The sequence below is a fragment of the Alligator mississippiensis genome, chromosome 5 (genome assembly GCF_030867095.1).
Source record: "Alligator mississippiensis isolate rAllMis1 chromosome 5, rAllMis1, whole genome shotgun sequence".
Classification (NCBI taxonomy): domain Eukaryota; kingdom Metazoa; phylum Chordata; order Crocodylia; family Alligatoridae; genus Alligator; species Alligator mississippiensis.
The window spans coordinates 65,419,727-65,491,815 of NC_081828.1; the positions used below are offsets into that span (position 1 = coordinate 65,419,727).

Here is a 72,089-nt window from a genome sequence, read left to right on the forward strand (position 1 = left end):
CTGTCAATCCTGAATAGGCCTCATCAGACATCTTCAGACATACAGCTAAGACTACCATCCTCAACTGCAAGGAATTGCTGAAGAAGATGACCCTCAGCCATTGCCACAGCCAATACAACTACTGCTGTATACTGCTTCTGCTGCCACTGCCACCCAGTGCGCAGGCACTGTACCTACACCTATGGTGAGCTGAGGGCATGGTGTAGTAGTGGTAGGAAGTCTCATATAGTGGAGGGAATTCCTGCCTACAAGCACAGTGCAACAGTTGGGAGAGGTTCTCACAGCTCACACTACTGTGTCACTGAAGTTTATGGTCTTGCTGATACAGCCCACACAGGATGTGATGCCCCTCCCCTCCCCCAAGACACTAGAATTTGGACAGCCAGAGGTTAAACTTTAACAGAAAGCATCACTGAATAAATCAGTTCTTCTACTGTAAACATTAGCTTCAGCATAACTATTTTTTATAGATGACAAAGGGAGTGCCCCAAGGATCCATCCTGGAGCCAGTTTTTTTCAATATCTTCATCAATGACCTGGAAGACGGGATGCCTCAGCAAGTTTTCAGATGATACCAAGCTAGGGGGAATAGGAGATATGGTAGAATGTAGGGCTATTTTTCAGAGAGATGCAAACAAATTGGAGGATTGGACCAAATGAAATCTCATGAGTTTTGGTAAGGAAAACAGGATTTTATAGGTCACACATAAGTACTTCTATTGGGGGTGGAACATTTACTGACTGCTGATTATTTGTTCTGGGGAAAAAAAACTTAAAGAATTACTTTATTTACCTAGAGAACATTGTCGCAGGGTACTTAGGTGCCTGCTCCTAAAAAAGCAGAAACTGCCTGGGAAGAGCCCAAAGAGCCAGACAGGAGCCCAGGTGAAGGTTGCCATAGCAACCAGCTAATGAGAAAATTAGCCTGCACCTGCATCTGCACCTGGTCAGCTGGCTGGAAGGGGCAGGCCCCTGGGCCCATAAAAACCCCAGGATGGGGATTAGAAGGCAGTTTTCTGTTGGTGGCCAAGGGAGAAGGAGCCCTCCTGGAGTAAGTGGAGGGAAGAGGCCTGACTGGGTTCTGCTCTGGGTAATGTAGAGGGGCCGAGCACACCTTACGTAGCTTGTGTTATGTTATAGCCCAGGGACTTATGTTTTGTTTGCCATTTTATAAGACCGGTGGTTTGGGTAAGGCTATTTGGGGAAGGAGAAGGCCTCATTGGGAGCCCACTGCAGTGTGGGGACCCTGGTGCCAGAGAGAGCGCAGCATTTGGGGGGGCACAGACCCTGGTGCCAGAGAGGGTGCAGCATCTTGCAGTACACAGACCCCGGCGTCACAGAGGGTGCAGAGACAAGGGCTGCGGAAAGCCCAGCACTGAGGGGTGCAGAGACAAGGGCCGCAGAGAGCCCAGTGAGGACAAGGGGTTGAATCATAATGAGGCTTAGGCAAGACAATGCCAGTACCATCTGCAAGGCTTGGGACATGGTAAAGGGATGGTTGGAGCCACGCATATAACCCATAAGGCTAGGGTGCCCCTGAAACACCCATTGTGAAACAGGACCTACAAGGGGTCCAGGAACCCACGGGGTTCAAAGAGTCCATCAAACCGTGTCCAAGAGGACTTAAAGGCAGCCTCCCTATTTTTAAATTTTTCATCAAAAACATGGCAGGCAAGAATTGAAGGTGCCCATTGGGCCAAATTGGCATGGTCAAGGGGCTTTAGGAGATCACGGCCATCCTTGAGGAGCCCATCTTGTGACAACTGGTGCATTGGCTGGGAAAATGGCTGTGCACAGGGAAGGAACCCATGTCACTGAGAAGGGGGATGAACCTTTTGGCTGGAACAGGAATTGAGGGATATTTATAGTAAGTCAGAGGCACCTCAGCTCTGAAAGTTGAGCTGAGTGGGTACTTACTGCCACCAGAGACTGTATGGGGAGAAGCATTTGGGCCCTGACCAGTAAGGGAGTAAGACCAGGTTAGCTATGGTGGAGGCAGAGAACATGGAGGGCCTGAGACAAGAGAATTTCACCTGGCTATGGTGGGTAGATGAGTTGCAGGAGAAAACAGCACAGCAACATGGATTGCAAAAAAAGGGTCCCCAGGAGAAGGGGTATTTGTTAGTAAATAATGACTTTTTGTTTTGAGTTATTATTTTGGCTTGCAATGGTAATAGTTTAAGTGGGAGTTAGAGGTAGCCCAGTCCCAGAGAGAACAAGCTAAGGCAAGGGTTGCCACTTTAGAGCAGTGGGTACAAGCAGGTGAAAAGAAGGAGTCTCCAAAGAAGTCAGGCATTTGATAGCAGTGGAAGCAGAGAGAACTCACGCATTGGAACAGCTTATCGTGAATGAAGCCCAGAAGAGCCGGGAGTGGGAAGAGAAGCTGCAGAAGATGCAGAAGGAGATGGCAGCTTGGACATCAAGGTCTCCTGAAGCTTGTGCAACCTAGGCAGGGGAACAGAAGGAGATGCTACAAAAGTTGGAAGTGTCAAGAAGCCTTATAAGTGTCCTACAGAAAGAAGTCCACAACCAGGAGGACAGAATAGAGGGGTTGCAGGAGGAGTTGGAGGACTGGCAGCAGAAGTGCATAGGTGCAGAACACCTGGCACAAAAGCTGTGGGACAAACTGCTTGAAAGCCATACCCAAGCAGAAGAAGCAGGAAAGGTGGTCTCAGAAGAGATGTAGATGGTGAGAACCTATATGACAAATTACGAAGCACTGCAGGATCAAAAGCTGTCCCTTGAGAAGGAGGTAGAGGCCCTGAATAAGGAGAGTGATGGGTTACAGGCCCAGTTACAGAGGGTGGAGAAAGAAAAGGACCAGCTGGGGAACAGGTACAGCTCCTGAAATCCCTTATAGAAGACAGCTCAGCTAAAGAGGCGGTGATGCGCACAGAGGGTGAGCAGCTACAGCTTTAAGTGGAAGCTGCAAAACAGCAAGCACAGGCACTGGAAGCAGAGAATAAAAGGCTACGAGAGGTAAGAGATCAGATTGTCATGAAAGTCCAGGGTCCCTGTGAGATTGAGATGCCAGATGCCACAGGAAGCCACAGAAGCCTCAAATGCTAGGGTCTACAGATATCATGGAAAAGAGGTTGGTTGTGCTGGGAGCACAGCTAGCAAAATACATAGCCGTAATGAAAGTCGAATGTCAAGGGCAATCCCAGGAGTTTGAGGCATTGAAAAAGTCCTTCCAGAGGATGGAGACACAGCTAGAGACTATGTGGCTAGAGGGGCAGAGGCCTCCGGAACAGGTGATGCCACCCGAATACCTAGGCCCAGAGAGTTTAAGAGACAAGGTGGGCCTAGTGCAGCTAGAGAAGAGCACTATGATGGAGGGATCCTCGGGGTACACCCTATGACGATGAGGGAAGAGATCCTATCTGCACTCAGGCAGTGCCTGAACCAGAAATGGGAACAGCTGGTGAGCAATCATGCAGCGGAGATGGACTGAATAACACAGACGCTGGGGGAATTCCTGGGCAGATATGACCAGGGGTGTCCACCAAGTCAGAGCGAATCCAACTAGCTGTAACAGGTACAGCAGATATCATAACTGTGGGGACAGAGGTGCAGTCAAGCACAGGGAGTGAGACCAGGCACTTGATCCCCCAAGATAGCCTGCAGAAGGTGATGCACCCAAAACCGAGGAAACAGACTACAGGGGGCTCAAAGCCTAGTTCAAGGTGGGCCACAGAGAGACTCCAGAAGAGGGAGATTAGTTTAGCCCTTGACAGGAAAGCAGGCTGAAGGGCTAGAGATGAGAGAGAGAGGAGATGACTACCCAAGGAGGCCTTAGAGGAATTAGAGCCAGGCCTAAAGTTTTATAAGAAAGGAGGGACACTAAACCTCACACCAAGGCAACCCCCATCCCAGACGCAGGCTGCATACCCAAGCAAGGGAGCAGGGGGTTCCACTGAGCCAAAAATGCCCAAACAATGGAGGCAGCAAAGGCCTGGAAAGAGACCCCAGGTATATGTTAACAACCTCCCAGGGCAAGTTAAGTGGTGGGCCCTAAGGAAGCTGGTTGCAGCAAGGGTTGGGGGTGTGGCTTACATAAAAGTGTACATGGGGGCTGGAGGCAGACCCACCGGCCGGGGAAAAACAGAATTTTGGGCTGAAGAATGTGCCCGAAAAGCTTTAAGAATGCAGTGGGAGATCTGGGGAAGGCTCAGGGATTTGCAAGGAGCCATAGGGAAACATGAAGCCCCACAACTGGTTCTGAGAGGAGGAACAGTGTGCGTAGGAGTGGGATGGAACTGAGCCTGAGTTGAGGGGAAGCAGACACCCCAACAGATAGAGGGGAACTGTCCTGGAAGAAAGGAGAAGGTGCTGGTTACCCCGCTGCAGAGCTTGGGGTGAAAAAAGAGAGAAAGCATAATGTAGGAGGACCCTGTTGGCCCTAAAAGGCTAGAGGCCTGACTGACTGAAACCACATCTTACCAAGGTTGGCTAATGTGGGGGGACTGCCTGTGGCGGGGTAACTCCCATTAAATCCCAAGTGGTGTGTCCTTGGGGAAAAGACGAGCAGGAGGCACCTGAAAACCTCCGCCTCCACGTTCGAGAGATGTCGGGAAGACAAGTGCACTAAAAGTCTAAAAAGAAGACTATGGGGATAAAGAATGAAGACCCACCCTGGTGAGTTTGGGTCTTAACGGGGGAGATCTGTCACAGGGCACTTAAGTGCCTGCTCCTAAAAAAGCAGAAACTGCCTGGGAAGAGCCCAAAAAGCCAGACAGGAGCCCAGGTGTAGGTTGCCATAGCAACCAGCTAATGAGGAAATTAGCCTGCACCTGGTCAGCTGGCTAGAAGGGACAGGCCCCTGGGCCCATAAAACCCCCAGGACAGGGATTAGAAGGCAGTTCTCTGCTGGTGGCCAAAGGAGAAGGAGCCCTCCTGGAGTAAGTGGAGGGAGAAGGCCTGACTGGGTTCTGCTCTGGGTAATGTAGAGGGTCCGAGCACACCTTATGTAGCTTGTGTTATGTTATAGCCCAGGAGCTTATGTTTTGTTTGCCATTTTTCAAGACTGGTGGTTTGGGTGAGGCTATTCGGGGAAGGAGGAGGCCTCATTAGGGGCCCACTGCAGTGTGGGGACCCTGGCACCAGAGAGAGCACAGCATTTGGGGGGGCACAGACCCCGGTGCTAGAGAGGGCGCAGCGTTTTGTAGTACACAGGTCACAGCGCCGATGGCCACAGAAAGCACAGTGCCGAGGGGCACAGCGCTGAGGGCCACGGAGAGCCCAGTTAGGACAAGGGGCCAAATCACAACAAGGCTTAGGCAAGACAACGCCGGTACTATCTGCAAGGCTTGGGGCATGGTAAAGGGGTGGTTGGAGCCATGCATATAGCCCTTATGGCTAGGGTGCCCAAGAAACACTCATTGTGAAACAGGACCTACAAGGGGTCCGGAAACCCACGGGGTTCAGAGAGTCCATCAAACCATGTCCAAGAGGACTTAAAGGCAGCCTCCCTATTTTTAAATTTTCCATCAAAGATGTGGCACGTGAGAACTGATGGCGCCCATTAGGCCAAATTGGCATGGTCGAGGGGCCTTAGGAGATCATAGCTGTCCTTGAGGACCCCATCCTGTAACAAACATATGCACCCTTTTCCCAAAAATCAGCCCTTCAAAATAGCAGAGTGTATGTTCAGTTGGGAAACTCGGTTTTGGGGTTTTCTTGTTTTTTCTATTCTAAAATGGAAATCTTGTGCTGTAACAGCAGCCGCTTCTCCCCAGACTAGCAGGTAGAAGTCATGGAATCCAGTTGTAACCATCTCACAAGTACTAACAGTTCAGCAGGGGCTGTAAAAGGGTGAACACTGTAGGGTTTGGGTGTTTTTTTTGTCTAAAGAAGCCAGTGGGTTGACTGAGGGGAAAGCAATCTGCTACATCTAGTTAGCTCTCAGCCATGACTACAGAAAGGTTGCAGACAAATGAAGAATCCAGCAGAAGGCAGTAAAAAGAGTTAGTGGGGTAAGGCACATGACTTCTGAGAAGAGGCTGAAGGAGCTGGGCTTACTTAGTCTGGACAAGGAGAAGATTGAGGAGAGATTTAATAGTATACTTCAAGTACCTGAAGGGTGGTTCCAAACAGAATGGAGATAGGCTGTTCTCATTAACATCAAAATAGAGTAGCAATCATGCACTGACACAGTGGTTCACATTTGTTTTAATGTAGCACATTCAGCAGCAATAATTATACTGATCTAATGCTGATACCAACTTAAGGAAGACAAGGTTTTTGGGGGTAAATCTGATATCTTCTATTAGATCAACTAAAGTAGTTGGAAACATTCTTCTTTGCTGGCTTTCAGGTACAAACACCTTCTTCCTTTTGTACCCAGAAGCTTGCAAAGATTTTTTCCCAAAAATTTAGTTGGTCTAATAAAAAGACATCCGGTTTACCCAAAAACCCCTGTCTTCCTATGTTCTTTAACCAACATAGCTACAACCAAGATCCCTGATTTCAATTTGAAATTCATTTATTCACTCATTTACCATTTCTTCCTCATGTTTCTCATTTGCTAATTCCAGACTCACTACTGAGTTTCACCATCTATCCCCTCCTTTTTTCCAGCTATCATTTTGCTGTAGCTTTTGTCCCTGGAAATCCCTTCTCACAACTCCTTAATGAATGGTGGTCCAGGTAAAAGGAATGCATGTAGCACTTTGATTGGATGTGATGAGCTTGAAGTTTCTGCTTTGGTCCTCTAGGGTTTGATTCCAAAATGAGATAGGCCCAGGAAACCTCCGTCTACTGCACAGAAAGGCCGTACCCTACAGTGAAAATATTCCACTGTGGCACATGAATGAAATTTCTAACCTGGAGCCTTTTAGTTGATCTTTTAACTCCCTTAGGCCAAGATAGTAACCACCAGCACCGAGAAGGACTAGCATCCTGATAGGAAACAGCTGCAGGAAGCCTAAGTGACCAGGCCTATGGCATACAAGAAACCCATGACACAGGTCCAGAACAATGCAGTCTGGATTCCTGTTACAGACAGGCTTTCAGTAATCTGAAATCTTTAGGCCTTCACACAATTTTGGGTAGAACAGATATACTGATCATGGTCTTAGAGTATGTTTGGGTTTGTTCTCGTTTGTTTGATATAATTAAAGAGCATAGACCTTTCCTGGCATAGCTTACCAACAGGATTAACTTTCTCTTTGTTACTTTTAATTCTAAATTCTGAGGATCTTAATCAATTCATCTGCAACCAGAACTGCTTTAATTTCCATTCTACTACGTGCAGTGGTAAATAGCAATATGCAACTCATTTACATAATGCCAAATGCATATGTCTCCCTGCTCCACTAATTATCAGCAGGAGCTCACCTGTTCTCAACTTTTCTATAGAATTTTGATAGAGAACTGTATGCTATTTAGGCTTCCTGAACCACTAAAATGATTGGGTAGGAGAGAAGAAACTAAACCGTTGCTAATGACATCAGGGAAACTTCAAAAGGCCCAGATCCTCATCTTCACACATCCAAACATTATGGTATGAAAAGTAAGCCATAAGTCTTCAAAAAGCTGAAACTTCTAGTAAGACATCCAGTCATTCCTGTTATAATCGCAATGGGAAATTTGGGGGGGGGGGGGGGGTGTTCTTGTCCAATATCCTGGGAGGAAGTAGAAAAGTGGGCAGTTTGCCTTTAAATTACCTTTCCCAATACTCAGAAAGACTATATTTTTATTTAGGTCTAAATTTATTGGAAAAGTCCTTGTGAGTTCTTTTATGTTTTCTTCAACATTAGCTTTGATAACATACATTTTGGTGACAAATAAACAGAAGTGACTGCATGCATCAGTTTAGACAGAGAATTGTGTTAAGATAACTGAAAAAGACCTAATGAACTAACATTACAAATAACTTGTCAATGGGTTTTGATCTTCAGGGCTAGGTTAAAAGTTATCTGATAGATGCTTCTTTTTATTCATCCTGAAGTTCCTGTTAGGTGTAAAACAAATAAGAGAAAAAGGGTTTATGAACATTAATTTTTCAAATTTAATATGCTCTCAGTAGATATCTCAAAGAAATGGCACATTGTTTTCAAGACGGCTACAAAGCAACATACTGGTTGATATCAACTAACATTGAAATGGAAATAGGACTACACACTATGAAGAGTAAATTTGTGCTTACCTCTGTCAGTGAGCAGCATAGCCATTTTAATATTAAAAACAAATATTTTTTTTTCTCTGAAATAAAGTTTGTGGTGAGACTCCCAGCCTTGGAAAGTAATTCATAGATTCATAGATGTTAGGGTCGGAAGGGACCTCAATAGATCATCGAGTCCGACCCCCTGCATAAGCAGGAAAGAGTGCTGGGTCTAGATGACCCCATCTAGATGGTTATCTAACCTCCTCTTGAAGACCCCCCGAGTAGGGGAGAGCACCACCTCCCTTGGGAGCCCGTTCCAGACCCTGGCCACTCGAACTGTGAAGAAGTTTTTCCTAATGTCCAGTCTAAATCTGCTCTTTGCTAGCTTGTGGCCATTATTTCTTGTAACCCCTGGGGGCGCCTTGGTGAATAAATACTCACCAATTCCCTTCTGTGCCCCCGTGATGAACTTATAGGCAGCCACAAGGTCGCCTCTCAACCTTCTCTTGCGGAGGCTGAAAAGGTCCAGTTTCTCTAGTCTCTCCTCGTAGGGCTTGGTCTGCAGGCCCTTAACCATACGAGTGGCCCTTCTCTGGACCCTCTCCAGGTTATCCGCATCCCTCTTGAATTGTGGCACCCAGAATTGCACGCAGTACTCCAACTGCGGTCTGACCAGAGCTCATTACTACTGTGCAGTAGCATCACATCCAGCTTCCTGCCATATGATACTTCTGTGCAGGAAGCATGGCCAGAGACTCAGAAGAGTCATACATCAACAGAAAGCCACCAGAGAGAGTGAGAGAAGTATTTTTTGTCTGGCTTCAAAAGGAGCCAAAAAATTGCTTCGTGGGAAGTGTACTGGCTGGAAAGAAGGCTTCAAGTGATTAACAAGCCAGGGATTCCTTTTCTTTGGATCTTTCTCTATTCAGGGAAACAAATGTTGGAATCTTTGTAAATAAACATCCCCAAATATCTGTTCCTGTCATCAGGTTCTTTTAATACAAAAGCTACACAGAAGACCTTATCTATAAAGTCTCACCACTTGTGGGGCAACAAAGAAAAGCTGTGAACTAGGGGTGAACCTATAGAGATACTAGGGGCTGATACTGATAGCCAGTATTTATGGAGGCATATGGGCCTATACCAATCCGATATCTGATACAGCTGCCTCCAGGTGGTAAGTTTGTTGTGGTGGAAGGGCAGGGGGGAGGGAACAGGTAAGGGGGGACAGATCAATAGCCCCCATGGTGAGGGAGAGATGGGGCAGGGGCAGGTGCTGCCCAGGGGTTGGGGGCACAGGTTGGAGGCACAGCTCATGGTGGGGGGCAGCTCCTGCTTCTCCTTGCACTACCCTGGGAGGGCAGGAGGGTTGTGTGTGGACCCTGTTCTGTGCGGGATGGGTGGGCGTGCTGGAGCTGGCACTGTCTGGGGCTCTTCTCAGTGGGAACTGGACTTGGAGCAGGCACCAGTGGTGCTGGGAGGGGCTCCAGCCACCTGAAATTTCACAGCAGCTCCACTCCCAGCCCCACGCCCCCAGGCCCAGCCTGGCTCCCTGTCCTGTGTCCACCCACATGCTGAAAAGAGCCAAGGCTGTGCTGGGTAGCTGGCAGCAGCAACAGCGCTGGGAGTGGAGTGGCGGTGAAATTAGGGGTGGCTGCAGCCCCTTCCCAGTGCCACCAGCATCCGCTCTGAGGCTCTTCTGATGCTGCATGAGGCTCTTCTCAGTGGGGGTTGGGCTTGGAGTGGGCACTGAGAGGGATTTCACACTGAATGTAATGAGAGGTTTTTGGCTGCCACGTGACATTTCCCACTAGTTCTCCAAAAAGGGCCTCAGCCAAAAATATGGTAAGGAAAAACTTTGACAAAAACATTCAAAAAATCACATTCTGTTCTCCAGTGCAGGCATTTCATTAGCTCAAAAGGAAAAGAAAAAATATGTTACCAAGACACTGGGGCTTTGGAGTCCATCCATTTCTGCCCACACACACTGGCCATGTCTTCATGAGACACTGACTGTACAGTAGCTCTTTACCAATGCACAGTATCATCACATGGCACAAAGCATGATGTGATGCTACTGTCAGCATCACCTAAAAGCTGTTTGGCGATGCCACTCAGCAGTAACTCCAATTACTGTGCAGTCATATACTACTTTTATAAAGAAGTATTAAATAAGTGCACAGTAACAACTGCGCAGCCAGCATCTCGTGTAGATGAGCCCACTGTGTAATCACTTGTCACAAGTCAAAACATCTCCAGGTGGAAATTTTTTTTACGTTTTTTGAGAAGAATATTCTCAAAATAAGGCAAGCTGAGTTGTGATATTTGCCTGAAAGAACTGTACAAATAATTCCAGCCACTAGAGATCTCAGGCTGGTAAAAAAGACACCTCAAAAATGGCACTGTTTTTCCTGTCAAACACTTCATGCCAGGAACTAGATAGGGGAATTCCCACTATTGGCTAAACTGCTTTTCTGGCTGCTTGATTCAGTCAAAGCAAGGCGAAACACTGGAGCAAAAAGTAATTTCAGCTCCATATGTAAACAGGCTATGTGGAGAACTAAAGTGACTGGACAATCTCCAGATTCCATGACAGCATCAAATTCTGGGTTACATCCAGATTTTCCTGAAGACCCCCTGAAATGGGAATTTCATCCCAAATACAATAAATTGATGTTGGATTGGTACCAAGAAGTCATGCAGTGCTTCTTGCTGTCTGCTGCTGCATGTTAGGCTATAGCCACAGATTCTAGGGGCATTCACTGAATTGGTTAAATGAAATCCATGTAGCAGTAATTGTGGCAGCCGTACAACAACAGACAGCCTAGTGGCAAAGGCAACAGCTCATTTGTAAACAAACATCCCAACACTTATATATTTTCCATAGCCCACGAGGAGCCCAGTGACAGGGACTTCAAATCTATCAGGTCTTCCAATACAGTGAACTTGCAAAAAATGGCATACACAATGACCTTGAAGCATTCCTTGTGAAATTTAAGAAGCTGTCAGCGGCAGCAAAATAGCAAAATGAGCATTGGGTGCCTTATTTAACAATCCTAGCCTACCTATTAGGGCCTTGACTTAGAGGCTGCCCAACTGTGCTCCTAAACTTCGGCCAGCATCTTAGATTACCAAACACCAATAAAGAAATATCGCATCCCCTGAACAAGGAGGATCAGGTCGTGTTCTCAGAGGCTGAAAGAAACATTGCTAGCTGAAATTCAAACCTGAAATCCAGACTACACTCATGTAACTATGCTTTTCATGTTTAAATGATTTACCCATATTTTCAGGGTTGGAGGAAGAGATTGGTTCACAGAAACATAGGAAAATAGGGCTGGGAGGGTCCTCATGAAGTCTTCTAGTCCATCCTCCTGATCAAGAGAGGATCATCCCTGACTAAAGCAGCCAAGCCAAGTGTCTATCCAACCTGCTCTTGACAATTTTCAGGGAAGGAAATTCTACAACATCTCTAGGTAACCTGTTTCAGTGCTTGGCCACCTTCATAGTCAGAAGTATTCCCCTACCTTTCAAACTACATTTCCTCTACTGCAGTTTGAGGCCATTTCTCCTAGTCCTGTCCCTAAGAACCACAGAGAAAAGCCCGTCTCCATCCTCTATATAATCACATGTCAGGTATTTAAAGACTTGTCAAATCTCCTCTCAGTCTTCTGTTCTCCAGAATAAATAATCGTTTTTCATGTGCTCCAGAGATGGGGGAAAGGGAGGTCTGACAGGGAACTGGTAGTGCGTGCCACTTTACGGGTTGAGTCAAGCAGCTGGTAGGTGCTTGATTGTGGCAGCAATTTTAAAATATTGTCTGCCTATATAAACAGAGAAATTCACTGCTGGCAGCCAGGCAGGAATATTGCCTGGCTGAACTGCTGCATGGAATATCTTGCAGTTAGGAGCTGGAGGCTCTTGGTCCTGGGCATGACCTAAAACTGTACCCTGCTGGGGATGGGTGGTCTGGTGGGGCTCCTGGTGGCATGGGAGTCCCCAGGAAATGCCAGGCCAGTTACACCTTGGTGAAAGGTGAGGAGGGGTGACTTAACCCCAACCTCCATCTTCGGGTGGGTTTTGGAGGCAGCTGGGGAAGTAGTGGGGTTAGGTATGCTCATGTGTAGGTGTCTGAGCCAAGCAGAGATATGAGGTCCCAGAGACCCCAGTGTGGGTAGTGTAGAGAGTATTGGGAGGCCCACACAGAGTAGGGCTGATGTGTGAGTAGGCTTGAAAGGCTGTGTGTGTGACAGGGCTGAGTAGAGCTGAAGTTGGAGTAGCTCTGAAGGACAGCCCAAGGGATGCGCTAAGTAGGGCCAAATGGGAGTAAGCATGAAGGACAGCACAAGGGCCAGCCCCATGAGAAGTTATGCTCAGTGAGGGGCTTGGGGCAGAATCAGCCCAGGGTTTGGCACAAGGCCAGACCACGTAGAGTAGGGGAACTCACAGGAACCGAATGTCTTGTGTGGCAAGGCCAGTATGGGAGTAGCAAAGCCTGATGGCCCAAGAGGGGCCACTCAAGGAGAAGCAAGGGCAGTAGAGTTTGGCCCAGTAATGGGCGGTATGCCAGAGGCCCCAGTGACAGAGGGGCAGAGTGGAAGAGGCCTCCTGTGAGAAGTGGGGTGGTGTGAACGTGTGTGTGTGTGTGTGTGTGTGTGTGGAGCCCAACTTTGGACTCAGTTTGCTCCGGTCTCACACCGGGAGTAATATTATAATATTAACCTGGATTCTATCTGTGACACATGGGCTGTGGTGTAGAGAAGGTTCGGAGCCGCAGATAGCGTCCCCTGACATCAGGGCAGTAATCGGCAATCTCCTGCATTATACCATGTATAATGTTTAGGAAAAGTTTCTGTCACAGAAAGTTTACAATTGAAATACTACACATGGCACAGGCAGGGATCTACAGTCCCCTAGAGTGCTGCAGCACCATGAGTGAGCCCTTCTGAGCATGCACAACGTTTAAAAAGGGCTTGCCAATGGCAAAAGCCACAGTTTGTCCCCATCTCCAGCATGAGATGCACGGGCAGAAGCCCATCATGCCCCGGTTGAGCCCAGGAACCCCCAGCAGGACCCTGACCCAGACCCCCAGTGCAGCTGAAGGTAGGTAGGGCTGCGGTGGGTGAGGGAGGGACCCAGGCCCAGTCTGCTGCAGGGCAGCTGAGTGGAGCCAAGGAGGGACACACCCCACACTGGCTCCTACTTTGCCCAGCCCACAGGGATTCATATGACTGGAGCCTCGTGAACAGGATTCACAAACAGGCCCTGCCAGTGAGCCGTGGGGTAGGTAGTTAGCAGTACTCGGACTACCGGTGGCACAATGCAGATGGCCACATGCCACATCCTGAGGATCCCCTCAGAGTCTGAGACCTCCCCCTCTGGCACTTCTGAGGTCTCCACCCAGAAGGAACCCATGATTCTGGGCTCTATGCAAACAGAGCCTCTGGCTCTTGGCTGTGTGGCTGCCTGGCACAATTCCAGGCACAGGGGACCCAGACCATGGCCACCTCCCCTTGCAAGGTTTGCTCTGCTTTGGAGTCTAGGGGCACCAGATAGAGGAGCTCAAGACTGCAGTCCAGAGACTGTGTGCCATTAGGGATGGTGAGCAGGAGATAGACTCCTACTGCCAGGCCCTTCCCCCCCTGGAGGCCATGGGTAAACCAAAGCCACCTTCCAGGACAAAGGAGGGCTTGAGGATCCCCCACAATGTCCAGCCAGGAGGTTGGACCAAGGTGGTCAACGGCCGCAAGGCCCAGTGCACCAGGGTCCCCTCCCCTCTGGAGCTTTGCAACAGATACAAACCTCTTGAAGCCCCAGGAGAACCTGCAGAGCTGCCAGCTCCTGCAGGCAATGGAGGACCACTCACAGCTACCATCCCTGCTCTCTGTAAGGCCACACCTAGAGCGGTCATTGTGGGAGACTCCCTCCTGAGGGGGACTGAGGGCACGATATGCTGCCCTGGCCCATTAAGCCAGGAGGTCTGCTGCCTCCCAAGACCCCATATCTGGGGTGTAGTGCAGAGGATCCCAAGGCTCAACCGGCCCACCGATGACTACCCTATATTCCTTATCCATGTGGGCATGAATGACATGGCTTGGAGCAATCCCAGCAATCCCAGCCAGGTCATGGGAGGCTACAGGGCTTTTGGACAATACAAAAACAACAACAGTAGATTACACGTCAGTATCAGCAAAACATGTCACTGTACCTCAAGAGACAGCAGCAGAACAAACTTCAGAAGAACCAAACCACCACAAGCAAGAGTTTCATCACATTCCAGAGAATCTATCAGTACCCACAGAGGAACCTGATGACACCATGCAAACTAAGAGTGGACGTGTGGTGAGATTCCCATTATATAGTTCTTGTACTTCACAGGCAAAGCGGTAAAGGTTAGACCCCACCCGTGAGCCAAGTGCTAGCAACCTCTGCCTCCATGATCCTGAAACATTCCATGTTAAAGTAGCACCTGATGAACATCCAACTATTTAAGAGGGTGCTCCCAGCTATGGGGTCAAACCCAAAGAGTACTATTTGAAGAGAGCAAATCAACATGGTGCAGGGTTACCAGTGGACTTGGGCTTGGTACTTGAGCCAGTACACTTTAACATCTTCATCAATTATCTGAATATGGGAGTCAGATGTGAACTGGCCAAATTCACTGATGATAACAAATTATGGAGGAAGGCGGTCACACCGCAGGACAGGCTAGGGATACAGGCTGACTTGGACACAATCTTAAGGTGGGCTGACCAAAACCTGATGGCCTTCAATGCAGAGAAGTGCAAGGTGCTGCACCTTGGTAGGAAGAATCCCCAGCCTACTTCTAGGCTCAGCAGTGATATACTTGCTAGCACCATGAACGAAAGGGACTTGGTGGTCTTGATTAACCACAAGATCAATATAAGCCAGCAATGTGATGCTGTGGCTGGCAAAGCTAACCAAACTCTGGTGTGCATCCATCAATGCATCTCAAGCAAAACCTTCCGCTTTACTCGGCCCTGGTGAGACTGCCGGAGTAGTGCGTCCAGTATTGGGCCCCCCATTTCAGGAAGGATGTGGAGAAGCTTGAGAGAGTCCAGAAGAGAGCCACTCATATGATCCAAGGCCTGGAGAAAGGGGCTGTACAAGGAGAGGCTGAGGGACTTGGGACTCTTCAGTCTGGAGAAGAGAAGGCTCAGGGAGGACTTGGTGGCAGCCTTCAATTACATGAGGGGTACATCAGGACCTGGGAGAACACCTGTTCAGCAGAGCTCCCCAAGGGATAACAAGGTCTAATGGCCATAAACTCCAGGAAGGCTGATTTAGACTAGACATAAGAAAAAAGTTATTTATGGTGTGTGTGTCCAGGGTCTGAAACACCACCCCCCCCCCTGCCCGCCCCCAGAGGTGGTGCAAGCACCTACTTTGCATTCCTTCAAAAAACAGGTGGATATATTTCTTGCTGGGGTCACTTGATCCCAGCTGACTTCATGCCTATGGCAGGGCGGCTGGACCCAATGATCTCATGAGGTCCCCTTCCAGCTCCTAGTGTCTATGAAATCTATGAAGAAGGGGGATGTGGTATATGGAATGTACCTTTAAGGGGTGAGCAGTGGGATGAACCAGTCTCTCAACCTGATGCCCTGTGGGTGTGGTTTCTCGTGGTGGGTTGTTTTAGTTCTCCCTGCAAGCTGTGAGCATGTGAGTTGCTGAATCCTGTTCCTAATAAACATAAAGCTGTTTACCACCCCACTAGTCTGTGCCGAATGGTGACTCAAAGACAGAACCCCAAATGAATGGAAGTCTGAGTGAGTACCTCCTCCCTGGAACCCAATAGCATAGAGTAAACACTATAGAGAGTAGGTGGCAATTTACTTCTCTGTGGCAGTAGCCACCCTTGTCAAAAAACTCTATGACTCAACAGCAGTGCCAGCAAGGGCTTGAGTGACTCCTTGCAGCCAGCAAGGGCTTGCTTGACTTCCATGCAGATGGGTGGAGGCTTGAGTCTGGAGGGCCAATTCCTGGATCCTCCCTGAGTGCCTCTCCTGTTCCTGTGCCATTTCTAGGAATTATTATCCAGAGCCACAGAAGTCTGCTGAAGAGTTCCCAGCAGATCCTCTGACTGGTACTGCTTGTGCCCATAGACAGAAATCCAGCTTTTGATGGGGTTCTCCCCATGGCGAGGGAGATGGCTAATGTCCTAAATGGTGACAGCCAAAAAGATGGCAGCATTCCCTGCTGATGAACCCCTCCTCCCCTGGGATCCACACAGCAGTATATGGGTCTGACACTGACACGATACCAACACTGCCTTTGTGGGGAACAGGAATGCGGGTTCTTATATGCACATAAATAAAAGCCTGTGAGTGTACATCTTTGTATGTATGTGCACTGCAAACTTGTCTCAGGGTCTGCATCCTGCTCTGTTGAGCCTGTCCCAAGGCCTGTGGAATTCACCCACCAGTAAAGAAGGGCTGCAAGTGGGCTGACATCCACTGATTCACTCTGGTGCATGCATAGCATCCAGAGAGGAGGAGTGGGCTCCAAGTGGTCCTCACAATGTGGCCCAGTTGTGGGGTAGAGTGGTGGATTGGGTTTCCAGCCTGTGATTTACATGAAATGCTTATCCCTTAAATAAGCCACTGAGTACCCTGGCTCAGCCATTGAGTACCTGGCCCATTAAGCTGTTACTGGGCCAGCAACCTAAAATCGTGTGGCCCAAGCATCGATGTGCCAACAATTCACACTTCCTCTGCACTGTATGGAACACAATGGCCCCATCCTTCTGGTAAACAGCAAGGGCAGGGACAATATGCACTGCCTGAAACCCATGTGTTTCACCACTTCACCACACCCAGAGCCCAAAGGCACCCTGAAGCCAAGAGACAGCCCAGAGACCCAAGTCACACTTGAGCTATTACCACCACATATCCCTGAGCACTTGAACACACCACGAGTCACTCTCTAACCCAGAGTTACTGAAACATGCCAGCAGTTGGTGCCAGATTGTCCATTTCCATATTCTCAATGAGGGGCTTGTTCAAACTGTTCCCATCTTGTGCCTCCTGGGTCTTGGTTTGGGTCATGGTTTTGGTCAGGATTGGAACCTGGCTCGGGAGCAAGTCGACAAAGCAGATATCCTCACACTCCTCAATGGCTGTTTCCTTCATTTTCATCCTGGTCCTCATTGTCACTGTCACCTTTCTCACTCTGCATTAGACCCATGAGTGTGCAGTGCACAGTGTGATAGAGAACGACACTATGGGATGTCTCAAGTATCCCAAACAGAGCCACATTATAGCAGGACATGGACCGCATTGTGGCTGAGCCCCTGTGTGCGTTCCTGCCCCAAACATACTGCGACATCAGGCCCTTCATGGCTCTTAGTGAAGATATACAGCCAGCGGTGATGATTCTTTCGCCTCAAGGGGTACGCATCGTTCATGATCGTGCCTCTGCCATTGACCTGTTCTATGAACTGTTAACCCTTCTGTGCCTTTGTCTCCCACTCTTTTCCTTGCATATATAGATTTCAGGCTCTTTGGGACAGAGACTGTTTATTACTGTGTCAGTGCAGCACAGGGGGCTACAATTTTTTTGCACCTTTGGCAATACCTGGAAGACAGCGATATTAATATCTTCCTAGGAAAAATGAAAATGTGATTTCCACAGCCTGTTTATAAAGGTGCTATCTGTGACTGTTTATTATTGTAGGAGTTCTTCATGTTTTCAGGTATAGACCATGCCTTTATGATATTCTTTGAGACATATTAGTCACTAGCTGTGTCTCCAAGGACAATTTACTATATGGGGTAGATGAAATCATTTTACTCACAGGGAATAGATGGTTATTTTCATTATATTTCTCAACCTTAGGATTTCAATGAATCCTTAAGTTTCTTGCAGAGTTTTGAATGGTTAAACTGCCTTTGCTTTTGTAGCTTGAGTATGATTGTGAAAAACACCAGCTTTTTTTGTAGCCTTTGTTTGAATCAGCATGAAATATGAAAGGTTTCCAGATAGTAAGAAGAGAGTTTGGCATGACAAACTGAGGCTGAAAAGTGATAATGGCATAGGGCTGTCTAGGTGCTTCATGTGCCAATCCACTTTTTTGTTGACATTACAGAAGTCCTCAATCAGCTACATAGGTCACCTTAAATATTTGCCTGTTACATCTGGAGTGCTACAAAATGGAATATTATGGGTTTGCATCATTTTGCATCTAGAACATCTGAAAACAGTACTCCCCAACGTTACCATCAAGAAGGACCCCTCAAAAAAGAAAAAAAAGAAAAACAGATTGAGCCCAAACAGTGGCTGCTACAGCAGGCCACAAAGACTGTCTTGGAAATAATACATTTCCATACGTCAAGTGAGCACACCTGCATGTTTCTACACATGCATTTGATCTGGAATCAGTTTACTTGTGAGTAAATTGCTTGCAAGTAAATGCTCCCAGGCAGGTGCCTACACATGAAAGGAAGTGGGAGCAGATTTGCTGATAATGGCAAACTGGTCCCACCTCCTGGAGTCCTCCAATAGGGCCCTGTGCCATCAGGGGGAGCTCTATGCTCCTCCTGGATGCTAGTCCAGGCACTAGCAGGGAGCACCAGGCCAGGACAGCTCTCCTGGCCAGGTCTGGGACATTATACCCTACCCCCAGGGCTGATTGCAGCCAGGGCAGGGACAAGGACAAGCAGTGATCTCCTGCCCTGGCTACCCAAACAGGGGCAGGGGACTTGGAAAAAGCTGCAGGGGAGGGACAGGTTCCAACCCCCTGTCCTGATATGCTAGTGGGGCAGCTAGCTTGCTGCTAGTTGCCCCACCAGAAGATTGAGGCAGAGGGCTGGGACCTACCCCACCCCTGCAGCATTTTCCAAGTCCCATGCCTCGATCTCCCAGTCAGGGCATGGGGCTGGGATCTGCCCCTGACCAGGACAGTTCCCAGCCCCCACACCCCACATGGGGTGGAAGCTGGCTGATTTCCTTCACCGTCTGGGCCAGACTATGATTTTGTTGTAATACTTGTGGTTTAAGTGTGTTCATATTATAACAGTGTTGCATGCTTCGGTTTCCCTGACTAGCTTGGGGAGGAAGGGGTTCAGGGAAACTAGAGACAGGGCTGCCTTGCTAAGGGGATGCCTAGCTATTGGGATTTGTCAACACTTTGGATGAGGTTGGTAAACATCCTTTGGAAATGACACTCAGGAGACCTCAAGAAAGCATGACTTAAAGAATGGGCTGAGCAGATTATAAGGCCCAGAGTCCTTGAACAACATGGAGAATGGCTAAGCTCATTTTGCTGTGTACAGAGGGTATGCAGGTTTGAGTGGAGACTGAAGGACTGCTTAACCCCTGGAGGGAGCAAAAACCTTGCTTGCTGTATTGCAGTTGCCTGCTAAATGTTTCTGTTGAAGAGAAGCCATCTGCTTTACTGATTGGGACTTCAGGTGCACTCATTTCCCCTTTGCACTGGTAAAATCCCTCTTTCAGAAACTCAACTAGAAGACAGGGAAGGCCATGCATAACTAGGGAGGATCAGGGAAAAAATGTTCAAACCTCAGACTCTAAGGAGCTACACTTAGGCTAGCTTCAGGATATACTCAGACACCCTTTACAAGTTTGAAAGTCCCCAGCCAGCAAACTCCCTGGATGAATCCTTGTTAGGGACATCCTCTGACTAGGGAAGACAGCTGCCTTGGTTGTAAAGACAAGGACTGGTATAAGCTCCTTGCACATAACTGAGCCTTGGTACCAAGCCTAAACTCTTGACAGTAAGAAAAGAGGAGTTCTTCAGTCATTAAACTACTCACTGCTACATCCTGGGGAAGGGCTCCACCCTGTACGAATGCACCGTATATTTCCTGTTTCATTTCCATCTGGAGTTGTGTAACCAATGACACATCTATACGTTGTTTCGTCATTTAAGTTAAATATGTCCTTCTTTTCTGTGAAATACCCATGAATTATCTCTACTTTTTTACATATGTCTGATGCAAAAGAAAAGAAAGAGAGCCATATCAAGCTAAAATATTATTAACATGATTTTCAAAAACTTAAGGTGACTTTGAGAAGACATACAAATGAAATAAACTGTTTCAGTTTTCTAAAACACATCTGCTCTTTTATTTCGCATTTACATTTTTGAGAGTGGGTGAGGAAGGTAAGAAATCATCAACCAGGTGATCAAGATTATATCCCATCATTCCTGCTATTCTTGTACAAACCAATATAAAAGTTGGGTGGGTGGAAAATGGCCAATTCTCAATTTTGTTGGGAAAAATCTCCTTTTAATTATAAATGGCTTGCGTAGAAATATTGTATTTTCTCCCACATAACTTGCACCATTTTTCTCAAATAGATTCATAGATTGTAGAGTCGGAAGAGACCACAATGGATCATCGTGTCCGACCCCCTGCCCCTGGCAGGAAAGAGGACTGAGGTCAGATGACCCCAGCCAGGTGACTATCTAGCCTCCTCTTGAAGACCTCCAAGCTAGGTGATAGCACCACCTCTCTTGGAAGCCCATTCCAGATCCTGGCCACCCTTACTGTGAAAAATTTCTTCCTAATATCTAACCTAAATCCCTTCTCAACTAGTTTACACACATTATCCCTAGTCACTCCCTGGGGTGCCTTAGTAAACAGCACTTCCCCTATTCCCTGTTGACCTCCCCTAATACATTTATAGGCGGCCACAAGAAATCCCCTAAGCCGTCCCTTGTGAAGGCTGAAGAGATTCAGCTCTCTCAACCTCCCCCCAGAGGGTCTGTCTCAAAGGCAAGTGGCCCTCCTCTGGACCCTCTTGAGATTCCCCGTGTCCCTCTTGGAGTGCGGCTCCCAAAACTGGACACAGTACTCCAACTGCAGCCTGACTAGTGCCGCATAGAGGGGGAGCATCACCTCTTTTGTTCTATTAGTCACGCACCTGCTAATTCATGACAAGGTGCGATTGGCCTGGTTGATTGCCTCGTTACACTGCCGGCTCATGTTCATCTTGGAGTCAATTATGACTCCAAGATCCTTCTCTGCCTCCGAGCTGCTGAGAAGGACACTCCCTAACCTATAGGTGTGCTGGGGGTTCCTCCTTCCCAGGTGCAGTACCTTACATTTATCTTTATTAAATTGCATCCTATTTCTCTCTGCCCATTGATCCAACCTGTCCAGGTCAGCCTGAATCTGCTCCCTGCCCTCCGGTGTACTAACTTTGCTCCATAACTTGGTATCATCAGCGAAATTGGAGAGGGTGCTCTCCACGCCCTCGTCCAAATCCCTGGTGAAGATATTGAATAATATCGGTCCAAGGACTGAACCCTGCAGGACCCCACTGCCCACCTCCCTCCAGGCTGAGAAGGAACCATCCACCACCAAACTGAGCAGGAGTAAATTGGATTAAATTGAGATGTGCATTATATGCAAGGAAAAGGGCTTCCCACACATCCATAAATTTGGGTGGGGGGTGGGCAGAGCAGTGGCAGCATTAATAGCTGTGGCTCTGGAAGCCAAGGCAAATAATGCTGCCACCTCTCATCCTTTCTCACCCTCCAAATTTCTGATCCTGTGGGAAGCTCCTCTCCCCAACCAGGGGCTGGATTTGGAGGGTGCGAGATGGTTTTGCAGCTGGAACTGGCATGCAGTCTGAGTCAGCACGCAGTCCTGGACCACAGAGCCAGTGCACGGTCCCAGACTCAGAGCATGGCCCTGGAGCCAGTGTGCTGGATTGATCCCATCATGCAGTCCTGGAGTCAGCATGCTACAGTCGGTCCGGCCATGCAGCCCCAGTGTCTGCATACTGGATAGGACCCTGCCACATAGCCCCTGCTCTGGCACATGGTCCCCAGTCTAGACTCCAGCTTCAGTGCATGGCTCCTAACCACCCATACCAAGCCTCCAGCACACAGCTCCTAGTCCATGGCCCCCATGCTGGCACACAGATCCCAGCCCCAGTGTGCAGCCCCTAAATCCAGATTTTGTCTCCTTGTTAGGACCTTTCAAAAGTAGGGTGCATGTTTTCTAGGACTTTTTCTAAAGGAGCCTTAGATCTATAATGTACTTCACAAATGAAAAGGGACTTCTGCATGAAATACAGCCCTATATATATATATCCCACAGCATGACCACATAACCTGCCTTCTTGAGATACTTCCACCCCCACTATGATATACTTCATCTCCAAGCAGTGGTATACCTTAGGACTACTACCAACAGGACATTTCCTTCTGGGCATTCTCTGCCTGAATTTACTAATTTTTGAAATACACTGTACCTCTTTTCGTACATATCTGGGAGGTTACAGATGGGGAGGGAACACAAATTTGAGGAAGAATGGGGATGTTTGTGTATGTACCTGAGTTCTCTTATAGTATTTGGCCGACTGGAATGGTTTGTTAAACTTTAAATTCCATATGGAATATCGAAGGAGGGCCAAGCGCCTCAGGTCTACTGCAATAGTCATCCAATATAACCATACGGGAAGGATGAGCACAAGAAGAATATGAAAACTTGTGTTTAACCTATTTAGCAACACCTTAAAGCATGTTTCAGGTGTAGATAGCAAAATGTGCTAAATCAACCCAAAAGAAAGCACACAGCACACATGCTCTTGTCCAATAAGGAGCTTTTGGGAAAGATGAGTCTCCTTTGGATACCACCACTTTTTGGACCACTCTGCATTCAGGCCCTGACCAGGCTAAAGGGAGGATCTGAAACTGGGGTCGGTTATCTGCTTTGTGTTGGGGATAAGCCTTTTTTTATCCTTATGGATCCTTATGGAAATCCACAAATATTCAATCAAGTTATAAGCCAACAACAGTCAGTTGTCAAATGCTCAATAAGACTTGCTTGAGCTTGAATATCCTAGCATCTGGAGATTTCTTCTGCACTGAACATGTTCAATCCTAGGATTGCAGAGGCCGAGCAGGACTTTCTCTACAGCGGTTTTTCCTAGCTCTGGAACCACAACATTCAAATCACTACAATTCAAAGGCTGCACTATTATTGCCCCCTCTCTCTATGGATGAACTCGTGGAAGATGTGGACAGTAGGATGGACATTATTATTATTACTATTTGCCATACTGATCACAAAAAGACAAAACACACAATGCAAAAACAAACAAACACATGGTTTCTATCCCAGACAAATTGACCTCTAAATAGGAGGCACGAGGTAAAACTCTGGAAGCATCTCAGGAGCATGCACTAATATACGAGTTATCTGTTAGAGTTGGTTGTTATAGATTTTAAGCAAACTTTAATACCACAGCTATGTTTTTAACCAAGGTCCAACAGAATATAAACACTTACTGCCAGGGATACACCTTGGAGTAGGCCACCAACCGTTCTTGGTGCATGTAACAGTGCGTTGCTGATTCTCACGGTCGTTCTCTGAATTACATGAATAGGTAATTCTGTCATTTAAGTGATATGTTTTCCCAAAACTTAAGTGGAATCTGCCATTTTCCAAATTATCCACAGGACAGGTTACTGAAAAAATAGTTAAAGCCCAGTTAAAGCCCAGTTAACAGGAGGAAGTCAAGAGTGTGATGCTGGGGTACAGAAACTGGCGCTAGCTTGGTATTAGAAGAAACTGTAAAAACAAAACCATCCTGCTGCACAAAACTTCCACACTTTATGCAGAAAGACCTTTATTTCCAAACCTGAATCAAAGAACTTGATTTGTATAAGGTTGTTCATGGGCAGCAGGGAACCAAAGGTAGGAGCATGGAGATCCTAAGGAGTAAAGGCAAGAAAAACCAAACCTAAAATTACTGTCTATATGGTAGGAGGAGAAGCAGGGAACAGTTAGGACTGGATGGATAAGGGCTCTGAGCATGGTAGTAGGATAGGTTAGAAAAACAAGAAACTAGTCTGGACTTTAAGATGGACATTCAATTATACCCAGAAGATAAGCTTTGCTTTTTAGGAAAAGTTCCTGTCACAGAAAGTTTACAATTGAAATACCACACATGGCACAACAAGTGGAGCTGACAAAGGTCAAAGGTTGTGGTGATCTATTTACCCCACAAGTCCTTGGCTCAGGAACATGCACCATCATGGCAGGTCATCTACAGAGTTGTTATTTTGTATTTATCCTAAGAAAGTTATGACAATAACAGCTATAGAGTTTAGTCAATAAAACACAGGTGCTTCTTACGCTCAGAGATACATCTTGGAGTAGGCGACCAGCCATCCTTAGCGCACATAATCCTGTCTTGCTGATTTTCAGGGATATAGCCCCGGTGACATGAATATGAAATTGTTTCACCTTCTTTGAATTTTTTCCAATGCCAATAGCCGGTACCACCATTTTCCAAATCTGGGACAGAACATAATTCTAAAGTAAAAAGAGCACATAGGGTTAATCACAGGAAATCAGGCATGTACAAAGAGGGCTGGAGGAAGAGGGGGGGCAGGAGTGGAAAATAAATCCTTTAAATATCAGCTAAAAATTTAAAAAAAAAGGTAACATTAACCTCTGTGCTGCAGAACACAGTGGTACTTAATACCAAAAAGAACTTCATTTTCAAAAGTTTTCCCACAGCCTTGCACCTTGTGACAAACCTGTGCATAGGGTACAATATCATAAAAGGTGCAAGGCTGTGGAAATCAGGTCTAATACACCAGACCATCACCTGACTCAGCCTCACCGTTGGCTGACTTCTGAAATGTATTATCATTTACACCAACCGTGGCCTAATACATCTCTGAAACATTGATCTCTAGCACTAGCTTCAAGAAGACTTCATGATACTGCTCCTTCAGGTTATTTTACTTACAGGTATTCTTAGCTCTCTCATAGGCTCAGTCTCTCAAAATAAACAATGCAAAAATACAAACCAGCCTGCAGAACCCAAATGGTACTGAATCTCCAAGCTCACAGGCAGATCTGTTTCACAGCACTCGATTAGCTCTGTGGTCAGGGTCAGGCAGTACCTGACAAGATTTTTGGATTTATAACCAAACCAAAAGTAAGATGTGAAGGGTTTGTTTACATCGTGCCATCTTGATGCAACGCTGCCATAGAAAACATTGCTAGATCATGACCCCAGCCTATGGTAAAACCTGGTTGCAGAAAAAGGCTCCTTTTCCCTATTTTGTGCAGGACACGGGCTCTGAGATTTCTCTGGAGTAATGTGAAGTGATGCTGGTAAAATCCAGAGATATCAGGGCTGCGCCTTTCAAACCATGTTCACAATATTTATCTTGGAGGCAGCTAATTTGAACAATTATTTTGCAGTTGGGCTCAGATTTGCATCTCAGATCCTGCCACAACATGACCATTGATTTATTTTCCTCCTCAAGACTTTTTACCAGGACAGTTTTATGCTGTATGTTTGCGAAGAATCTTTCCTTCATGCATCTTCAGAGTCCTACTTGGAACTCATCTATTCTCACCTCATCCCTTCCATTTCTGGCCTTCCTGCAATCAGTGGTATGTTGTCATTGACTTTACTGTCATCAGGATTTCAACATGAACCCCTAAGGCTTATAGGAGTCAAGAGTGAGCTGGCCTCGTTTATACCTTCTGAAAACTAAGCACACTAATTCCCCCTCTTTGCCCCCATGTCTGCTATAGTGTGGAGGCAGAGAAGGTTGAGACTTTACATTCCAACCTCTGTACATTTTTCTTAACCCCTTTTCACCTGCCACCATGAAAGCAGCAATTGACAAGTTCAATATAGATTCATAGATTCATAGATGTTAGGGTCTTAAGGCCTGAAAGGTCTTAAGTAGTCAGAGCTTTCTTCTTTTATCAGGACACTAAATAGCCAAAGCCTCCCAAGCTGGGTGTGCCTTCAGATCCTTCCTGCAAATTCACTTCTTTCACGACTTTGTTACATATTACAATGTGCATGTGCTAAATCAGTGGAAAGTTAAGTGGCATTCAAGTTAGAACATGTTCTGAGCAGTCGCATAGTAACATTTCCCACAATGTCTGACCTGCTCTGACTTCCTGCTAGAGGGCTAGGGAGCAGACTGGAGTGCCTTTTTTGCATATTTCCAATACATATTTCAGCAGATCTTCTGCTCAGACCTCCACTGCCTGCTTGTCATCTAGCCACACGGAGGAGGGCAAATCTCTGGACATCTTCAGCAGCTGGAGTATGGGGAGGAGTGCACACAGTGCACCTAGACACCCACCTCATACTCTCACTGAACATTTGGTGGAAATTGCTGTGCAGAGAGAAGTGTAGGGGTAGGGAAGTGGGGTGGTGGCCAGTGTCCGTGGTAGCCCATGTTTGCATGAAACTGGGGGCACTGCTTGTGGTCAAGTGGGGGAGAGTAGGTGGAAACTTACTCTTCTGTGGCAATAGCTGCCCTTTCCGTGGCAATAGCCACCCTTGTCAAAAAAAGAATTTTCATGACTCCACAGCAGTACCAGCAAGGGCTTGCTTGACTCCCTTGCAAATGGGTGGAGGCTTGAGTCTGGAAGGCCAATTCCTGGATCCTCCCTGACCACCTCTCCTGTATCTGTGCCACTTCTAAGAATTGGTAATCCAGAGCCACAGGAGTCTCCTGAAGAGTTCCCAGCAGCTCCTCTGACTGGTACTGCTTGTGCCCATAGACAGAAATCCAGCTTTTGGTGGGGTTCTCCCCATGGTGAGGGAGATAGCTAATGTCCTAAATGGTGACACCCCCAAAAATGACAGCATTCCCTGCTGACAAATCCCTCCTCTCCTGGGATCCACACAGCAGTATATGGGTCTGACACTGACAGTACCAACACTGCCTTTATGGGAAGCAGGAATGCGGGTCCTTATATGCACATAAATAAAAGCCTGTGATTGTACATTTTTGTATGTTTGTGTACTGCAAATTTGTTTCGGGGATTGGATCTCGCTCTGCTGAGCCTGTCCCTAGGCCTGTGGAATTCACCCAGCAGTAAAAAAGGGCTGCAAGTGGGCTGACATCCACTGATTCACTGTGGTGCATGCAGGGCATCCCCAGAGGAGGAGAAGTGGGCTCCAAGTGGTCTTTACTATGTGACCCAGTTGTGGGATAGGGTGATGGATTGGGTTTTCACCCTGTGATTTGCCTGAAATGCTTAACCCTTGAATAAGTCACTGAATACCCCGTCTCAGCCATTGAGTACCTTACCTGGACCATTAATCTGTGACTGGGCCAGGAACCTAAAATCCTGTGGCCTAAGCATGGATGCGCCACCAATTCACACTTTCCCTGCACTATATGGAACACAATGGCCCCATCCTTCTGGTAAACAGCAAGGGGAGGGACAATATGCACTGCCTGAAACCCATGTGTTTCACCACTTCACCATACCCAGAGCCCAAAGGCACCCCAAAGCCAAGAAACAGCCCAAAGCCCCAAGTCACTCTTGAGCTATTACCACCCCCATGTTCCTGGACCCTTGAACACACCACCAGTCACTCTGTAACCCAGAGTTTCTGAAACTTGCCAGCAGTTGGTGCCAGACTGATCATTCCATATTCCCAATGAGGGGCTTGTTCAAACTGTTCCCATCTTGTGTCTCCTGGGTTTTGGTTTGGGTCATGGTTTTGGTCAGGATTGGGACCTGGCTGGAGATTAAGTCCACAAAGCAGATATCCTCACGCTCCTCAATGTCTGTTTCCTTCATTTTCATCATTGTCCTCATTGTCATTGTCACCATTCTCACTCTGCATTGGGCCCATGAGTGTGCAGTGCACAGTGTGATAGATAACAACACTATGGGATGTCTCAAGTATCCCGAACAGAGCCACATAGTAGCAGAACATGGACTGCATTGTGCCTGAGCCCTTGTTGGTGTTCCTGCCCCAAACATACTGCAGTGTCAGGCCCTTCATTGCTTTTAGTGAAGATATACAGCCAGTGGTGTGGATGATTCTTTCACCTCTAGGGACACGTGTCGTTCATGAATGCCTCTGCAATGGACCTGTTCTATGAACTTTTAATCTTTCTGTGCCTTTCTCTCTCACTTTTTCTTGAATATTTAGATTTCAGGCTCTTTGGGACAGAGACTGTTTATTACTGTGTCAGTGCAGCACAGGGGGCTACACTCTTTCTTACACCTTTGGCTATACCTGGAAGACAGCGATATTAATATCTTCCTAGGAGAAATGAAAATGTGATTTCCACAGCCTGTTTATAAGGTGCTATCTGTGACTCTTTATTATTCTAGGAGTTGTTCATGTTCTCAGATATAGACCATGCCTTTATGATATTCTTTGAGACTTATTTAGGCATTAGCTGTGTATCCAAGGACACTTTTCCAGATGGGGTAGATGAAATAATTTTGCTCATGGGGAACAGATTGTTATTTTCATGATATTTCTCAATCTTAGAATGTCATGAATCCTTAACCATTCAAAGCTCTCCAGGAAAATTAAACTGCCTTTGCCTTGTAGCTTGAGTATGATTGTGGAAAAACACCAGCCTTTTTGTAGCCTTTCTTTGAATCAGCATGAAATATGAAAGGTTTCCAGATAGTAAGAAGAGAGTTTGGAATGAAAAATTGAAGCTGAAAAGTGATAATGGCATAGAGCTGTCTAGGTGCTTCATGTGTCAATCCACTTTTCTGTTGATGTTACAGAAGTCCTCAATCAGCTACATAGGTCACCTTAAATATGTGCCTATTACATCTGGAGTGCTACAAAATGGAGTATTATGGGCTTGCATCATTTTGCATCCAGAACATCTGAAAGCAATACTCCCCAACGTTACCATCAAGAAGGACCCCTCAAAAAAGAAAAAAAAAGAAAAACAGATCGAGCCCAAACAGTGGCTGCTACAGCAGGCCACAAAGACTGTCTTGGAAATAATACATTTCCATATGTCAGGTGAGCACACCTGCATGTTTCTTTGCAGATATATGTATGTACACAAAGAGAAACACACACAGACATGCACACACACTGCAGGGGGGCAGAAGAGGGGCAGAAGGGAAAAAATCCCTGTATTTCAACCTAGCAAACAGTTTCCTTTGAAGTGAACATCCCTAAACACCACATCCTTCATTATTTTCTCCCCTGTGGGCCTCTACCTTACAGGTTACATATGATCCTTACCCATAATTGATTACCTAGCTAGGCCTAAGCACCTCTCCACAACTCATTTGCTCTCAAAGGGCCCCCCTCTCCCCTTGCTAAAGGGGTAGAAATGCTGGGGGAGGTGACAAGGGCCAGCACAGGGGAGGGAGCAAAGGTTAACTAAAAGAACAGACAACAGCAGTGTTCTGCAAAACCCACACCCTCTATGGCTGCTGTCCCTTGTGTGAGGCACTCCTTTCAAAAGAGACATACTCATGTCCTTCAATGACAGTCTTAGTGGAGGAGTACAGGGGAATAAGGGAGCAGTTTTATTAAACACCACCATTTCTCTGCTTGAGATTAGTACTTATAGAGAAAGAGGATTTGAAGCAATAACACAATTTTACATTTACTTACTTATACATTTTGGTGCAGGATCCCAGCCATCTCTTGTACATCTGATTAAAACCCAATTTTCCTCAGTTGCAGTTACATAACCATTGGCACACCTGTAGTACGTTGATGACCCTATCTTTGCTGGAAAGGCTTGTTCTCTGTTGCTTTGATAATAGCCACTTAATTCAATATTTTCTACCTGTGGGTAGTCACAAGGTCGCACTGGAAAAAACAGAAGTTTAAAATAAACTATTATGAGATGCATGAAAGAACCTGAAATAATAATGTTGCAAATTTTCACAACACACTTTTTCTTCCCAGCTTTACACTTTATAATTTGGAAGCTGCATTAACCAAATTAAGGCATTCGGGGACACATCTTCATGTGCCATTAGGAGGCAGCAGTAAATTGCAAAGGTTATTACTCCACAATTTCTTGCTCCCAGGTGTGTGGTTTACATGTACACCTGGACCACAACACATTGAGCTGGGTTGTAGCAGCTCCAGCTGGCAGGGGAACCATGGGGGTCTGCCCTCTAGCTGGGGCTGCTCGAACCAGGTTTAGTGTGCTGTGGTGGGACTGGCTGGGGCAAGAGGTTGCTTCTGCATGCAGCTAGCTTGCAGGCAGCCCTGGCACTGAAGCACCCTTGTGCCACAACATCTGCACTTGCGCTGCTGGGTGCGAAAATACTCTGCAGCAAATTAGGACTTGTTTACTGCACAGTTCATTAGTCAACTGCCTATTAAATGTCCTGTGTAGACATGCCCCTGGAAATACATTATGACTTGGATTATCTTATTTCTCATCCCACAAAAGCCTTTTCTGCCTGCAGAACTGTAAAATGCTAGAAATGCAAAAAGTATTTTTTTGGTTGGTAACTGAACTAAAATCAAGAAAAATTCAGTTTCTGTTGCCTGACTGAAAAACCCCAAGGAATTTGTTTTGGATCAATCATTTCATTCAATCCAAAGCAAGCTGGACTTTTTTTTTTTCTTCTTGATTTTGGGTCACTAGTAAGTTGATGCAATTGAAAAGAAGGTCTAGAGCATCTACATTAGATGTTTACTGTGCAGTCAACTAATTAACATGCAGAAAATGTCTCAGCGTTTACATGTGCACCCTATTAGGGTGCACAAAACTAATAAACTTCACAGCAGGGCAGGATGTGTAAATACAAGTCCTATCCTGCTGCAGAGGTTTTTTTCGTGGCAGTAGCACATGTGCAGACACTGACCAGGTGGTTTGGGCATGAGGGTGCATCAGGGTCAGGGCTGCCTGCCAGCCCTGACCCTGTGCTGAAGTATCCTCATACCCCAGCCAGCCCCTCTGCAGCACATTGAGGCTGGTTGGAGCAGCCCTGGGCTGGTGAGCTTGGCCCCCAGGACACCTGACAGCTGGCACTGCTGCAACCCGGCTCAATGTGTTGCAGTCCAAGTGCACGCAGGGCCATCCCTAAAGGTGTGCGAATCAGGACAACCACCCCAGGCCCCGAGCTTTGTGCGGCCTCGTGGACAGTGCTGTACAGGCTGTGCCATGGCTGCCATGTGCCACCAGCTCCAGCCGCTTGCCACCCCCCTCCAGCCCTGCCCGGGCTAATATGCCCTGGTCCCTGCACACCCCTAGGGACGTCTCTGGGTGCACATGCATGCCTGAGAGCTTCCCAGGAGCCATAAACGGCAGAGCAATAAGCGCTGCATTTTACTGCTGTCCCCTTATAGCACATATAGATATGCCCAGCTAGTGGCAGGCAGTACAGGCAACCCCTACTTAATGCTGTTTTGCTGAGCACTACTTTGCTATAAGGCTCATTTTAAATTGACACCCGATTTCACTTAGCACTCAGTGAGTTTTGCTATAACATTCACACTCACCATCTTGGGTCATAAAAACAATTGCAGTCGCCATCTTGGATTGTCAAATACTTTTGGTTTCACTTAACACTCCTTTGGCTTAATGCTTGGTTTTTCAGGAACCAATTAAGAGCTCTAAGCAGGGGTTGCCTGTATTTACAAAACCAGAGATGACTGAGAAGTAGAGGACTTGCTTTCACTCAACACTCAGTAGTTAAAGCACTCACTTGGGGAAGTAGGACAGTCAGGTTCATAACTCTCTTTTGCATGAATTGGGATTTAAGATGTGCCACATACCAGGTGAGTGCTCTAATTAATAGACAGTATAGTAGTTAGGGTTAGATCCCTCTCAGTATGGTCTTTTGTACATGTTTTACTTTGTGTAAAGTATTGAAATATTACTTGGGCCAAAGATAAAGAAAGAAATGGAGAGAATGAGTCCATAACACACTGGTTAAGGTTAAGGAAATCAATTGGTAGTGCCCTGCCTACATGATGCAAAGTCGTACAGTCTCAACAGCTGTGATCAAGACAGAAACACACCAGAATTTTTTGCAGCAAGGCATTTAAGGGAACCTACTAGAGTTGGAAGAAGTTGCTTCAAATTGCTAATGGAGAGGGAGGAATGGGACCTAGGTGTTCCACATCTGAAGCAAGTCCCCTAACCCCTAAAAAAAGGTGGTTCATGCCCCTCTGGTATTCACCCAACCATGCTTACTAGCCTTAGAAATTATTGTATACAATATGTGAGCTCTGGATAGGTCAGTAACCTGGAAGGTACCAGTTCCTTATGCACAAGAATGAGATGATCTACATAATAAAGTTCCTCTTCATTGTCTCAGAATCTACAGGTTTGTCATGAAATCTTGAACTTTATTATCAGAAGGATATTTTATAACCAAACAACTGGGCTCCAGAATTTCTTTTTATCTCTGTTTTAAACAGATGTCACTTACTTGAATCATCAGTGGACGAAATTATTAAGTCCTTGCTCAGTTTTTACTGTCTCATTGCAATCACTGGGAATAATTTGGGAAAGCATTTGAGAAGGAACTTTGTACCCATTGTAAAATGAACAAAGCATTTGAAAATACGTTTCATTTTTGTATTGTAAAACAAAATGTCATGACCTGTTTGGATTAAAATTTGTTATAATACAGTTTTGGTTCTGATATTTTATAAACCTCTTAAGGTGCAAAAACAACATACAGACACATTTTGGAACAGGTATCCAGCCATTCTTGGTGCATTGAGCTGTGTTCCCACTGAATGAGTCAAAGTGAAATCCACGCTTGCAATCCACTGTGATTACATCCTCTTCTCTGTATATTGTCTTTGAAGGGACAAAACTACCATCAGCCACTTTTGGAGGATCACATGTAACTTCTAAACAGAAAGCAACACACAAGATTAACAACTGGAAATGGGGCATTAGTGCATCTCTACAAGTACAGATAAAGGCACAATGGGATCGAATGCACAAGGCACACAATCATGAATCAGCTCCCATTGTAGCTTATTGCCTGTACAGGGGGACCCTGTTCCCACGCTTCCCCTGTACCAGCAAGAAGCAAGTTTCCATGGCTGGGGGCCCCCTCGGCTGATTGGGTTCCCAGCCAGGGGCTGCACCATGCACCCCCATGGCTGGGACACCTCATAAGGTATGGTCTCCCAGAGCTGGGAGTTTTCATCAGGTGACAGGACTCTCAGACACAGGGGGTCCTGGCAACACATTCAATTAGTGGTCTGATAGGAAGCAACTACAAAAGATATTACACGTATTTTGTAGAATAATTCTACAGCTTGTTCTGCTTCTCATCACACCATTAATTAACTGAATTTGTAAGTGGGCAACCACCTAGTGCATGATTAACTGATTAATCTCACTTAAGTGTAACTTGTAGATAGGACCTCAGACTGTAAATTCAACCCCTTCTTTTCAATGATTTATACTGCACTGCTCAGTGTAGACACAGTTACCTTTAATAGGTGATGTAGGGTCATTACCTGATTGCTAAACACTTTTCTTGTTCTAACAGTATATCTCCTAGTCGGGGAAGGTCTGCGGCTGAAAAGCATATTTGCTTGCTATATCCTAACATGTTCCTTGACCTCTACAAGTAAGTATTATAGAGCCAAGCGGCTCCTGTAACTTTAAGGGTGAAGGAGCAGCAGGGAGAGCCCCAGGAGGAACAAAGCTGCCCATTATGAGCAGCCAGGGAGCAAGTACCTCAGAATTTACCTGCTACAAGTACTTACTGCTAAACCAGCTGCACAGCAATAGCGCACTGGGCTAGTGCCCTGCACAGGAGACCAGCTATTGTTACAGCAGAGGTCAGCAGTAAGTTTCCCGGGGGTTGAACTGGCAACCTAAATCAGAAAGCACCTGTGGTAACTCAGGGCATCACATGACCAAACGGGGTGGTGGCTTCCAGCCATATAAACCCAGGGCCTGAGGCACAGCAGTCAGTCCAGCTTCGGGAACTGCTGAGGGAAGAGCTCCAGGACATGAGCGCTACAGAGAAGCTTGTGGTTGCTGCCTGGACTACCCTGGGATAAATGCAAATAGAAATGCTGCTGATTTCCAGGGGACTAGGACTCAGGGTAGTGTGGAGTTGAGTGATACAGCCAAGGACCTGGGGTTACATCTGGGGATTTGTGTTATAGTCAGAGGGCTTCTTTTGGGTTACAGTTTTAGACCGGGGGGTGGGAGGAGTTCAGAGGTCCTATTATTACCCAGGAGGCATGTGACTACTTTGAGTCCTGCAAGGGCTCAGGCTCAAGGTGTAGCCAGTGGCTTGGCAGAGGGGCCAGCTCTCAGAGGTAGGGCCCAGCTAAGGCCAGAGGGGCCAGCACCCAGAGAAGGAGTAAGGTAGTCTAGAGAGGGGAAGGATCTTGGGCCAAGAGACCTGGAGCAGGCTCAGTGCCCAAAGTGGGGCTGAGATAGGGCCAAGGGACCCAGACCAAGCCATACTGGGCTTATTACCCAGGGCAGGGCTGAGATAAGTACTTTAATTCTGGTCCCCTTGCCCTAATATAAGTGCTGGTGCCTAGAAGCGAGGCCTAGCACAGTGGGCCCAGGCTAGAAGGCCCAGCTAGAGGAAAGGGGTGGAGGCTGAGAAGGCTGATGCCCCAGCAAAGGGAATAGAAGTGCAACAACATCTGTGAGGTATAGGCATGATGTAAGGGGTAGTCTGAGCTACATATTTAGCCCTTAAAGCTACAAAGGCCCTGGGGCACAGCTCAAGGGCAAAACTCAGCTCAAGGGCAAAATTGAAACCAGTGGGGTCTGGGAGGGGCTTGTGGCTGAAGTTGAGTAGGGCTTACTCTAAGATCTGTGGGCATCCTCCCTTCTTTAATTTTTTAATAAGAACAAAGCATGGCAGATAAGGAATTGAAGAAAACTATCTTAGAGTTCAAGCCAGGCAGGAGCCATATTGCCACCATACCACCATCATTTCACAGCACCCCCTTGATACCCAGTCCTTTTACACTTCTGTATAATAATGCCCAGTGAGTGGTAGATCAAGGTTCTCAGCCACATCTCTTACTTGCTAGCAATGTGCCCTAAGTACCATTTCATAAGGTAGGCAAGACCAAGAACACTCTCTAATCCTGCTGAGAAAGCTTGCCCATAGCAGCTAAAAGGGAAAGATATGTGAACCCAAAAAGAGAAAATAAGATATGCCATGTTGGGTCAGACTCCAGAACCATCTTACTCTGTATGCTGCATCTCACTGTGGCAATATGAATCCTAAAACCTCTTGTCACCCAAAGAGTGAGTTTTGTCCAAAACACAATAGACTTTCTATGAAACCTTAAAAACATATGCCACCTTCACAGCAACACCCTCCTAGCCACCACAGACATTACCAGCTTATATAAAGGAGGAGCTATAGCACTGGAAATGACACTGAAATTCAAGATCTCATTGACATGAAATGGAAAGCTTACTGTGCCTGGCAGAACGTCATCAACTCTGCCATCAAGAAAAAATGCACACCAATGAGCAAAATCAGAAGTGCAGAGGAGAACACACGAACTGAAGAATGAGTGGTGGGTTCAGAAATAACAAGAAATGCAACATTTTTCTGACATTCGTGGCATCTTCAGTGCTACCAAAGCTGTCTACAGCCCTAGCACTCAAGGCCTTAATCCTCTAAGATCAAAGGATGGAACACTCCTGAAAGACAATGAATCCATCAATGCTCACTGGAAAGAACATTTCCAGGACCTTCTGAATCATGACTCAACTGTCAAAGAAGATAAGATCAACAACTTTCCATAAAAAACAGTCAGAGAAGACCTTGGTTCGCCACCTACCCTAGCAGACGTCGGGAGTGCCATCAGGGAAAATGAAGAATAACAAAGCAGTCGGTGTCGACAGAATACCTGCAGAGATTTTCAATGGAGAAGAACAATTTACACGTCAGCTTCATGTCCTCATCCTTAATCTGGAACAAGGAAGAAATCCCAGGCGACCTAAGGGATGCCTTGATTGTTACCGTCTTCAAGAAGAGGGACAGAGCTGATTGCAGAAACTACTGAGGCACCTTATTGTTGGCCACTGCTGAGAAAGTCATCACCTGTATCCTCACTAACTGCCTTCTCCCACTTGAGGAAGAAATTCTTCCAGAATCTCAAAGTGGCTTCCGACCATCTGGAGAAACTGCGGACATGATCTTTACATAATGTCAAATCTAGGAGAAGTGTCATGAGCAAAATTGACCTCTATTTGGCCTTCATCAACCTCTCTAAAGCCTTCATTCTGTAAATCGTGAAACCTTATGGAAAATCCTGTCCAAAATTGGCTGCCCAAACAAATTAATCAGTGTTCTGAGACTTCTCCATGACAATATGTCAGCAAGCGTTCTTAGCAACAGTGTGGCAGGACAGATCCTGGAGGTAAGGGCAGGAGCTTAAGGGGATGGTTTGAAGGCTCCTGGTCCTGGGCATGACCTAAAATTGCACCTTGCCAGGAGTGGGTGGCCCAGTAGAGTTCCCAGTGGTGCACCAGTGGGCCCCCAGGAAATGCCAGGCCATTTACCACCCTGGTGAAAGGCAGGTTGGGGCACCTTAACCCCAGCCCCCACAGTAGTGTGAGTACTAGGGGGCTAGACACACCTACAGCCACTTGAGCCCAAGGAGGGTGTAAGACCCAGAGGGGGCCAGGCACGTCTACGGCCACCTGAGCCCCCACCGGGGAAGGAAGTCCCGTGGCCCCAGTGAAGGGGCAAAGATGAGGGGCCCCAGTGAGGGGGTGACCAGAGGGCTGGGAGCCCAGTATGTGTGTACAAGTGTGTAGAGTTGCCCTGAGAGGGGTCAAGGCAGTTGGGTAAGTGGCTGGTCACTACCCCGGTGAGGGTTGAGGGAGAGGCCCAAAAGATGGTATATCTGCCACCTGAGGTGTGTGCTAGATAAAGCCTATGGCTGAAAGGGCATTCTCCAAGAGGGTGCAAGGTGGTACAAGTTGTCAATGCATAAAAGAGACCCTGTGAGAGGAGGGCAGTATGAATGTGTGTGTGTCTGAGGCCTGACAACGAGGGCTAAGCTTGGTCTGGCTGTAGGCTGGGAGTATTGTGTCATCTGGATGCCACCTGTGAGGCTTGGGCTGCAGTGTAGGGGAGGAATTGAACTTCAGATAGCACCTCCTGGCATCGGGGCTAGAATGGGCAGCCTCCTGCCTAATTAACAGCATAATTATGTATCATCAAGTCATGGCAGATGAGGAGGCGGGCACTTGGAGAAGAAGATGGAAACAGGTGGGTGGACCAACGGCTAACCAGCCCATAGAAAGCCCCCTGTTACAAGTGAGAATCAAACAGAACCATTTGGGGTGAAAATTGGAGTGCAGTAAGGTTGTGTCATCACTGCAACTTTGTTTTCCATCTTCTTCTCCACCATAATGCACCTCATCGATAGAAAACTTCCACCTGGAATTGAAATTGTGTATAAGATGGATGGAAGACTCTTCAACCTCAACAAGCTGAAGTCCAAAATGAAGACCACAACAACCACCATAACAACAACAACCTTTCATCAAAGGCAGACATCAATGTGGAAATACAACACTGCTTGAAATGTATGAGCACAGCCTTTGGACGCCTGAGTAAGAGTGTCTTCTTAAATCATGACATCCTTGCTGAAATGAAGCTCTTGGTTTATCGAGTCATTGGTTTATCGAGCCATTGTCATTCCAACTCTGCTGCATGGCTCAGAAACTTGGACCACATACAGAAGATATCTCAAGAGCTTGGAAAAGTACCACCAAGGGTGCCTTCACAAAATCCTTTGGATTAGCTGGGAGGAGAGATGCACAAGCATCAGCATCTCAGCCGAAGTAAATTCCAACAGCATTGAGGCCATGATCATCCAAAACCAATTTTGCTGGACAGGTCATGTTGCCCCCGCCTTCCAAAGAGAATCTTTTTGCTCATAGTTGAAAGAAGGTCAGCAAAGTACCGGAGGGCAAAGAAAGTATTTCAAAGACACCTTGGAGGCAAATAGGAAGAGGCGTAACATTGACATCAACACTTGGGAGACCCTCACTCAGGACTGACCAAAATGGAGGAAGCTTCTTTGGGAGGGACCTCAATACTTTGAAACAGCTTGTCAACAGGCAGAAGAGGGAAAGAGAAACAAGTGAAAAGAACATCAAAACATCCAACGTAGCAACACAGTGCCCATCACTCCTGGAAACACCCGTTCTCACTGTGACAAGACATGTGGATCTAGAAGTGGCCTATGGAGCCACCTGCAGACTCACTATTAAGATCCTTGGAAGACAATCTTACTTGTTCGTAAGTGATTGCCCATCATCATACCAGCTTATATACCAACATCCCACACCTGGATGGCATCCAAGCCTGCCTTACATACCTACAAGAGCAAGATTACAACTTAGAGTATGGACCTAAAGAAATTACTGAATTTATATGTTTCGTCCTCACACACAGCAACTTCACTTTCAATAACCAACACTTCCTCTAGCCCATGGGCATCAAAATGGCCACACAATATGACAACCTTTTTATAAGCCACCTGGAACAAGAATTCCTCAAGAACTGTGTGGCAGAACGCCACCTCTGTCTATGTGACAAAACTACTATGTAACAATTTGGTTAACATGGTGCCTGCAGAGGGCAGATATCCCATCTCTTTAGGTAACCTGAGTTGGATACATTCCTGAGGGAGGGAGGAAACCTGCTTTCTCTGCCTACATAACTGGCATTACATACCTGGGTGAAGGGCTTAGAGCAATATGCTCCCTATTGTTCTAAGCAATGCCAACATGACTGGGAGGGGACTAGAGAACCTGGTAGTCTAACTGGCAACCAGTGTTGGCTGACAGCCAACAGGTGCTGGCCTTAATTGGACCAGATAAATGAGGTCATAAGATCTATATAAGTTAAAGACCGCCCATGAGAAGGAGCAGTAGCCATGATGAAAACTCAAAGAGAGAAGAGCTGGACCATCTGAAACTTGCTCTCTCTCTTGGACTCATGATCAATGTCCTTGGCTCTGTCCTTGGACCTATATTCAACATCTTCATTAATGATGTGGACACTGGAGTCAGAAGCAGACTGGCCAAGTTCGCTGATGACACCAAACTCTGGGGTAAAGCATCCACACCTGAGAACAGGACGGTGATCCAGGATTACCTTGACAGGCTCAGGAAATGAGCAGATGAGAACCTGGTGGTGTTTAACACTGAAAAATGCAAGGTTCTCCACCTTGGGAAGAAAAACCTGCAGCATGCTTATAGGCTCAGCAGTGCTACGCTGGCTAGCACTATGGACAAAAGGGACTTGGAGGTCATGATTGACCATAAGATGAACATGAGCCATCAGTGTGATGCTGCTGCTAGTAAAGCAAGCAAAATGCTGACTTGCATCCATAGATGCTTCTCAAGCAAATCCCAGTATGTCATTCTCCCACTGTACTTGGCCTTGGTGAGGCCGCAGCTGGAGGATTGCACCCAGTTTTGGGCTCCACAATTCAAAAAGGATGTAGAGAAGCTTAGAAGAGTCCAGAGAAGAGCCACATGCATGATCAGAGGTCAGGAAAACACACCTTATGATGAAAGGCTGAGAGCCATGGGACTCTTCAGCCTGGAAAATTGCAGGTTCAGGGGTGATCTGATGGCTGCCTATAAGTTTATCAGGGGTGCTCACCAGGATCTGGGGGAATGTTTGTTCACCAGAGTGCCCCAAGGGATGACAAGGTCGAATGGTCATAAACTCCTTCAAGACAGTTTCAGGCTGGACATAAGGAAAAATTTCTTTACTGTCTGAGCCCCCAAGGTCTGGAATAGACTGCTGCTGGAGGTGGTTCAAGCACTTACTTTGAATGCCGTCAAGAGAAATTTGGATGTTTATCTTGCTGGGATCCTATGACCCCAGCAAACTTCCTGCCCCTGGGGCGGGGTGCTGGACTCGATGATCCTCCGAGGTCCCTTCCAGCCCTAATGTCTATGAAATCTACGAAATGAACTGCCTGCTTCCAGAGGGAATCTCGTGCGTAAGCTACCTGAGATCTAACTAGGTATATAGCTTACGGTAGCTCAGATGTGCGATTAAAAGGCTACCCAGCCATGCTAGTTTGCTCTATGGGATTTATTTGATATTGCTTTACCCTGTACCCTATTCCAAACCTACTCCTTGTAACCAATAAAGTTCCCCTTTGTACCAAGCATGGGAGACTTATTGGGAGTGGGTCAGATTACGCCTTGGGGTCCCCTTGGTTTGGCTGACTAAGGGAGACCACTATTTGTGCTTCAGACTTAGGGAAGCACCCCAGGTTCTTGAAGTAGGTCGAGTACCCTCAAGGGCTACTAGGCCTGTGTTTCCAAGTAGGGCAGAGCCAGGATCAGTCCAGACCCTGGGTGGTGACTGCGTTACCCCCAGGCTAGCAGGTGTGCTCCAGGAGGGGGTTGGCTAAATGCGAGACACCCCCAGGGAAGCACTTGGAGCCAGGAAGGTGGTTGGGTGCAGTGAAGTGGGTGGCTCAGTGCAGGAGCACACCCTATTGCCCCATCACAAACTGCACCATCAAACCCATGCTATGCTTTAGATATATTAATAACATCATCATTTGGATTGAAAATATGGAAATCAATCAGATATTACAGAAGTAATTCAATAATCATCACCCCTCCATCAAACTCTCTCTTGACTACTCCAACACCACCATTACCTTTTATGATCACTATCCAGAATGGTAAAATACAAACTACCATATACAAAAAACCCCACAGACAAACATACATATCTGCACAGAACCAGCAGTCACCCTAAACACACCAAGAAAGCTGTAACACACAGTCACGCTCTCCAATACCACCAAATTTTCACCGAGGAAAACGCTTGTGATCATCACCTCACAAATCTCAAAAGGGCTTTCACTCAACAATAAAACTCCTACAAAGAAATAGATCACACTTTTGAAAGAGCTACTCAGATACCATGTAAAGAATTGCTGCAGTACAAAAAGAAAATTCCCATAAATTGCACACCATTAGTTATGATGTACCATCCCTCCCTGGAACCTATACAGAAAATCCTCAAACAATTGCAACTTACACTAGAAGAAGACCCAATTCTTAAAGAGATCTTCCCAGAACCACACATCCTACCCGTTAAACAAGCACCAAACCTTGTCAACCTTATCATCACCAGAAGCAAACTTTCTATGGCCCAAAACACACCGAACAGATGCAGACCACGTCGGGACAAGAAATATAAAACCTTGCAACATATCGCCCCTACTGCCACTAACTACACCCCACAACAGAACCAGCAACATTCCTGGAGCTTGCACCTGCAACTCCACAAATGTAATATCTCATTCAGTGCACTAAATGCCCTGATGGAAAATATGTAGGAGAAACCAAACAACAACTGCGTACCAGAATGAATGGACACTTAAAATATATCAAAGACAAAAAAAAAACAATTACCTACGGGGGCACATTTCTCATGAGATAACCACACTCTCCCATATCTCAGTTCTAACCCTCAAAGGCAATTAAAAAAAACACCTTTCGTAGATGAACCTACGAACTTTACTTCATCGACCTACTGGATACAAAAAATCATGAACTAAATAGAGACACTGGATTTATGGCACATTATAACCTGCCTAACATTGGATACCCCACGTAACCTCTCTACAATTTACCAGCTACATTTTATCACCAGGTCACCATTTCCTTTCCCCACCCCACCTGTTCTAACCCATTGTCTGCCACACATTTCCATTTTTACTGACCAGCATTCTTGCATACTGGCTTCTAGCTTTTATCCCATCCAGGAAGAGCATAAAACAACTGCAGATGCTTCCTCTGCCTGAAGAAGCACTTGAACACAAAAGCTTGCAAAGAAGAATTTCTCCAACTATTTCAGTTGGTCTAATAAAAGGTAACAGATTTACCCGAAGAACCTTGTCTGCTGACATCTTGACAAAGCATTCATTGAAAAATCTATCTAAGAAGCTAGGTAAATATGCATGTAGTTAACCTGTACTGAACTTCATAACTATACTTCTACCCTTTTATAGGTAACTCAGCTATGTGAAGACTGCTGTGATTATAGCATAAACACATTCTTTCTTTATAAATAGTTTTATGAGGATTGATAGCATAATCATGACTACTTGAAGAGTAAACCAGAAAACCTCAATGGTTTTACTTCCTTCTCACATGAAATCATTCAGTTATGAATCCCAACCACTGTGAAGTCTTTCCTTCAGAGCATGGATAGATATTGAAATGTTATGTTTTTCTTTTCACTCTCCTCTCTCTACTTCCTTAGTTTATAGACATCAATACCAAACTGTAGCATCCCACTACCTATTACAACACTGCAGTATACAGAGGTAAAATCACTTTCCTAACCAAACTCATTTTTTGCTACAGCATCAAAACAGGACCTCAGTAAATTGTTTGTCAGCTATGACTTTAATGCTTTCAGAATTGCTTTTCTGAATTTAGTCTCCCATTTTGCTGACACACCTGATATACTTTGTGGTTAGATGTACCACCTTCCATTGGCTGCATTAATCACTGAAAATATAACTGACACAGAAATCTGACAATGTACAATATAAAATTAGCAAAAGCTGACCTATACATAATGGGGCTGGTCTCCATCCATCTTCAGTACATACTGCATCTGATCTTTCATTGAACTTAAATCCTATATCACAGTTAAATTGTATTTGTTCATTCTCCTTGTAAAGTCTCCATGGAACCATTACCCCTCCATTCAGAATAGTTGGTGGGGTGCATGTTATTTCTAAAGATAAGAGAAACAAAATACATAAGTACTGAGCTGGAATAAAAGTGATACTAAAAAAAAAAAAATACTAAATGTAAATTTTCACCTGAATGTCCTAAATGTGTTATGTTAATGAGGACCTTATTAAATCTCTTTCAGTCAGTAATATTAGTCATACCTCTAGCAGGAAATATGGCTCAAACCCACACAAGGATTCAGAAACCTAAATTCAGGGTTAGGCATAATTCAAGTGCTAAGCCCCAAATTGCAACCTGCATAATCCAGGCCCAAACTTTGACCCCTGAATTGTCACCAGTGAAGTAGCCTAGAAACCTAGAGTTCTCCTTCTGTGCATACTCAGAGTTACCATCATCCTGCCAGAAGTGACTGGGTCAGCCCTTTTATATCATTTCTAAGCCTGTGTGGGATCTACACAGTAGATGTCCCTCCAGCTGGGTACCTGCATAGCCTAATTTGGTAGGCAATGCTCCTGGCAGCATTTACTTCCACACAAAACAAAGTAGGTACGGCCATCTTCATCCAAAAAGATGGATCGTACCGTTATACATTTTGAAAGCATTTTATATAGGAGGTTAGTGCATTCACCCAAGAAAAAAGAAAAAGAAGTCAAATTACCTTATCCTGAGGGTGTTTCAAACCTTCACTCCCTGCTTTCCTAGGAGACTTCTCTAAGCACTAAAGAATGCTACCGTTCTGTGCTTTACTAAGCTTGGTTAGAGGCACTCTCTAGGCCTCCTGTTCGAGCTGCACAAACTTGCAGGAAGAATCATAGGATTCATGGGACCAGACAGAGGGACTCATGCTTCTTGCGCTCACTAGTCCAATTATTAGGGCACTCATAAGGAGAAAGGAGTTGAGTTCTAGTCCTTACTCCCAGGACTTCTTACGCATTTTCCAAGAAATAGTCATTGGATAAAATGCATACATCAGTCCTTAGAACAGGGATTCCTCTGCTAGGATTCCTCTCTCACTGGTGAATGCACTGATCTCTAGGCTATGGAGTTGGAGCACAACAGGGGCTCAGTCTTAATTTCCTTATTAAAACCACATAAGCAAATGTTTTATTGACTCATTTATTTTCAGAAACTGGAACACTGTTATGGGTTTCCTTCCAAATAAAAAGGAATTCATATTCCATTGTCAGGTGTGGTGTTAAAGCAAAGATCTGTTTAGAAGGAAGATACGACAAATGTGCTGTGGCATAGTATTTCAGGTCAAATGAAAATTTACCATGTTTTAATACTTAAGAACGGAATACAATCCCCTTTCTTTGGAAGAATGCTGGGGCATACATTAAGAAAAAACAAAAACAGACAAACCCTAAATGTTTGTTATATGCTTTACTGAACAAACAACCTCAAAGGATACACAGCCTAAATATATTTCAGTATAACCAATGGTAAAATTCAATATAACCAATGGTGTACAAATGAAGGTGTGCACCTAGGATGCAGGGTCAGCAGTGACTTCTGATTGCTGCCACAATTGCAATAATTGCGCAGCAGACAGGAGTGGAGCATTTCCCCAGAGCTGGCAGAGCCCATGGAGCAGTTCCCCAGATCTGGCAGAGCCTCACTCAGGAAAGGCAGTGGCTCCTCCCCGAGGTGAGATGGGGGCTGGGGCTAGGGGTTGGCGTGGGCTCTGCTGGCCCAAGGGAACTGCTCTGCGGGCTCTGGGAAGTGTTCCACTCCCCAACCCTGATGCCAAGTGCCTCCTCGCTCCCTGAGGCAATGCAGGGGAGTGGAGCAGTTTCCCAGAGCCCGTGCCAGCCTACAGCCCCTAGGCCCCAGCCCCCAGGCTCCAGCCCCCCAGGCTCCTCCCTGCTCCCTCCCCAACAAAGCACCTTCACCACCCTCCCCACCCACCAACGACAGAAAACCGTCTTCCCAAAGCGACTGTTGACAAAAGTCTATGTCTCTCTGTCCTAGAGTGGGGGGTCATGGAGTAGAAGGGCCTAGGGGGCAGAGCCCAGGAGCAGGTGCCCAGCACCCCAGCCCCAGGTAATTCCCCTGTGGGTGGTGGGCTTGTCCTCAGTTGCAAGCAGTTCCCCCTTTGCCTTCCTGAATCCAGGGCCAGCATCCCCCTGTGGTGCCATGCCTGCCCGCTCTGGGTCTTCAGCCTCATGGCCTCAGGGCAAGTGGCAGGGCTGGGCCCAGGTGTATGGCAGGGGACCTGGGGTGGGGACCAGGGCAGGTGCTTCTGTGGGCAGGAAGCTCCAGAGGAGCTCCTCCCAGGGCCAGGCAGGGACCTGCTGTGGTGTGCTGGTGGGACCCAGGAGCTGTGCAGAGCCCTGGACACAGGCCTGGCAGTGAGGGACATGGCTGCTGGTGTTTGTAACCTGAAGGCAGGGGCTATCACAGAGCAGCCCAGGTTGGGGCAGGAGAGACAAAGCCAAGAGCCCTGGTGTTGGGCTCAGGGAAGCCCCCTAGTGGCGAGGCAGACCTGGCACTAAAGTTATTGCTGGGTCATGTCTACATGTGCATTAATGTGTTTTAATAAATTGCATTTGTAGGTATCAATTTTAAGTGTTATTAGCTTAAATTTGCCATTTTTAATGCGCATTAAGGGTACACATGTGTAGACGCATGCCCATAATGCACACTGAATTAGGCTAATGCACATTAACACATCTTGTTTAGATGTACCCTCTGTGAAAAAAAAAAAAATCTAAAGCCATCTAAAAAAATATGAGGACATTTGTCTACACACATTTAACGTGGATATTTGACATGCCTTTTCCTATTTTTACCTTAATTTTCAAGCCTATGGAAAGTATAATCTATCCTACCAGTTCAGAAAGTCACCAAAGAACAATACTTCAAGAAAGGAATCCTTACCTTTATGGCATTGGGGATAAGAAATATTGCCTGAATAGCATTGCACAGTAAAATCAGAAGTAGACAACAGGGCAGGAGGTGCATACCCCAGTTTGCACTTAAACTCAACAAAATCTCCATGGGGGATGTACTGTTTTCCTTTTGACCTCTTACTCAGCTCTATGTCATGGCTTTCCATTTCTGTCACACTGACAGCACATGGCTCTAGAATGAGGAAAAACAGGAACGTTTGATGTCCATTTTCTAATCAGGGTCAGAGAGAACATACAGTATAATGAGGAGATACCACTTTACAAAGTATTACATCCCCCTTCTATTCAAATTCTAGCGGTGCAGTCATAAAATAGAGGAAAGAAAAGATCTATTAGGAGATGCTAAACAAAAATGAGGGATGAGAAAAACAATTTAAAATAAAACTATTACAGGGAATAAAATATTTAAAGCCTAGTCTAAGAGAGTATACATTTTCTTTGTATCTGTGCTACTGTTTTGCATCCTGGTTATTCAGAAACCACAATGATGGATGCAGCAAAAGAATCTGTATAGACCCTGAGCCCTGTACCAGTTACATTCTTCTTTACTCCTGTGCACACATCTATACAGCTGTTAGGTCTCTGTTCTGAGAGCCTAAGTGAAAGTGAGAGGGTACAGAAGTACACGGATATGTCCTTTATATCAAGAGCAAAAACTGAACAATGTATCACCTGCTTCTTTCCCCCCAATAAGTACAAATTCCTTTTTCATTTGTCCATAGACAAAATAACTGGTTAGGAACCTGGGCATTGCCATTCTAGGAAAAATCAAGGTTCATCCAGTTTTGGATTGAACTGCTGACAGTAGTCTGGCAACAGAGGGTTCCTAGCAATTAAAACTAAAAACCCTACAGCACTATTTCTACATGGGTTAAAAACAAGATTTTATAGTCTTTCAAAATCTTTATGGTTTTGATTTATAATTCTGGATATTCTTGTTATACATAAAAAAACCTACTCCTTTTTTTAAAATCTTAGTAACCTCTTCCCTCAAAAGAATGTAAAATAGTCAGGTTTTTAATAATCAAATCACTCTGTGTAACTCCTTTATTTAGTAATATTTTGAATCCAGATAGAGTAAAATGGGTGCCTTTATCCCTATCTACCATTTGTTAGCAGAAGTGCCCTTGAAAAGCAAACCGTTCTGGTCATAGAAGGAATCTTACCCACACAGACTGGTGGGGTTGTCCAGTTTCCATTGTTACAGAAAGATGTATTTTGTCCATCCAATGTGTAAAAATGTTGGCATTTGTATTCCACGGAGGACCCAGAGGCATAATCTTTCTGGGAAAACATAGTTATATCTCCATTATCAATAGCAGGTGGACGTCCACATTTCTTCCCAGTCTCTACACAAAATCAATAGAAACAAAAAAGACATTGAAAGTACAAGGTGATACTTCATGGAAGCCACATCCCAATGGCAGTGTGTGGGACTGCTAACACTGCTTCTGTGAGCAGGGATTATTCATGAGAAGAAGATCTGAAGGATTACGGCAATTATTTATATAGCAGTTTAGGAAGAAGGACCATCTGTATATTTAGGACTTTATGTTGGTTATTTACAATAATCATTACATTTATCAAATTAAACTAGTGAGACCAGGGTGACATACTTACGTGGGATACACAGTGGAAAATGAATATTTCCATCAACACACGTCCTGACAGCAGGAACAGTGAGGTTATAGTCTTTGCTGCAGGAAAACTCCACTGTTTGAGCACTCAGAACTATAACTGTACGTCTTCGGTTATTGCGTAGGAACAGATTTTTCTCCTCCAGCTGCTGCTTAGTGATAGTGCATGGAGCTAAATGAAATCAGGAAAAATATGCTATTTCCAATCAAACAGTCAGTTCCATATATGCACAAGCCTGATCCATTTCTTTTTTCACCACTATTTAAACTAGTATCTCATGCAACAAGCAGATGTGGACAGCTAAGCTGAGAAGTAAGTTTGTTGCCAACTCAACACTTAGGAGTGACCAAGAAACCTCAGTGAATCCATGCAGAGCTTGAGAAGGTAACACCTGTAGTATTTTTATTGTCTTCCACCATCCCTGGAAGGGAAGACATCAGGCATTCCTCAACATCCAATGTCCTAAGTCATGCCATTAAGGTACAGTGGAGGAATTTCAGGAGGGATTTGAAGAGACAAGCAATTCTAGGTACAGGGAAGGAAGGTTGTGCCAACATGATCCTAGATGAAGAAAACATTGTACCCCTGGGTAAAATCCAGTTGTAGCAAATTAAAGAATCACCCAATTTCCTCTTTGTCAAATATTTCCATCAAACACCCCAGTGGAGCTCACACAAGTAATCAGAAGGATGGTACCACTTTCATCCCATATAGGAATAACACATTCTTGGCTATGGAGCCGATAGCCGATGATTAAGCACCAAGGGCTACAGATTCCCAAAAACCTACCTCACCTCAAGCAAAATACTTGCTAATTACCTAGACATTTTGGCAGTTGGGTCCAACTTCCTCCATTACATGTTATCCATTCAGATCCAGCCAGCGTGTACCCAGGGTAGCAGCAGTACTGTACTCTGTCACTTTCCACATATTCTGATTTTTCACCACTTAGAATGTCACCAAAATCCACTTCAGGGGGATGTTCACATACTGGCACTATACAAACAGGACACACACAGAGTGGGTCATCCTAGGTGTAGTCAAGACACAAACACCAGAAATACTCCAGCTTGTTCTATCAGGTTTTGCTAGACAGATTTGGTAGCTTCTGTAGCATACAAATATTTTCCAGAAGACTCAAACCTAAACTTTCTCTCTTGCTCTCAGCAAACCTGCAGCCATTGGTCAAGAGGTTGGAAGAAAGGGCCCAGGTTGCAGGAGGAAGGAGCCTGGAGCACACACCAGGAGGTCACTCCCTGTGGGTATGGCTTCAAGGCTTCTTGGAATTGCAGCCCCTCTTCAATGAGAAGCCAGTTTGATTTCATAAGTGAAGTCAGGTTACTCAGATTGTGATACCAGAAAACAAACCTTTCAGTTAAAAAATAATCTCCTTTGCAAGCAGGTTGCCCTTGTGTCTTTTGTAATTAAAAAACTATTCCATCTCAGCAGCATTACCAGTTTGTAGCTAGACCAGACTAACTGTGTCACATCCAGGCTGTTCACAGGAATTAACTCAGTGAAAATGGCAGAGTGGAGAGGGTAGACCGCTAAGTTGAGAGGATGGTAAAGGTCGGGTAACAATCGGAAGATGGTCCAAATACTAATCTCTTCTAATTAGATGTTAGCCAACCTGCTACTCCCTTTGTAAACCATTTTTGTCAACTGAGGTTACCATTTGTGCATGAACAAGGTCTGATCATGCTAGTGTCTACTTCCAAATACTCATTTTAATAGATAAGGTTTTCTCAGTTATTAGAGCAATAGGGTTGCTAGCAGCTTATTGTCCGGGATCTGGTTTACTTTAAATGATTTCAACAGAATACTAGCATGATTGGATAGCCCCTTTAATGAATGCTTGATGGTCAGAAATCACCCTGGAAAAGTAACAACACTGTGGTGAATATCCTTGAAGGACTGGTTGGGGCCAAAGGCTGGAAAGAAACATTGTCCTGGAGTGTGGTCAGCTGTGGAGCTGAAGGTCAAACATTCCTGGGTGCCATAATTTGTGTTGGAGGTGGAGTTTGCAATTAGAGGAAAATGCCTGCTTGCAGACATGTCCTCCCATGTTGGGAAACAAGGGAATCTCCTGAAGGGGATTCCTCTGTCGTGGGACTGTGAGAGCAAAAAAAAAGAAACTCAGCTAGGGGTTCTCCCTCCTTGCTTGCAGACATGCACCCCATTTCTTTGGAGGGATTTTCCCCAGTGTGTGTCTACAAGCATGGAGGGGGCAAAATCTCATAAGGGCCCCACTGTATTTCCAGCCCATTCCCCATGCTGCTTCTAGAAATACATGAATAGTCTGTAGTTTGGTTTTATTACATCTACCCAAAGAACCTTGCCTGCACATTTTGTATGATCACACAGTAAATGGTTCAATGTAGGTTAATTAAAAATGTAAGTATTGTGCTGGACTTAGGACTTTGTCAGGTACACTGTGCCAAGCAAGGGCTAGTCTAAATGACTGAATATTTTGATGCATTTCATAGCTTACCTTCTGCCTGGGAAGAGTAAGCCCAGAGGATCTGAATGACCATATATCTCAGCAATGTCATCCTGATGATCCAGAACCTGCAACAGCTGACATGGAGTTCTGCTCCTCGTTTGACTCTCCTCAGCTGCTTTGTCAGGCAGATCTTCTTGTGCCTCCTATTGCCACAGCTGTGGCAACGGACTGTTGGTCAACATCAAGGTACACAGATAACATAGGTAAACTCCACCAGGAAAGCAGTCCAAGGTTTGGGTTTTTTTTACTATAGTCTTTCATCAGCTGAAGCTTCCCGCTTACCATTATCTGGGGGACACTTGTACTGAGACAGACAAGAACACCACTTATCTCAGAGCAGTGAACCTTCTGTCAGTGTCAGGAAAAAGAGGTTTTCTTAACTCAGTGTTTCACCTTCAGTAAAGTTAACTCACATGCCCCAGCATGGTATTCATCCTAGCATCTGCTGTGTCCTTCGCTCTTACAGAATAAAAATGTAATACCCTAAATACAGAGATTCTTCTTCTACAGCAGACAGCCAAGGACTGAAAATAAGTTTCCGTGTTGGCCGCATTGTGTCTGGAACCAAGCAGTTTTCTTTTCCCAGGCATTCTAGCCGAAACTAAGCGGGTTAAAGGTTTCCATGGAAAGCCACGTAAACCTTCCTCATTCCCTTTTGACTCTGAGATAGAGAGACTTTCCCTCACTGTCCCTTCAGATTTCTGCTGAACCAATCTGTAGGTTACCCCCATTCCACCTGAAAACCTGTCAAGTGTCAAGACTGCCCATTTTTTCCCCATTTGCCCTTTTCAAAGGCTGTAAAAGGGGAGGAAAGAATTGTCCAGTGAAAACTCTCATCATATAAGTAAAAGTGTTTATCAGATATCGATTAGGATGTAACTGACCACACGGACATTCAGAATTTTGATTGATCACATTTTGTTTTGGTTTGCCTTGGCTTGGCATTTAGGGATTCCTATCACATGCACAGCCTGTCAACATTGTTAATATTTACTTATTTTATCAGGCTTTGCTTCTTTCTTCATGCCCTTCCAGGGTGTCTGAGTACTATTTTAGAATGAATAGTTACTGTTGTGTAGACTCCCAAAAAACCACAGGGCATGGACACTTACAAAAGCAAAAGTTACCTTACATTCAGGACTAGACAGTTTATGGGGTAGACGCTGACACCCACAAGAATGAACAGCAGAAGTTTGCAGCATGCAAATCTGAGGGCAGGCGTGTCTGCTCAACTCCTACACTAAGCAGCGCTGGGCTGGAGCACAGTTCTCCAATTTGCCAAGATCCTTTTGAATTCTAATGCTAACCTTCCAAGTCTTTGCAACCCCTCTCAGGTTTATGTTATCTGCAAACTTCATCAGACAACTTTCTGCTCCTGATTCCAAGCCATTTGTAAAATTGTTAAAGGCACTGGACCCAGAACAGGGTGAAAAATTCCTAGAAACTTCCTGCCGTTACACCATGAATTGATTTAAAGTTACTTACTGCTTGCCGTTTTTCAACTAATTATATTTCCATATAACAGTAATTCTATGCAACTCATGTGTCTCCATTTTACTTAAGGATATATGCCACCATCCTGAGCCAAAAGCCTTTTTAAAAATTAGACTTTGCACAACACGTTCCCTTCATCCACTGAAATAGTTAACCCTCTCAAAGATAGCTTTATTCATTCTGAAGAAAAAAAAGAATCCATGAAATTTAGATGCTTCCTAAAATATTGACAAAGGGCAGCATGTGTGAACATTACAAATAACTAGTTAGTGAACACTGATCTTCTGACCCAGGCTAAATATCATCTCCTAGATGCACCTTATAATTTATCCTGAAGTATGTGCCCGGTATAGAGATCTCTAAATGGCATTGTGCCCGCCTCTGCTCCAAAAGGCGTTCCCGGGCTGCTTCTGCTCGGGTAGCTGACCGGGTCTGCCCTGGTCCTGCGGGCGGACCCCAGAGGGTGCCCCGGGTGATGGTGGCAGACCCCGGAAACTCGCCAGCCACGGCCTTAACTGGACCCTCAGTGGTGGGGGTCCCCCTCGCCACAGCCTCCAGTGCTGTCACGTCTTCGGCGGGCACTCACGGGGCTCCAACCTCCCCTACACCCCGGCCAATGCCACCTTCGGTCGTGGGTCTCTCAGTTTCTTCTAACCGACCCCGCCTTGTCTCTTCCCTCGTCCCCGACCAGCTTGACTTGATGTCTTAAGCTGGACTCTGGTCCGAGGACTACGAGACCCGAGGTCCTGTTGCCCCTGCAGGCTTCCTCCCCGGCTTCCCTGCTGGCTCTCTCACCGGTTCCTTCACCGGCGTCCCTGTCGGCTCTCTCTCTGGTCCCTCCACCGGCGTCCCTGCCGGCTTCCCCACCAGTTCCTTCACCGGTGTCCCTGCCGGCTCTCCCACCGGTTCCTTCACCAGTGTCCCTGCTGGCTCTTCCACCGGCTCTGCAGCCAGTTCCCTCCCCAGCTCTCCTACCGGCTCTCTCGTCGGCTCCGCAGCTGGCGTTCTCGTAGATGCGGCTCTCACCGCTTTCACCGCTCCTGGCGCTGCTGCAGCTTTCCCTGCCCAAGGCAGAGAAACCCCGTGGGTGCCCGCTTGTGACCTCTGGCTTCCCCACGGGCTCCGTGGTCTCCTGCAGCCTCCTTCCTGTGCTCCCGGGGCCGCACTTTATTCCCGCCGGGTGACGTCTCTCGCTGACGTCACCCGGTCTCAGCTGGATGTAAGCGCAGCTAACAAAATGCACGGGTGGTTTCCCGGCGTGCGCTCCTCTGCTGTCCTCGGCTCCTGCAAGAGGTAAGTTAGTACTTCCTTTTTCTTTGGTTTTGGGCTGGGGTTTCCCTATAGCCCTGGTGTCCCTGGGACAGGCATTAATGCCACAAAGAACCTCTCCCTCCATGAATAAGCAACAAAATGGAATTTGAAGACAGCTACCAAACACATAATTGTTTATTTTAAAAATCTTATAAAAATATATGGAAATACACTCCACCAAAAGTGACTTTATGCTTACTGAGCGGTTCAACAAGTTTAATATTAAAAGCAAATGTTATATCCGAAATAGAGTCTATAGTGTGATTCTAGGCCATGAAAATTGATATCATCATTAAATCAAACCCAAGTTACCTACTATTTGCATATAGCTGGTCCATATGAACCCATGTGTTCTTGGCTATTGTTCCTTCTTATGTGCTGTGGGAATAATTATAAGAATATAGGGCAATCATACCTTAGGAGTGTAACAGGGACCCTGTTACTGTTGGCTTTGAAACTGTATTTAAAGGCCTTTTGGGGGGGAAATGGCTTATAGGTATAGATATATGCATTATAAGGGGTCAAGATGGGCACCAGGGGTTAAATGGATTTCTAAAGAGCTTGGGAGACGCACACAGAGCTTCTCATGGCCCTAAAAGTAGATAGGCTGTCTAGCACAACAAGGACACATAGTCTAGGAAACAGCCTGGGAACCAAAGAAGTATGTACCATACTGTCCCATAACACAAAATAAATGATATCAGCAACAAGGATCAGAGAGCAAGGGGGCCTAAGTCCTGGTTTGGAGGGAACAGACCAAATTAGGAGAAGGCCTGGAAGGCTACGTGGACTTGTGACCACAGAGACAACCAACCAAAGATAACCATGGATGAAGAGTCATCAGGAGTCATCAAGGGGGAAGGAGAATACAAAAGCAGAGACTTGATATTAGCAAATGGGCCCTCCTTTGTCCCGTCCCTCCCTTTGTCTCATCCCTCCCCATTTTGCTCCCTAAAAGGGGTCTTCATCCCCATCCCCATTCCCTTGGAAGGATCCCCAAGGCCGCCATGGACAGAGAGCATGCACCAGCAGCCTGTCTCATGCACCCCACTAGACGGGGTGGGCCTTAGCATCCCATCTCCAGACTGCTGACACCTAAGAAAAGGAGCCTCAGAGTGGAGCCTGCATCTTAACCAGATGTACTTTGACTCTAATAACAGCCTTAGGGTTGGTAGATATAGAATTGTTTGATTGTTTATATTGTTGCTTTTTTGTTCTTACTCTGTATCAGTAAACATGTCTATTATCAACTGGCAGGTGTTGTGGTCAGTCTGAGGGTTGTGCTCGCCCGGAACAAAGGTATAGGTGTTGGGTCCCAATCCAGTGTCCACAGTTACTAGGCCAGTGCAAAATGGCTAGTATTCGCTTTGGATTCAAATTCGGCCAATTTGGGGGGCAGTGGTTTGATTCAGTGATTTGAATCACTGTCCTGAACCAATTCGGATGAAGCTGATTCAAAGATTCGGCCACCACCAAATCAGCCGAATCTGTGAATTGGCTCCATCCCTCACCCAGTCTCAATTGCTGCCCCACCTGCTCTCCCAGCTCCCAGCTCTTTAAAAAAAATAATAAAATACCCCCACACACCAGCTGCTGCCAGGCAGGGAGTAATTCCTGCTGCCCCCTGCTGCATGGGGGGCTCTGCCATGAGCCTCCCAACCCCCACCCACTCTCCCAGCCCCCGTTCTTGGCTGCCCTGGAAAAAAAAGCCCCAATTTACCAGCTCCTGCCAGGCTGGGGGCAATCCCCGCTGCCCCACACTGCCCTGTGCTTCATGGGGGGCTTTGCCACGAACTCCCAGAAGCCCTGAGGCTGCTGCAGCATCTGGTGAGTATGGGCTTTTTTCTTTTAAAGGGCTGGTAGTTGTGGCAGGTGGGGCAGCCATGGGGGGAGGGGATGGGAGAGTGGGCGGGGGTGGGCAGGCTCATGATAGAGCCCCCCAAGCAGCATGGGGCAGTGAGAGGGCAGCAGGGATTGCCCCCCTGCCTAGTAGCAGCTGGTGAGTGGGGGCTTTTTCTTAAAGATCTGGGAGGTGGGGTGGGTGGGGCAGCCATGGGGCTGGGACAGTGGGCAGGGGCACTTAGGTGGGCTGTGGGATCAGGCAGGGAATGGGGCTGGATGGGGGTCCCCCCCATAGTACCCTCTCCCCTCCTCCAGACTCTCCTCCCCCGCCCCCTACTTACTAGCATGGAGTCTGGGTCCAGTTCCCTGCAGCAGCAAGTGGGGACTGCCCAAATCACCAAAGTTCTCTGAATCTTTTCCAAATTGATTCAGAGAGCTGCAAATAGATTCAGACCTATTAACTGGTCTCCTGATTCAATTTGGATTTGGAGATTTGGCCACTGAACTGGGCCAAATTTCCTCCCAATCAAATCAGCACCTGAAACTTCACACAGCCCTAACAGTTACTATGTCATGGATATTAGCATGGCCTGACTTAGCCAGCTGGCATCTCCACTTGAGGGAGCCCCTTTGGAAACATGCCTGAATCCCCCCCCCGACCCCGCTCCACTTTATCCAGCTGTCTTCCTAATGGGATGGGACATGTTCAATAACCAGGAAGGGGTGCAGGATTCTCTGCCTCCCTCCCTCCTATTAGCTTGGCCCAACTCAGCCAGCCAGCTGACTCAGACCATGCATCTCCACCTGAGGGGTCCCTTTGGGACCATGCCCACCCCACCCACCCCACTTTACCCTTGGGATCATATTGTGAACTGGTGTTTTATCCTATTGTATTGCGTTTGTGAAAAAAATGAAGATGAGGAACAAAAAATTCTGATTTGTACTTGCTTCTGCTTGATTTCAGGGCATGGACCTGGGGCAGCCAGGGGCAGGAGTGCAGTAGCTTCCCAGGCTGGACACAAAGCTGGTCAAGGCCTGTATTTCAGATTGATTGGCCTCCCCTCCAGGTACCTCAGTAATATGTCTGGGGATAGCCATCTTCTGCATAACATTTCTGACCTTTATATAGGGAGCAGAGTGCTTTTTGAAACCCTGGCCTTGGATGATTAGCAGCTACCTGCTAGGGTGACTCTCTGCAGTAGCTGAGACCCATCTGATGACGAGATGCCAATACCTAGTGTAGAGCCCCTGGCAGGAATTATCCAGCACTCTGACTTGCAGTGCAGAGAAATTTCTTGAATTTGGATGAAAAGAACTTCTCCCACAAGGATGCTTTATTTGAATATTCTGCAGAGGCCTAGTGGTAGCTGAACAAATTACCCTGGGCTGCTTTGGGAGTGCTGCTTCTCATTTCCCTCTCACCTTCTCCCTGTCCTTTGAGGACAAATCAATCCTGACCAAAATCTAATGAGTTCTCTCCAAGTGGGGACCAGGTTGCACCCAGCCTGGGGGAAGGCAGGGGTGGTCTGCAAACCCAGTTCCAAAAGGTGCTGCATGCAGGATTTTGTAAAGAAAATATTGCATTGCAAAGAACACATTGAAAAAAAAAATCATACTTGCATTGCACCTCCCATAACAGTACAGCCTGCAAAGAAAAAACTGCCAGGGGGTCAGAAAAAAAAGAAGCTGCTCTGGAGCTGTAGCATCAGGCATTAACCACAACCCCTCTGGCTCTGCCCTGACACACACACTTGGGTGACCATGCATATGAAATGTATTATAATGCATTAAAGACTTGCTAAAGTCTTTAAAGACTTGCTTAAGGCTAAAGGCTCTGGGAGGTCCATGCATGGAGAAGTTTTGAAGATTGCCTGCTTACCAGTGGACGTGGGTGGGGTTGTTTAGTCTTTTTTCTTATCAGAAATTCTGGCTGCACCCTAGCACTTAACAAGCATTCAACTTCCCTTTCGAGAACAGTCCACTCTGTAACTCTTTGCAACTCTTTCCAGTAATGCCATAACTTCATAAAACTCCAAAAGCACAGCATCCCCATGCTGAGGCAGGCTCAGGCCCTGAAAAGCACCCACCCCAAAGAAAACATGACACATATAGAGAGCAAAAATAAAACACTTTATTCAGAAAAGAGGATCTTCCTCCCCAGCACCTTTACAATATAAAATATATACAAAATATTTTGTTTCAGAAGGTTTGCAATATGGAAGTAAGTAATGTAACCACTCACTCCAAAGTTTCAAACTACCTGCAAAAAACTTACCATTATGGTGATGCTGCAGCTGTCATCAGCAGCTATGTCCACTGCAGTGCCAGCACATGACAGGGAGTGTAGGGGGCGCAGGTGAAGGGGGGTTGAAAGAATTAAGAGGGGGTAGTGAATTAAGGGAATATTGGCTTCCTCCCCTATTTCTTTTTGTTAAAATTAAAATAAAAATAATAATTTGCTGAGCAGACTCAACCCTAACCTGTGGCTGCTCCACTGTGTGCTGTGAGGTATGAGGGAGGGGTGAGGCAGTAATGGCACATAGGAAAGCAGGAGCACCTGCGTGGGACCCCCCCTCCAGGACTGGTTGCGGGGGGGGGGGGGGTCACGTGCCCCCACTGACTAAGGTAGCACCAGTCGCCCATGGGGTGAGGAGTGAAAGAGGGTAAAAAAAACCAAACATGCAGCAGCACCTACTGGCTAAAGGCCAGAGCACAGTGCCACCTCATGGCAAAGGGGATTGCTTTGAAGTCTTTGGAGTCTCTGGCTGTTTGCACGAATAAATCCATAGATGTGGTGGCATAACTGGGGAGCACTGCAAAATAACACACCTCCAAGTAGTGTTAGTTAAAGGCGCTAAATGGACTTTTAGAGTGGTGGGAAATCCCAAGTCATGCAAACACAAATACAGACACAGTTGCATTGGTGTAAATGGGAAATGTTGCTTTGTCTACACATGCCCCTAGGCTAGAGAGTATGCAGGGTATGGTGAGAAGGTGGGGTCCTGTTTGCTCAGGAGATTACCTGAGGACAGATAAATGCCCTGTCTGGGGATTAATTGGTATTACTGAGATGCAGAAGTCATCACACATCAGTAGGAAAGCCAGAAAATGGAAGAGAAGCTCTTTTAATGTGGCTCTGAGAAGAAGCCAGCAGAACATTATAAGAAGCAGACTGGCTGGAAATCTGGGCTTCAAATCATGGTAAAAGCAAGGCTTCTTTACTTTTGACCATAGTCTATTCAAGAAAACAGATCATGTTAACCATTCTTTTTAAATAAACATTCGAAGTACCTGTACACCTCATCAATATCCCCTTCTAGTATAAAAACAATGCATAAATCTTTTCCTATAATCTAATGACAAAATGGGTTCATGATGGTGTTACTTGTGGGAGGAAGTCGGGGGGGGGGGGGGGAGATTACATTGTGGTTTCAGCCTGTTCATTTCTCAAGATTCAAGTGAGATCCCAAGGAAGGTAGTTTAGTAGGAGCCTTGGGGCCATCTGGTGGCCACAATGACAACTTGGTGAATGTTGAAGAAAGTTTGAAATAAACATGTTAAGCACTGAGAGTAGTAAATCATGTTAATCTGGAGTCAGGAAGAAGGTGGGTTACATAAATGTCATATAGATTAACTGAATCAGAGATGCAGAAGGTTTTGTGAACAAGAACTTCCTGTATCAGACAGAGCCCCCACACAATTTTTGGTGGCTCCCTGCAAGATATAGTTTTGGGGCCCCCTGATCCATCAAAAAACCTAACTTGTGGTTAATAATGGTATAAAACTCACTGAAATAAGTAGTCAGGGCCTGGCTGGTGGGGGCTGCATGTTTGGGAACTCCTGGGTTCCCTCCCTGGGGCCAGGGCCGGGAACTCCTCCCCTGTTTAGCCAGGAAGGGGCTCCCTGTCTGCATCAAGCCCTTTAAACATGGTGCACGTGGCGGGGGGTAAGCAGGGCATGGCCCTGTGGTTGCAGGGCACCCGGTGGCCACAGGTTCTGAAGGATAGGAGAAGACGGCCCTGGTATCAGAACTGTACTAAGCACTATAATGTCAGTTATGCAAGAGATGGCTAAGAGGAAAATACTTGTTAAAGACTTTAGCTAAAGGTTTTATTATTAGAAACCCTCAAGCAACAACCTAAATGTATATAAAACATTTATATGCAAGTTGCAACCTCAGTGATATTAAGAATAAATTACGTAAATGTCAGTAGCTTATCTATCACTGCATTGTAATTGTATGCCTATCCTATATTCTCTTAACCTAATGAACAGAAAACTGGAAGATAAATACTAGGGTACGAGCAGTCAACGGGGGAAGAAATATTGCAAGGTGATATGATGATGCTTGAGGTCAGTGGAAAAGGAGTAAAAAATTCCTTCCCTTGAGAAATTCTGAGGAAGGACATAGGTGTCGGTTGACAGACACAGGGTATATAGATGGGCTGTATCAAACAAACAACTGGAGAATAGAAAGAAGCCCAGCTACTATGTGATGCTGCCATGCACATCATCTTTCTCCATATATGAGCACCTCAGGGAAATTATAATTAAAACCATGGGCTTCTTTGTTATGAGCAGCCAGGTAAACATTGGAATAAGTTTCTATGCTGCTGGCTGCAATCAATCCAAGGCTGGTTGTCAGAGTAGTCTCCAGCTTCATTTATTAGTCACCTACTCACTACACCTATACATGTTAGACATCTGCTCCGACTCATGCTAATTAGCATGCTTCAAAGCAGACCTGATAAATCGAGTTTTCTGGATCATGTTTATTAGCACACTAGTAACTCTAGCACCCTCCATTTCATGCCTATTCAGAGTTCCCGGGCTTCAAAATGGCAGCAGGGGCACTTTAACTAAAGTGCATTTGAAGTGCGTTGAATTCACGTGACACTGTGGATGCTTTAATTAGACAGACTGTCAGAAGTCCAAAGGAGGAGGACCCACAATAAGAAGAACAAATGGTGGGAAGATAAGGCTAAGGAGATTCAACATCTCACTGATATCTGTGATATGCAGTGCCACCAAAGCCATCTATGCTCTGAGAGATCAGAGACCAGCCCCCTTAAAACGTAAAGATGGAGCAGACTTGGTCAAGGAAAGGAGAGCTATAATGCCTGCTGGAAGGATAATTTTGAAGGCCTTCTTGATTGAGACTCTATAGTTGGCAAGAGTGTTCTCACCTACATCCTGCAAGACCCAGTCAGAGAAGATCTCAGAATCCCTCCAGCCCTTGACGAGGTGAGGAAAGTAGATGAAGACTAACAAGGCATCTGGAGCTTATGGAATCCCTGCAGAAATCTTCAAGCAGAGGGAAGGGGAGGTCACATCATGGTTTCATACCGTCATCTTAGGGATCTGGAATAATGAAGAAATCCCAGATGACCTCAGAAACACCATGTTTGTAACAATCTTCAAGAAAGGAGACAAGTGTAATAATTAAAATTACAGAGGGATTGTCTTGCTATCCACCACAGGAAAGATCCTTGTGAGAATCCCGCTGAACTGCCTACTTTCACTTGCTGAAGAGCTCCTCCCAGAATCTCAGTGTGGATTTAGGGCATCAAGAGGCACAACTGCCATGATCTTCACAACTGCAGGAGAAATGCTAGGAACAACATAAGCCTCAGGACATAGCCTTTTTCACCTCTTGAAAGCTTTTAACTTTGTCAGCCAAGAACTGTTTGGAGGATACTTCTGATGTATGGATGTCCACCAAATTTGTCACCATTTTTTCCCTACTCCATGATGGTATCTGAACAGTGGTTCTCAGTAATGGAGCTATCACAGTTCCCTTTGAGATTAAGATGGGAGTTAAGGAAGGCTGCATCATTGCTGCAATACTCTTTCAATATTCCTCGCTGGGATCTAATCACTAGGGGTGTGCGAAGTGGGCCCTATTTGATTTAGATTTGCCCTGAATCAAGGACAGTGATTCAATTCATTGATTTGTGTCGCAGGGCACCTCGGTGCCCCTGCTCCTAGAGAGGAGAGACGGCCAGGGAGAGAGAGAGAGCGCGCGAGCCCTGGCCTGATATAACGAGCCCAGCTGAGGGTTGCCAGGGTAACGAGCGCAGCTGCGGGTTGCTAGAGCAACTAAGGGGAGCCAGCTGCCTGTAGGAGGCAGGGCCTGGCCCTTATAAAGCCCAGGGCTGAGACCAGGCTGGCAGTTCCCTGCTAGCAACCGGAAAGGCAGGAGCTCCCTCGGTCAGGATGTGGAAAGAAGCCAGATTGCAAGTATAGCTCATGATAGCCCTGGAGGCTCGAGCCATGATACTAAGTGATAGCCATGTGGCTTGTAGTTATGTTATAGCCTAGAGGCTTGTGCTTTGAGTTTATGTTTGGCTCTGTGTATTACACCGGAGGCTTGGGTGAGGCTGTAGGGGTTGGAAGAGGCCTCATAGGTACCCCATAGGGGCGGGGTGCCCTAGCACCAGTGAGGGCACAGTCTAGCGCCAAGAGGGTGCATTATTTTCATAGATACTCCAGTGGTATGGGGACCCCAGCGCCAGAGAAGGCGCGACTTGTGCACCAGTGAAGGCACAACTGGCGGCGAGGAGTGCAACCAGTGGGTTGTGGGCGGGGAACAAAGACCCCGGGTTGTGTGCGAGGTATGTAGACCCCAGCCCCAGAGCGGGGCAGCAGTGAGAAGCCCAAGGTGGGTATGGCGAGCCCCGAAGAGGGGGAGCGCCATAGTAGGAAGCCCAGGACGGGCGCAGCAGACGCCAGCAACGGCGTCACTTGCAGGGTGCATAGACCCCAGCCCGAGAGCGGGGCCATACTGAGGAGCCCGAGAGGGGCAATATTGGGGAAGCCCAGGATGGGCGCAGTAAGCCCTAGAGAGGGGGCAACATTGTTAGGAGGCCCAGTACGGGCGCGGTGAGCCTTGAGAGAATGGCTACTGCCTAGGCTAACCCCAGAGCAGGGGAGAGTGCTGCGGTTGCCCCACTGAAAGGGTGTAGCAGCGCGGTGTGCCCTGAGAGAAGGGGAGAGCAGCACGGTGGGCCAGAAAGGCCGGAGGTTCACTATAGAGTCCCAGAGCAGACAAGGGTCCCGGAGCAGGACAATACTTTTAGAGAAGGCCCAGAGGGGGCACTGAGACCCCAGAGTGGGGGATATCTAAGAGAAGGCCTAAAATCAGCCTCGAGAGCCCCAAGAGAGGGGCAGTATATTAGAGAAACAGCCTGGAGTGGGCACAGAGAGGAGGAGCCCGGAGGTGGTGCTTCCATAGTGTACACAGAGCAGGCCCGAGGGAGCGGGCGAGTTGATTGGTGACAAGACAATGTCCAGAAACATCTGCGAGGCTTGGGGCGTGGTATCAGGGGAGGTAGGAGCCATGCGTAGCCCATAAGGCTAGGGTGCCTGGGGAGCACCCATTACACCGGGAGACCCCCAGGGGGGGTCCAGGAACACACGGGGACAGAGGTCCCGAGTAGCCGTGCCCAGGGAGTCATAGGCAGCCTCCCAACCTTATATTTACCAGCAAGACGTGGCGGACGAGAATAAGTGGGTGCCTTTGGCCGGCCTTGACACGGAGCGAGAGACCTCAAGGAGATCACAGCCCTCCTAAAGGACCCCGCCATGACAATTTGTATCCCTGTCCCTTATTCGATTTGGTCGAATCCAAATCTGAAGATTTGATGCTGATTTGGAGAATCAGTGATTTGGACACAGACACAGCTTTAAAAGTTATTTCTACATACCTTGAGGTAGCAGGCATGGCTCATGATTGCGGTGATGCTGGGGTGCATGGAGCATCCCACAGAAGCAAACCCAGGAGTGGACTGGAAGTACTTCCAGTCAACTTCCAGGTCTGCCAGGGAGCATGCTGGGGGCCCCCCTGTGCCTCCCCAGCTCAATGATTGTCCACAGGGGGACTCTGGGTGCTCCCCCCCAGACCCAGGAGGCACCAGTCACTGAGCCAGGAGGACACAGGGGGGGGGGGGGGGGCAAGCAGCCAAGCGCACTACTCGGCAGACCCAGAAATGGACCTGAAGTGCTTCTGGTCCACTTCCAGGGCTGCTGTCAAGTGCACTAGGGAGCCCCCTGAGCTCCTGTGGGACACTCCATGTGCTTCAGTATCACAGCATTCACAAGCCCCTGCTGCCTAGAAGTATGTAGAAAAAACATTCGGATGTAGACACAGCTTTAAATCTCCGAATCTCTCTGAATTAATTTGGAGGATTCTAATTCAATCCAGAGAGAGGGTCCCCTGATTCAATTCAGATTTGGAAGTTCAGCCACTGAATTAGGCCAAATTTCCACTGAATTGAATCAGGGACCAAAGTTTTGCACAGCCGTCCTAATTGCCAACAAGCTTCCAGCTGGAGTGGAGCTAAACTACTGAATGGATGATAAGCTGTTTAACCTCAAACAACTCTGAGCCAAAGCCAATACCACCCCAACCTCAATCATTGAACTCCAGTATTCTGATGTTGCTGTAAGTGTGTGCTCACTCAGAAGCAAACCTTCAGGTAATCATCAACCTTTTTACTGTCAGTACTTAGTAATTAAAAGTGCCTCGACACAGCAGAATTCTTAGCAAGATGCGAGTACTCGGTGCAAGGGATGCCTCACTACGGCGGGAAAAGCCTTGGTGCAGTGATCAGCTCCCGCCAAAACTAGCAGTTGCACCGTTTGGATGCATGCTACCGATTGGCTCATTGTAAATTATTCATACCCGGCGGCTAGCAATTGGCTCACTAGCCGCATAAAAGCTTGGGTAGTTTCTGCCCAAGTTGGAGAACTCCATGTGTACGTTGGGAACGAGTTCCTCGTGTACCTTGGAGCAAAATTGGAGGCCTGATCAACCACCAACCACTCCCTGTCGACGACCGTCCCGACGTACCCTGCATGCTCGGAAAACATCGGTGTGATTTTGCTTGTACCTACACTGTGTGCATCGACGCAAGTCCCTGTACATCAGTTCGTAAGTAAAGTTCTTTTCAATTCAACCAGTACGCGTTTGTGCCTAATTCCACTCTATCGCGGCCCCATTCCGGCTATACTCGGTACCCACATTTACCAAAGCATACAAGAAAACAGGTGCAACAGAGGTAGGACACTCTCCTGTTTAGGCAGCCCATTTCCCTCTTACCTGCCATGTCTTGATGAACGACTTAAATGAAAAGGATAGTGTGGGAGGCTACCTTACAGATGTGGTCTTAGGGTTCATGGCATAAAGTACATAGCTCTACCTATCTTCACACGATGTCTGTTTCCACCCTTGGATCTTAATGGCACTGGGCAACTGAGTCCTCAGTGGAGACTCATTGTGTCCTTGTTCAACCTCTGAACCTAGGCGCTCAGTTTGGTAGAATTGTCCATTTTTAGTATTCTTACTTAAATTATAACTATTGCAAGCCAAAACAATATCTCAAAACACAAAGTCGTTATTTACTAACAAATCCCCCTTCTCCTGGGGACCTTTATTTGCAATCCATGCTATAATGAACTCAGAGTCACTGGCCACATTTAGCTGGCTTATACTTTTCCAGCTCAGTCTCTGTTTTTGTCAGGGATCCCTTCCCATGCTAATATTCCTCACAGCATGGATCTAATCCTCTTTTTGTCAGCAGTCACATTGTTTTGCTGTGCAGGGCTGATTCCTGCCTCACAGTCCTCCCTGCCTGGGTCTTCCCTACCCAAGTTGTGTCTAACTCTTTGGCAAGAGTCTGACTCTTTGCTCACTCTTTTTTTGTACAAAAACTCTCTCTCTCTTACTTTTCTGTCACCAGGCAGGATGAAATCTCCCCTCCGGTGTTTGAGAAATACCAGCTTATTTCAGTGTTGCTCCCTAGGATGACTTTTCTGTCTTTTTGTTCCTCAACACCCCCACAATCACCCGGGTAAGTCACTGTACCCAGTCTTGGTCCCTTTTCAAGGGTCACCCTTTCCTCCACAGCTCAGAGTCTCTTTTTTTTTCTCCCCCAGTCCCCATGTCTCTTGTTTTCCTTTCATTTCTTTTGTCTCCTGTGTCACTCCCCTACACCCTATTTAAAAGGCCTGCATCCCCTTTTAATCTAATTTGCCACTGGATCCCAGGTGTCAGCTCATTCAAAGGACAAGCATAGCAGGGGCAAACCCTGACTCCCTGTTACAACAGGACTGATGCTTAACATTCAGAAGACTAAGGTCCTCCACCACCAAGCTCCTAATGAACAGTCTCCAGCCCTGGTAATCCAGATCCACAGTGAGATTCTGGAAAACACTATTTCCCATACCTCGGAAGCCATCTCTCACAGAAGGCTGATGTCAACAAAGAAATCCAACTTCACCTCAAATGTGAAAGTGCCGCCTTTGGAAACATGAAGAAACAGGTGTTCAAAGATTGTAACATCAGATCCAAAACCAGGCTCATGGTTTATCAAATCGTGATCCCTGCCTTGCTGTATGGAGCTGAGACATGGGCAATGTACAGGAATCTTCTCAACTTATTGGAGAAGTACCATCAAAACTGCCCACAGAAGATCCTTCAAATTCAGTGGGAAGACAGACACACCAATATTAGCATCCTCCTGCAAGAAAGCACCATGAATATTGAAGTGATGATCCTCTGACTACAACTTCATTGGGCCAGCCATGTCATCTGGATGTCTGACTCCAGCCACCTGAAGCAAATTTTATTCTTCCAGATCAGCCAAGGTGTAAGCTCAAGAGGAGGGCTGAAAAAGTGCTCCTCAAGTGCCATGTTGTCCTCAAGGCCAACTTAAAAAAATGCTACATTAATGCCAACTCATGGGACCTGGGTCCTATCACCCAGCACTGCCCCAGATGGAGGAAAAGTCTGCTGCAGGGATCTGCCTCAATATGTCATGATGATGATAGGAGATGGAAAAATGGGAGTGCAAGTAACAGCATGTCATGAACCATCAAGAATCCAGCACCATTCACTCCACATGGAAACACATGCCTGAGCTACAGTAGAGTCTGTCAATCCTGAATATGCCTCATCAGCCATCTTCAAACACACAGCTAAGACAGTCATCAAAGACTACCATCCCCAACTGCAAGGAACTGCTGAACAAGAAGACCCTCAGCTGTTGCCACAGCCAATACAACTACTGTTGTATACTGTTCCTGCTACCACTACCATCCAGTGTACAGACCCTGTACCTACACCTATGGTGAGCTGAGGGCATGGTGTCGTAGTGGTGGAAAGCCTGGTATAGTGGGGGGGGGGGGGGGGGCTGCCTGCCCACAAGCACAGTGCAACAGTTGGGAGGGACTCTCACAGCTCACACTATTGTGTCAGTGCAGTTTGTGGCCTTGCTGATACAGCCCACACAGAATGTGACCCCGCTCCCCTCCTGCCAGACACTAGAATTTGAACAGCCGGAGATTAAGCTTTAACATAAATCATCACTGAATAAATCAGTTCTTGTACTGTAAACATTAGCTTCAGCATACCTAGTTTTTATAGATGACAAGGTAAGTGCCCCAAGGATCCATCCTGGAGCCAGTTTTGTTCAATATCTTTATCATTGACCTGGAAGATGGGATGCCTAAGCAAGTTTTCAGATGACACCAAGCTAGGGGGAGTAGTGGATATGGTAGAGTGTAGGGCTAGTGTTCAGAAAGACACAGACAAATTGGAGGATTGGACCAAATGAAATCTCATGAGTTTTGATAAGGAAAACAGGATTTTATAGGTCACACATAAGTACTTCTATTGGGGATGGGACGTTTAATGACTGCTCATTATTTGTTTTGGAAAAAACACTTAAAGAGTTACTTTATTTACTTAAAGAACATATGTACCTTTCCCCAAAAATCAGTCCTCCAAAATTGCAGCGTGTATGTTCCGTTGGGAAGCTGGGTTTTGGTGGGGGTTTGGTTTGTTTTTTTTCCAAAATAGAAAATGGAAATTTGTGCTGTAACAGCAACTGCTTGTCCCCAGACTAGCAGGCAGAAGTAGTGGAATTCAGTTTTAACTATCTCACAGGTACTAAGTTCAGCGGTGCCTGTGAAACATTGTAGGGTTTGGGGGGGTTTCCTTTTTTTTTTTTTTTTTTTTTTTTTTTTGCCTAAAGAAACCAGTGGGTGGCTGAAGGAAAGTAATCTACTGCATCTAGTTAGCTCTCAGCTGTGACTACAGAAAGGTTGTAGACAAATGAAGAATCCAGTAGAAGGCAGTAAAAAAGAGTTAGTGGGCTAAGGCACATGACTTCTGAGAAGAGGCTGAAGGAGCTGGGCTTACTTAGTCTGGACAAAGAGAAGATTGAGGAGGGATTTAATAGTATCCTTCAAGTACCTGAAGGGTGATTCCAAACAGAATGGAGATAGGCTGTTCTCATTAACATCAAAATAGAGTAGCAATCATGCATTGACACAGTGGTACACTTTTTTAATGTAGCACATTCAGTAGCAGTAATTACACTGATCTAATGCTGATGCCGACTTGAGGAAGACAAGGTTTTTGGGGTAAATCTGATATCTTCTATTAGACCAACTAAAATAGTTGGAAAAATTCTTCTTTGCTGGCTTTCAGGTACAAACACCTTCTTCCTTTTGTACCCAGAAGCTTGCAAAGAAGAATTTTTCCAACAATTTTAGTTGGTCTAATAAAAAGACATCCAGTTCATCCAAAAAACCCTGTCTTCCTATGTAGTCAGACCAACACAGCTACAACCAACATTCCCGATTCCAAATTGAAATGCATTTATTCACTCACTCACCATTTCTTCCTCATGTGTATCATTTGCTAATTCCAGACTCACTACTGAGTTTCACCATCTATCCTTTTTTGCAACTATCATTTTTCCGTAACTTTTGTCCCTGGAAATCCCTTCTCACAACTCCTTAGTGAATGGTGGTCCAGGTAAAAGGAATGCATGTAGCACTTTGATTGGATGTGATGAGCTTGAAGTTTCTGCTTTGGTCCTCTAGGGTTTGATTCCACACTAGGCTAAACCCCTGAAACCTCTGTCTACTGCACAGAAAGGCCTTACCCTATAGTTTAAATATTCCACTATGGCACACGAATGAAGTTGTAAACTTCAATTTCTAACCTGGGGCCTTTTAATTGATCTTTTCAAAGAATCATAGAAGTAGGGTCAGAAGGGACCTTGTAGATCTTCAAGTCTAACCCCCTGCCTGGGCAGGAAGAAAACTGGGCTCAAATAACCCCAGCCAGGTAGGCATCAAGCCGCTTCTTAAAGACCCCCAGGGTGTGAGCCAGCACCACTTCCCTTGGAAGTTGTTTCCAGATCCTAGCCTCCCTAACTGTGAAGTAGTTCTTATGGATGTCTAATCTAAACCTACACTCCAACAACTTGTGGCTGTTATTCCTTGTTATCCCGGGGGGCGCTAGGGGAAACAAGGTCTCCCCCAAACCCTTCTGGTCCCCCCCTAGTGAGTTTATAGATGGTCACCAGGTCCCCCCTCAGCCTTCTCTTGTGAAGGCTGAACAAGTTCAGGTCCCATAGCCTCTCACTGTAGGGTCTGCCCTGCTGTCCCCGGACCATAAGGGTGGAACCTCCTCTGGACCTTCTCAATGTTGTCCACATCCCTTTTGAAGTGGGGTGCCCAGAACTGGACACAGTACTCCAGCTGTGGCCTGACCAGTGTCGCATAGAGGGGGAGGATCACCTCCTTGGCCCTACTTGAGATGCACCTGTGGATGCACAATAAGGTCCGGTTAGCCCTGCCGACTGTGACCTCGCATTGTCGGCCCATGTTCATCTTGGAATCAATGACTCCAAGATCCCTTTCTGCCTCCGTGCTCTCAAGAAGGGAGTTTCCCATCTTATAAGTGTGCTGCTGGTTACTACTGCCCAAGTGCAGCACCCTGCACTTGTCAGTATTGAAACGCATCCTGTTTTTGTTAGCCCACCCCTGCAACCTATCCAGGTCTTTCTGCAGTCTTTCCCTCCCTACTAGCATGCCCACCTCACCCCAGATTTTGGTATCATCAGAGAATTTGAACAGGTTGCTTTTCACTCCATCGTCCAAACTGCTGATAAAGAAATTGAATAGCGCGGGCCCAAGGACCAAGCCCTGAGGGACTCCACTGCCCACTTCCCCCCAGGTCAAATATGACCCGTCCACCACCACCCTCTGAGTACGACCCTTCAGCCAATTAGCAATCCGTCTGACTGTGTAGGCATTGATGCCACAGTCACCTAGTTTTTTAATGAGAATGGGGTGGGAGACAGTGTCAAAGGCCTTGCTGAAGTCCAGAAAGGCCACATCCACAGCGACACCTGCATCCAGTGCTTTTGTAACCTGATCGTAAAAGGCAATCAGGTTGGTCTGACATGACCTGCCCCTAATGAAACCGTGCTTGTTGCCCTTGAGCATCGTCTCCAATGCCGGCCCATCACAGATGTTCTCCTTGATGATTTTCTCAAAGAGTTTCCTTAGGATTGAGGTAAAACTGATGGGCCTATAGTTGCCTGGGTCCTCCCTCCTCCCTATCTTAAAGATGGGGACCACATTGGCTATCTTCCAATCATCTGGCACCTGGCCCGAGCACCATGAGCACTCGTAAAGCCATGCCAAGGGCCCTGTAATAACCCCTGCTAGCTCCCTCAACACCCTGGGGTGGAGAGCATCTGGACCTGCTGACTTGAACACATCCAGCCCCTCCAGAAGCACTCTAACCCGGTCCTCCACAACCTTAGGTCTTGAGGCATTCCCCTCGAGTCCGTCTTGAAACACAGTGGGGGAGTCCCAGTACCTGCACAAGAAAATGGAGGTGAAGAACTTGTTTTAACTCCCTTAGGCCAAGATAGTAACCACCAGCACAGGGAAGGACTAGCATCCTGATAGGCCTCCTGCAGCTGTTTCCTATTTGACCAGGCCTATGGCATACAAGAAACCCATGGTACAGATCCATCCTCCTATGATCTTATTGTGAACAATGAAGTCTGGGTTCCTGCTACAGACAGGCTTTCAGTAATATGAAATCTTTTAGGCCTCCACACAACTTTGGGTAGAACAGATATACTGATCATGGTCTTAGAGTACGTTTGGGTTTGTTTTTGTTTGTTTGATGCAATTAAAGAACATAGACCTTTCCTGGCATAGCTTACCAACAGAATTAACTCTCTCTTCGTTACTTTTAATTCTAAGTTCTGAGGGTCCTAATCAATTTATCTGCCACCAAAACTGCTTTAAATTTCCATTTCTACTACGTGCAGTGGTAAATAGCAATATGCAATTCATTTACATAATGCCAAATGCATGCGTCTCCCTGCTCCACTAATTATCAGCCGGAGCTCACCTGCTCTCAACTTTTCTATAGAATTTTGCTAGAGAACTGTATGCTTTTAGGCTTCCTGAACCACTAAAATGATTGGGTGGGAGAGAACAAACTGAACAGTTGCTAATGACATCAGGCAAACTTCAAATGGCCTACATCCTCATCTTCACACATCCAAACATTATGATATGGAAAGTAAGCCGTAAGTCTTCAAAAAGCTGAAACTTCTAATAAGACATCCAGTCATTCCTGGTCTAATCTCAATGGGAAATTGCATTTTTCCTTGTCCAATATCCTGGGAGGAAGTAGAAAAGTGGGCAGTTTGCCTTTAAATTACCTTTCCCAATACTCAGAAAGACTATATTTTTATTTAGGTCTAAAATTAATGGAAAAGCCCTTGTGAGCTCTTTTACGTTTTCTTTAACATTAGCTTTGATAACATACATTTTGGTGACAAATAAACAGAAGTGACTGCATGCATCTGTTTAGACAGAGAATTATGTTAAGATAACTGAAAAAGACCTAATGAAATAACATTACAAATAACTTGTCAATGGGTTTTGATCTACCGGGATAGGTTAAAAGTTATCTGATAGATGCTTCTTTTTATTCATCCTGAAGTCCCTGTTAGGTGTAAAACAAATAAGAGAAAAAGGGTTTATGAAGATTAATTTTTCAAATTAATATGCTCTCAGTAGATATCTCAAAGAAATGGCACTTTGTTTTCAAGGTGGCTACAAAGCAACTATTTCAATGCTAGTTGATATCAACTAGTATGTTGCTTTGATATCACTTTGCATGAATTGGGTTTTAAGGTGTGCCAAATACCAGGCGAGTACTCCAATTAAAAGACAGTATAGTAGTTAGGGTTAGATCCCTCTCAGTATGGTCTTTTGTACTTGTTTTACTTTGTGTAAAGTATTTAAATATCAGTCAAAGATGGAGAAGGAAATGAAGAGAATAAGTCCATAACACACTGGTTAAGGAACTCTATTGGTAGTGCCCTTCCTACATTATGCAGAGTAGCACAATGTCAACAGCTGTGATCTAGAATTTTTTGCAGCAAGGCATTTAGGGGAACCTACTAGAGGTAGAAGAAGTTGCTTCAAATCACTAATGGAGAGGGAGAAATGGGACCAAGGTGTTCCACATCCCAAACAAGACCTCTAACCCCTAAATTACTGGGTAAAAAGGTGGTTCTTTCTCCCCAATGTCCCTCTAGTGTTCACCCAAGCTTGTTTACTGGCCTTAGAATTTTTGCCTAGTCTGTGAGCTCTGGATAGGTCAGTAACCTGGAAAGTACCAGTTCCTTATGCACAAAGTGAGATGATATACCTAATAAAAGTTCCTCTTCATTATCCCAGGATCTACAGGTTTGTCAGGAAATCTTGAGCTTTATCATCAGAAGGGTATTTTATAACCAAACAATTGGACTACAAAGTTTCTTTTTATCTCTGTTTTAAACAGATGTCACTTACTTGAATCAGAGGACCAAATTATGAAGTCCTTGCTCAATTTTTACTGTCTCATTTCAATCACTGGGAATACTTTGGGTAACCATTTGAGAAGGAACTTGGTACCCATTGTAAAATGAAAAAAGTTTGCAAATACCTTTCATTTTTGTATTGTAAAACATTTTATGACCTGTTTGAATTAAAGTTTGTTATAATATAGTTTTGGTTCTGATGTTTTACAAATCCCTTAAGATGCAAATACAACAAACAGACACATTTTGAAACAGGTATCCAGCCATTCTTTGTGTTCCCACTGAATGAGTCAAAGTGAAATCCATGCTTACAATCCACTGTGATTACACCGTCTACTCTGTATATTGTCTTTGAAGGGACAAAACTACTATTACCACTTTTGGAGGATCACATGCAACTTCTAAACAGAAAGCAACACACAAGATTAACAACTGGAAATGGGACATTATCTGCACTTGTAGAAAGGCACTAAAGGTGCAATGGGCTCTAATACAAAATCCACACAATCATGAATCAGCTCCCATTGTACCATATTGCTTGAACAGGGGGAGCCTGATCCCAGGCTCTTCACCAGCAAGAAGCAAGTTTCTGTGGCTGGGAGCCCCCTCAGCTGATTGGGTTCCCAGCCAGGGGTTGCACCATCCACCCCCATGGCTGGGACACGTCATAAGCTATGGTCTCCCAACCACAGGAATGAATGAAGTCCCCCAGAGCTGGGAGTTCTTATCACCTGACAGGACCCAAACTGGGGAGTGGATTCCAGCCATACAAACCCAGGGCCTGGGACGGAGCAGTCAGTCTGACTTTAGATGCTGCTGAGGGAAGAGCTACAGGACAGGACAGCTGCAGAGAAGCTTGTGGTTGATGCCTGGACTATCCTTGGAAAAATGCAAGTAGAAATGCTGCTGATTTGCAGGAGAATAGGACTCAGGGTAGGGGGGAGCTGTGTGATACAGCCACACCTGTGGTTAGGTCTGGGGATTTGTGTTACAGGCAGAGAGCGTCTTTTGGGTTACAGTTTTAGACCAGCAGTATGGGAAGGACTGTAAGGGGGAGGTTTCAGAGATCCCATTACTGTCTAAGAGACATGTAACTGTTTTGAGTTCTGCCAGGGGT

The 72,089-nt window shown here is 46.2% G+C and overlaps 1 protein-coding gene across 3 annotated transcripts; it reads right to left on the bottom strand.

The window, feature by feature from the left end:
- Window positions 1-6,154: 6,154 nt before the first annotated feature.
- LOC102568208 (complement factor H-related protein 3) lies at window positions 6,155-49,816 on the bottom strand. 3 transcript variants are annotated; one of them, XM_059728425.1, is made up of 12 exons: window positions 49,620-49,813; window positions 47,948-48,124; window positions 47,111-47,299; window positions 46,657-46,839; window positions 45,459-45,662; window positions 42,448-42,618; window positions 32,534-32,710; window positions 29,495-29,695; window positions 24,244-24,423; window positions 23,394-23,573; window positions 19,903-20,079; window positions 6,155-7,954 (listed from the first exon to the last, which is right to left on the bottom strand). In XM_059728425.1, exons 1-12 carry the CDS (start codon window positions 49,678-49,680, stop codon window positions 7,941-7,943), a joined length of 1,914 nt encoding a protein of 637 aa, XP_059584408.1. In that variant the 5' UTR covers window positions 49,681-49,813; the 3' UTR covers window positions 6,155-7,940. The 3 variants fall into 3 exon arrangements, with proteins under 3 accessions (XP_059584408.1, XP_059584409.1, XP_059584410.1); XM_059728426.1 differs by lacking the exon at window positions 19,903-20,079 and having other exon boundaries at window positions 49,620-49,816; XM_059728427.1 differs by lacking the exon at window positions 47,111-47,299 and having other exon boundaries at window positions 49,620-49,811.
- Between the last annotated feature and the right edge of the window lie 22,273 nt (window positions 49,817-72,089).

Coding starts and splice junctions, on each gene's coding strand:
- LOC102568208 (XM_059728425.1), bottom strand. CDS start 49,680: ATGACATTGCTGAGATATATGGTCATTCAGATCCTCTGGGCTTACTCT. Junction 46,840..47,110: donor TTTTCCACTGTGTATCCCAC/GTAAGTATGTCA, acceptor GATTTTGTGTAG/AGACTGGGAAGAAATGTGGA. Junction 20,080..23,393: donor TCCAAGGTGTATCCCTGGCA/GTAAGTGTTTAT, acceptor CTTTTGCATCAG/ACATATGTAAAAAAGTAGAG.